This window comes from Salmo salar, chromosome ssa11, assembly GCF_905237065.1.
Source record: "Salmo salar chromosome ssa11, Ssal_v3.1, whole genome shotgun sequence".
Lineage (NCBI taxonomy): Eukaryota > Metazoa > Chordata > Actinopteri > Salmoniformes > Salmonidae > Salmo > Salmo salar.
In genome coordinates, this window is record NC_059452.1 from 92,550,391 (window position 1) to 92,622,479 (window position 72,089).

The 72,089-nt window shown below is 42.6% G+C and overlaps 2 protein-coding genes, 1 long non-coding RNA gene and 1 pseudogene across 4 annotated transcripts; 2 read left to right on the forward strand and 2 right to left on the reverse strand.

The window, feature by feature from the left end:
- Nucleotides 1–3,949: 3,949 nt before the first annotated feature.
- On the forward strand, nt 3,950–12,762 carry LOC106563569 (CD276 antigen homolog). The gene is made up of 7 exons (XM_014129266.2): nt 3,950–4,450; nt 6,589–6,891; nt 7,235–7,501; nt 7,841–8,176; nt 8,335–8,469; nt 12,079–12,141; nt 12,457–12,762. The coding sequence occupies exons 1-7, from the start codon at nt 4,372–4,374 to the stop codon at nt 12,522–12,524; spliced, it is 1,251 nt and encodes a 416-aa protein (XP_013984741.1). The 5' UTR covers nt 3,950–4,371; the 3' UTR covers nt 12,525–12,762.
- Nucleotides 11,030–12,068, reverse strand: LOC106563570 (uncharacterized). The gene is made up of 3 exons (XR_001319280.2): nt 11,980–12,068; nt 11,463–11,611; nt 11,030–11,357 (listed from the first exon to the last, which is right to left on the reverse strand). It is a non-coding gene; the product is annotated as an uncharacterized lncRNA (long non-coding RNA).
- Nucleotides 12,763–13,490: 728 nt separating the features above from the next.
- On the forward strand, nt 13,491–31,759 carry LOC100194697 (V-set domain-containing T-cell activation inhibitor 1). 2 transcript variants are annotated; one of them, XM_014129267.2, is made up of 6 exons: nt 13,491–13,832; nt 22,588–22,696; nt 22,823–23,131; nt 29,820–30,095; nt 30,206–30,538; nt 30,617–31,759. In XM_014129267.2, exons 1-6 carry the CDS (start codon nt 13,830–13,832, stop codon nt 30,706–30,708), a joined length of 1,122 nt encoding a protein of 373 aa, XP_013984742.1. In that variant the 5' UTR covers nt 13,491–13,829; the 3' UTR covers nt 30,709–31,759. The 2 variants fall into 2 exon arrangements, with proteins under 2 accessions (XP_013984742.1, XP_013984744.1); XM_014129269.2 differs by lacking the exon at nt 22,823–23,131.
- Nucleotides 31,760–45,598: 13,839 nt separating this feature from the next.
- Nucleotides 45,599–55,677, reverse strand: LOC106563571 (ubiquitin carboxyl-terminal hydrolase 8-like; annotated as a pseudogene).
- Nucleotides 55,678–72,089: the final 16,412 nt, after the last annotated feature.

Genomic DNA, 72,089 nt, shown 5'->3' on the forward strand with positions numbered 1-72,089 from the left:
TGCTCTTCAACCGATTGCTGCCCGCACCTGTCCGCCCATCCAGCATCACTACTCTGGATGGTTCTGACTTAGAATATGTGGACAACTACAAATACCTAGGTGTCTTGTTAGACTGTAAACTCCCTTTCCAGACTCACATTAAGCATCTCCAATCCCAAATTAAATCTAGAATCGGCTTCCTATTTCGCAACAAAGCATCCTTTACTCATGCTGCCAAACATACCCTCGTAAAACTGACTATCCTACCGATCCTTGACTTTGGTGATGTCATTTACAAAATAGCCTCCAAAATGTGATGTAGTCTATCACAGTGCCATCCATTTTGTCACCAAAGCCCCATATACTACCCACCACTGCGACCTGTATGCTCTCGTTGGCTGGCCCTCGCTTTATATTCGTCGCCAAACCCACTGACTCCAGGTCATCTATAAGTCTTTGCTAGGTAAAGCCCCGCCTTATCTCAGCTCACTGGTCACCATAGCAGCACCCACCCATAGCACGCACTCCAGCAGGTATATTTCACTGGTCACCCCCAAAGCCAACTCCCCCTTTGGCCGCCTTTCCTTCCAGTTCTCTGCTGCCAATGACTGGAACGAATTGCAAAAATCACTAAAGCTGGAGGCTTATATCTCTCTCACTAACTTTAAGCATCAGCTGTCAGAGCAGCTTACCGATCATTGCACCTGTACACAGCCCATCTGTAAATAGCCACCCAACTACCTCATCCCAATATTGTTATTTATTTTTTGCTCCATTGCACCCCAGTATCTCTACTTGCACATTCATCTTCTGCATATCTATCACTCCAGTGTTTAATTGCTAAATTGTAATTATTTCACCACTATGGCCTATTTATTGCCTTACCTCCCTAATCTTACTATATTTGCACACACTGTATATATACTTTTATATTGTGTTATTGACTGTACATTTGTTTATCCCATGTGTAACTCTGTGTTGTTTGTGCCACACTGCTTTGCTCTATCTTGGCCAGGTCGCAGTTGTAAATGAGAACTTGTTCTCAACTGGCCTATCTGGTTAAATAAAGGTGAAATACATTTTTTTTTAAAATAAGTCATGTAAAATATACTGTGTCCGTAAAATGTATAAGCTGGAAGTAGAAGCCTAAGTGCTGTTGTACATTAGTTTACTCCAATTAGAGGGGGTGGTAGCATTAGGGGGAAAAAAGGAAAAATAATTGTATATATATATATATATATATATATATATATAACACACAGTACCATTCAAAAGTTTTGCACACACCTTCTCTTTCAAGGTTTTTTCTTTATTTTTACTATTTGTTTTTACTACATGTAATCATGTAGTAACCAAAAAATAGTAAAACAATTTTAAATATATTTGAGATTTGAGATTTTTCAAAGTAGCCACACTTTACCTTGACGACAGCTTTGCACACTCCAGGAATTCTCTCAACCTGGAATGCTTTTCCAACAGTTCCCACATATGCTGAGCACTTGTTGGCTGCTTTTCCTTCACTCTGCAGTTCAACTCATCCCAAACGACCTCAATTGGGTTGAGGTCGGGTGATTGTGGAGGCCAGGTTATCTGATGCAGCACTCATCATTCTCCTTCTTGATCAAATAGCCGATACACAGCCTGGAGGTGTGTTGGGTCATTGTCCTGTTGAAAAATAAATGACAGTCCCACTAAGCGCAAACCAGATGGGATGGCGTATGGTTAAGTGTGCCTTGAATTCTAAATAAATCGCTGACAGTGTCACCAGCAAAGCACCCCCACACCATCACACCTCCTCCTCCATGCATCACAGTGGGAACCACACATGCGGAGATCATCCGTTCACCTATTCTGCGTCTCACAAAGACACGGCGGTCGGAAGCAAAAATCAAAAAATTGGACCCATCAAGCCAAAGGACAGATTTCCACCGGTCTAATGTCCATTGCTCGTGTTTCTTGGCCCAAGCAAGTCTCTTCTTCTTATTGGTGTCCTTTAGTAGTGGTTTCTTCGCAGCAATTCGACCATGAAGGCCTGATTCACGCAGTCTCCTCTGAACAGTTGATGTTGAGGTGTGTCTGTTACTTGAATTCTGCGAAGCATTTATTTGGGCTTTAATTTCTGAGGCTGGTAACTCTAATGAACTTATCCTTTGCAGCAGAGATAACTCTGGGTCTTCCTTTCCTGTGGCGGTCCTCATGAGAGCCAGTTTCAAAATAGCGTTTGATGGTTTTTGCGACTGCACTTGAAGAAACTTTAAAAGTTCTTGAAATTTTCAGGATTGACTGATCTTCATGTCTTAAAGTAATGATGGACTGTCATTTCTCTTTGCTTATTTGGGCTGTTCTTGCCATAATATGGACTTGGTCTTTTACGAAATAGGGATATCTTCTGTATACCCCCTACCTTATCACAACACAACTGATTGCTTCAAACGCATTAAGAAGGATAGTATTTCCACAAATTAACTTTTAACAAGGCACACCTGTTAATTGAAATGCATTCCAGGTGACTACATCATGAAGCTGGTTGAGAGAATGCCAAGCGTGTGCAAAGCTGTCATCAAGGCAAATGGGGGCTATTTTGAAGAATCTCAAATATAAAATATATTTGGATTTGTTTAACACTTTCTTGGTTACTACATGATTTCATATGTGTTTTTTCCTCATTTTGATTTCTTCACTATTATTCTACAATGTAGAAAATAGTCAAATAAAGAAAAACCCTTGAATGAGTAGGTGTGTCCAAACTTTTGACTTGTACTGTACAGTACCAAAAGTGTTGACACTACAGGACTCTACGGCGCACTGGAAGTGACATTGACTGAGATTTTTTTTAAACAGGCTCACAAATATGTGCTCATGAATTAGTAAAACGTGTGCATGAATTGATATAAAACGTGCTAATGATTTATAAGACGAGCTTACGAATTGCAAAACGTCCCGAAGATGCTCGGGAGACAATCTCGATTACCATCACTCATTTCCAACCAACAGGGACACACACCACACAAAGACACACCACACAAAGACAAACAACACACAGGCAAGAATGTGTATGCAATTACAATTAACTTTACACCTAATGTTATCCATTGAAAAACTTCCCTTGAATGAGTAGGTGTGTCCAAACTTTTGACTGGTACTGTATATATATTTTAATGTAAATAAATAATATATTTTTTCACTTTGCCTTATGTGATGTGATTTCACATGGATGAATGTGAGGCATTTTGCATTTTATGTGTGCAGTTTTGGGAATTGTGTGTAGAGTTTTGAAAAAATGAGAGACAGTTTTGAAAACGTGTGTAAGCAGTTGGAAAAAAATGTAAGACAGAATGTTAAAATGAGATGAAATCAACCTTTTTTTAACCTAGTTATACTTCTCAAAAGGCACCGAATTGGTGGAATGACCCAGCTGCCTTTCACATACAAGATGCAAGAAAATATACTGTTTCAGTGGAAACTACAACATAAAAAGGAGAACTGTGTATGCAATTATTACTCAGAAAAGAATGAAGGTCAAATAGTGTGAGAAGTAGGAAATGTGGTGACATACAGAGTGAGAGGGAAAGAAATCCATCAAATGACAAGAGATTCTATGAGACACTGAGTGGGAGGGGTGGAGAAGGGGTGGGGAGGTTTGACACTGAGTGTGAGGGGTGGAGAAGGGGTGGGGAGGTTTGACACTGAGTGTGAGGGGTGGAGAAGGGGTGTGGAGGTTTGACACTGAGTGTAAGGTTGGAGAAGGGGTGGGGAGGTTTGACACTGAGTGTGAGGGGTGGAGAAGGGGTGGGGAGGTTTGACACTGAGTGTGAGGGGTGGAGAAGGGGTGGGGAGGTTTAACACTGAGTGTGAGGGGTGGAGAAGGGGTGGGGAGGTTTGACACTGAGTGTGAGGGGTGGAGAAGGGGTGGGGAGGTTTGACAGGTAGGTAAAAGGGAAAGATACGTTGTGTAACGTGTTACTTGGCAACGTAACCAATAATTCCACCGTGCCTCGAGGTCTCTGTAGAGGGGCATGTATTTCAGACTAACCTTCCTGCCCTGCTGCTCCCTCCTTCTCTCTCTCTTCCTCTCACACTCCCTCTCTTCTCACTGTGAGAGGAGCTGGTTGCTCTAAAAGGGAAATAGCTTCTCTCCTCTGACACAAGTGGTTCCAGGTGGGTTTCAGACTCATTAACTCTCATTTGGGTTTACAAAGATATATTCCACCTGGATCCTTTAAACTGGCAGCAAAAAGCTTTCGATTCATACCATCCTTGAGGCTGAAATATGAGATCAAAGAAAGTCCAAGGCACCGTACCAACTGAGATTCAGAAGAGCTGCTAGATGCTTTAAGATCGCCACATGTTGGAATCAGGACGTGAGTCAACAACAACTGTACGTGTGAATGAATGATAATGGTAAAGGCACTTGTTCAAGCTTGCTTGAGGTTGCTGTGGATTCTCACCTTGGCAAAGTGTAAGATCCCAGGTAAGGATAAGATCTCTCTCGCCTCTTTGAAAGGTAGTAGTGCATGAATTGTCAGGAGAGGGAACAAATAATCTGAGTACTGTATGTCTTTTGAATACTTACATCTCATCTAATCTTAAAATACATGTCTGTCTATGTGTTCATGCAACAGGAGCTTTTTGTATTTTGTGTCCCTTTCACTTCACAACATATTGTATTTCCTCTTGGAAAAACTAGACAGGCATCTGAAAAATAACTCGTTTTTTTGTGGTTGGACTGTCTCCTTGCCATCCTAAAGGAAGGATGTTTTCCACAAGACAAATCCAGTGTAACGCAATGGTTTAGAGATGATGGTCTGTCCAGGAGTTTTGTGAATATAAACAACCATTCCAACATAAGTTACATATTGTCAGTGTACTGTCCCTGTAACTTGCCTTTGAAGTCGCTGAGGATTTATGATGTGAAAACATCCAAGCCAATGCTGAGCCTCCCTTGCTTTGCATGTGGAAATATGTGGTCCAGATGTGTTCTCTCTGAGGAATCCAGTGGCCCACGGCGTCTGTGATGGCTGGCCCTCCACACAGCTCTGTTTGTTCTGTCTGAAAGTCTAGGGAGACCGGGTCCCGCTGTCCTGTCCAGTGTTTAGACTGGCAAGACCTAACTGGGACCCAGGTCAACTGTCTCTCCTGCACAGGAGGCTGCTGAGGGGAGAACGGCTTATAATAATGGCCGGAACAAAGCAAATGGAATGGCATCAAATACCTGGAAACAATGTGTTTGATGTATTTGTTACCATTCCACTAATTCCGCTCCAGTCATTGCTACAAGCCCATTCTCCCCAATTAAGGTGTCACCAACCTCCTGCGCTCTCCTGTTTGGAATGTTGCAGAGAATATGAAAGAAGTCTACTGAGGAGAGGTTCACAGTCTCACTGGGACATCTCTGACTCTTCACACGTTTGCACATGTAAATTCTATATTGTCATGCACCAGGGCACCCAAATACCTTATATTCATAATTCTCTACTAGCCTAGGCTACTACTCACAGAGAGGGAAAATATATGGTCTATCAGCTGATCATATTGAATGTAGTTGATATAAACCAGATAACTAGTTGGCTAGCTAGCTGTTTGATATGCTGTTGTAACAATTTAACTACTCTTTACCTGTGATTGGAGTTTGTTCTGCTGCAAACATCTGCTTTGTATGCATACTTAAAAACAGTCCAATTGAACTCTTCCCTGTCCCTGGAAGTAAGAGATGACATACAACTCAAAAAGTAGCCAGTGTGCCACTACTCATACTACTGCGGTGTAGCTTCTGCTCGCAGCTTCTGCTCGCATGTGGGAGGGGGGATTTCACCCCCAAAATGTTATTAGCTAGTTGGATGGGCAAGTCTTTACAGAACAGGAGAGAAATTGACTAAAAGTAAAATAAAAATGTATTGATAAAAAAATTCTACCAATCTGAAAGTGCACTTTTCTCATAGGAGGGCAAAAGTGCAGGTGCTCAGGTACTCCTAGAGCCCTATCTTTTCATGGGCCTGTCATGCACTATATTTGACTCTGAGTTGGTGGCCTGTCTATGAAGGACTTCACTGACGCTATCGTTGTTATTTTGACAGTAAAAAGCCCATACATTCCCTTGTCAACATGGATGTCACATTTACCCATTTACAGTGCAACATATTGTTGTGTAACCACATTTTGTGCACAACAAATGACTGAAAAAGCCACATGTTGAGGATAGGCTGTGTGATTACCAGTTTCAAGGGTATTATCTAATACTTATCCAGTCAAACCCTGCATTTAACTCAACAATTGTAATGTATGGCCTATCATGTTTGGCTTTAGGAATGCACCATAACCATATGGTGCTGGACCTCACTCTGGAGTGTGTGGGGGTTAAAATGGTGGGGTTGGGTAAGACAAAACGTAGGAAATGCGTCAGAGTTGTGGACAAACGCAACCTATAGCAGGATGGAAAGAGGGGGAGAAAGGTTGACTGATGTGTTTAATGCAGGACACTTCATATGAGTTATATTGACATAGAAAGAACGTACTGCACATTACTTCTAACGTGTGTAGGTTGAAAGAGAAAGATATTGAGAAAAAAAGGTGACATTTCCCTACACTGTCATCTCTCTACTTTTACCCTAGATGCCCACGTCACATGCCTATTCTCTGAAGACTGTGTGCTGCCCTGCAATTTCAAACCCAGTGGGAATGAGATCATCCGCTGGTACCTCCACGAAGTGCTCCTCCTCAGCCAATCCCAGCAGGGTGGGGACCAGCCTCCCCAGGACCACCGTACCAGGACGTACCTGATCCAGGACCAGCTCTCCCGGGGCATCGCCTCGCTACACCTCAGACAGTGTGGCATCAAGGACCGAGGCCGCTACAGGTGTCTGGTCAACAGCACTCTGGGACAACAGAAGTCCTTTGTCATCATGAAAGTGGAGGGTTAGTAGTTTCGCTGCGGCTTGTATCGAGGCTAGATTATGTAGCTGAGTATCCACTTCACATGTCAAATGCTTTCACTGTAGCTTGTGGTGAAATGCCCTCTGTGTCATGATGGTTAAAAGACGTGAATCAACCAGCTGCAGCTGTATTTGAGCTGCTAGACCTAGAGCCAAATGGCTAAACTGATATCAAGCCAAGAGTAGAGTATTTGCTCTTGTTATTGGTTTTGTGACCTTGCTGTACATAAACATTTTAATGGGTTTTTGCTCTCAAATTCAGTTTGTAGTGAAACCACTCAAGGTTGTTACTCTCTAATCTTCGCTATCTCTTTTTGTTATTTCAGCTCCCATCAAGATGGTTACTATGGAGAAGAGTATGAACAGAGAGATTCAGTGCCTGTCCAAGGACATCTTTCCCGCTCCCCGTGTGCAGTGGTCCACTCTGCCCCCGAAAGACAACCTGAGACCCATCACCCATATGGGACCCAACACTGAAGGCCTCTACTCCTTTCAGAGCACGCTGAGAATGTTTGAAAATACCCTCACCTACATCTGCACCGTTAACTCCACATATGGATCACAGTCATGGAGGAGCTCACTGCAAGAAAGAGGTACATCATAACCAGCATTTAATCTCTCTCGCTCTCTCGCTCTCTCATTTTGCAGATGCATAGTCTATAGTTGAGTAATTCTCATAAAAACAGTGACAAACTGCTGTAGGTGACTGTTATGATGACTAAGTGCAGAGCCAGAGAAAAACCCACAAAGAAATTTTGACAAATGTATATGTGGGAGCTCTCAACACCCAGTCAGACTTAGTTTGATTGAATTCAGTGTCACACACTGCCCTCTGGAGTTTAAGAGAGAGACTACAATGGTAAGGCCCCAAAAGGACAGTGATATTTAGACATATTTATGGCTTACAGTCCATAAAAGTATTTTATCAACAGGGTTGATTGGAGAGGCGGGGCAAGAGCTGTCCATACCCTGCATCGCTCCACAGAACCTCCAGAACTTCTCCCTCACCTGGACCTTCAGCAGAACCAATGACCCCACGGTCATCCTCAGCTACGACAGCCGAACCAGACGGACCTCCAACCTCTGGGTGGGCCGGGCTGGACTGAAGCTGGACCAGGTTTTGATGGGAGATGGATCCCTCTTTCTTCACAATCCAGAGAGTCGGGAACAAACAGGAACATACACCTGTACATTCACAGGCTTCCAGAGCAGACACGTGGTCCAAACCCAGGTCAACATCAGGTCAAGATCCCAGTTACCAGTGACAGGTACATAAACATTAAACCTTCATCTTAAATAACTATACTGTACTATTTTTTTATAGTATACAGTATGAGCTCATTATACACACAAGGTTATTGAAGATAGGCGTTCACATAATTTCATAATCCTGCATTTTTCACGTTTACCTTGTCCAAACGTCTAGAAAAGATGCCAAAGACTACAGACCAGGCTGAGCGTACAGGGGAAAGTCACTTCCAAATGTTGGTGATTGTTGTAGTAGTCGCAGTGGTGGTTGCAGCAGTAATAACAGCACTACTACTGTATAGAAAACTACGAGGTAAGTGTAGCCTTCATGCAGTCAAATGACCAAATCGCCCTCTAGTGGCCTCATGGGTAGAATGTTATTAATATTTTTCAAATTTCATATTAAATCAACATTATTTCTATGTCAAACGGTTTTGTTATATTTCAGTCTTCTGCTATGTATATAAAGTGACATTTTGGGATGCAAACTGAAAATGTCATACATTTCAACTCTATATCTGACATGGTACAGGGGTCCTCTTTTTTTGCCCATAACCATGTGTTGTTTCAAAGTAGATTTGTTTAAGACCAAGAAACACTGTGTGACCCTGATTTAGCCCACCGCAGTAAAAGGATAAAGACAGAACTAGGGTTGCAAAGGGAGGGTATATTACTAGAAACTTTCGACGTTTACCAGTAAATTACCAGAATTTTGGTACCTTTCAAGGATTTTATGTAATCTATCACAAGGTATCTAGTGACCCTTTTGGGTACTTCAGATTATCACAGGTATCTGTAATAATATCTGTCCCTTTGTGTGGCCTTATCACATGTAAAATAGTTGAGGTGAGGCACCACAGGCTGAAATAGTTTTGCATCTACTTCTCAATTTTGAGGTTTTTGAGTATTTTGGTCTTTTAATACTAGCATTTTCAAAAAGTAAACATAAAAATATATTTTTTTTAATTTAATTTTTTTGTTTTTTTTCATACTACCGTCATCAAATGGCAGAATTTGTAACCACATTCAAATACACATACAGTGCCTTCGGAAAGTATTCAGACTTTTTCCACATTTTGTTACGTTACAGCCTTATTCTAAAATGAATTAAATAAAAAAATGCTCATCAATCTACACACAATACCCCATTATGACAAAGCAAAAACAGGTTTTTAGACATTTTTTGCTCATTTATAAAAGAACAAATGAAACATCAGACCATTTACAGAGTACTTTGCACCTTTGGCAGCGATTACAGCCTCGAGTATCACGCCACAAGCTTGGCACACCTGTATTTGGGGAGTTTCTTCCATTCTTCTCTGCAGATCCTCCAAACCTCTGTCTGGTTGGATGCCAAACCTCTGTCTGGTTGGATGGGGAACGTTGCTTCACAGCTATTTTCAGGTCTCTCCAGAAATTTTCGATCGGGTTCAAGTCCGGGCTCTGGCTAGGCCACTCAAGGACATTCAGAGACAAGTCTGGGCTCTGGCTGTCAGCTTAGGGTCGTTGTCCTGTTGGAAGGTGAACCTTCACCCCAGTCTAAGGTCCTGAGTGCTCTGGAGCAGATTCTCATCAAGGATCTCTATGTACTTTGCTCCGTTCATCATTCCCTCGATCCTGACCAGTACCTGACCCAGTTCCTGCCCCTAAAAATCATCCCCACAGCATGATGCTGCCACCTAAATGCCGGGCAGCCAGCTCTAGGAAGAGTCTAGGTGGTTCTAACCTTCTTCCATCTAAGAATGATGGAGGCCACTGTGTTTGTTCTTGGGGACCTTCAATGCTGCAGACATTTTTTAGTACCCTTCTCCAGATCTGTGCCTCGACACAATCCTGTCTCTGAGCTCTACGGACAATTCCTCATGGCTTGGTTTTTGCTCTGACATGCACTGTGTGCCTTTCCAAATCATGTCCAATCAATTGAATTTACCACAGGTGGACTCCAATCAAGTTGTTAAAACATCTCAAGGATGATCAATGGAAACAGGATGCACCTGAGCTCAATTTCGAGTCTCGTAGCAAAGGGTCTGAATAATTATGCAAATAAGATATTTAAGTTTTTTTTAAACCTGTTTTCGCTTTGTCATTATGGGGTATTGTGTGTAGATTGCTGAGGATTTGTTTTATTTAATTCATTTTAGAATAAGGCTGTAACGTAACAAAATGTGGAAAAAGTCAAGGGTTCTGAATACTTTCCGAAGGCACTGTAAATCCATAATTTCATACACCATTTAAAAGCCCATTTCAGAGAATGTTACAAACTGGACTATATGTAGTAACTTACTCTGAAGAGATTGTAGTTGGGTCTAAATAGGCATTTGCCGATTTTTTGCCTAAATTCAGTGTACTTGTCTTTAACTGCCATTTCCCGAAAGTCAGACTCTTCCCACATGCCAACAAATTTTTCTCAGACTTAAAATGTTGTGTGGTTATCCTTAGATATATTCCCCAGACTTGTATCGGAGAAATTGTTGAAGTATTCTAACTTTTATTGTAGATCATATTTTCTTTGGAAATATGCGAAAAAATGCAGTTTACGTACGTATCTTTAGTATTTTACAGATAGAAATATGAAAAAGTATATATCCACAATCTGCCCTACAGAAGTCCGGTCCTGGAGTGTCTTAACAAAATGAAACCCAAATATTAAGGTTGACTTTATGCAGTGTCCAGAAAAATAGATTTGCGGTATATACAAATATGTGCATATTTCAAGTTTAAAAGTTTATTTGCCACGTGCACAGAATACAACAGGTGTAAAACAGTACAGTGAAATTCTTACCTTGATAATAATAGAAAATAGAATAAAAAATAAAAGTATGAATAAAAACCACACAAGAACTATGATGTGAGTTAAAGAAACACGAGAATGCAAATGTTGCATATACAGGCCAGTGCCAGTGCCTTATTTAATGTACAGGGGTACTGGAGTGGTTGAGGTGGGTTTATACATAAAAAGTGACTTGTAGTAGGATATACATGTAAACAGGGCTGAAAAGTGACTGGTTGCAGGAATATATAAATAATTATGGTAATGCTGTATACTAGTGGTAATATATACATGTAAACAGGAGTAATAGTGACCAGTAGCAGGATAAATAGATAAATACTTATGGTAATCAATAATAATTGTAGCATCAGCGTATGTTGTGTCTCAGTGGGTAGAGACCTGTGGATGGGCATAGAGTCAGTTTGGATAGTCTGTGGGAGAGACAGAGCAGTAGTTATTAGCCATTTAACAGTCTTACGGCCAGGATGCAGAAGCTGTTTACGAGTTTGTTTGTCTGAGCCTTGATGCACCGGTACCGAGTATGGAGAACAGTCCATGTCTAGGATGGCTGGAGTCTTTGGCAATATTTCGGGCCTTTCTCAGACACCGCCTGGCATGTACGTCCTGGATGGCTGGGAGCTCGCCCCCCAGTGATGCGCTGGGCTGTCCCGTCCCTCTGTAGGGCCTTCCGGTCGTTGGCGAGGATATTTCATGTAATGAGATATCACAGCATTTGCATATTTTTTACTATATTTCAGAAAAGTTATAATACAAAAATTATAATATTGGTGTGTATATTCAACTGGTAAAAGTTAATTGTGATGTGATTAAGGAAAAATAAAAGTTAGGGTGTGGTGCCTCGCCTTAAATAAATAATAGAATGAGAAACATTATCTTAAATATATATATATCCACAGTGACAGTTAGTGCCTTCATTTTAAGGTAGCTAGGTGAGACAACCACATATCTATCACAGTCATAGTAACATTTTCCTCAATAAAGTAGCTATCAGGAAAGTCAGTGTTGGAAAGAAAAGACAAGCGTGAAGAATACCTGAGAGTAAATTAATCACTTCAGAGCACCATGCATTCTGTACTCATACTGAGGTGACAATGAATGAAGTGATGCCTCATATGTATTTTTACTCCTTAGCCAACCAACGGCAGGCTGGTGGGACCACTGTGGAGGACACAGAGATGCAACCAACGGAAACTAGTAAGTATTCTTTATCAATTGTCAGGACTCCTCATTATATGGCCTTTGTGCTTTTGTCCTATTATAATCAAATCCATTTATCAGATTTTTACCATTCTGCAAGGGCAAAAAAAAAATGGCTTGTGTAACCTTCAGCCCAGATACCGTTAGCCTTTACAGCATTCATAAAACTCCCACTCTTCTATCACTCTTGATTTATTCAAGTATGGTTGAAGTACACTGGTTATAAATAATGCAGTCTTTAGAGTTATTACTTTATTGGCTAATATCTACTGCCCTGCCTCACTGATTGGCCTCTCCATCTCTCCCTCACAGTTAAGACAGATGATTCACCAATGGATAACTGCCAGCTGACAGAATACCACAACAATAGCTATAATTAATATAAAATATCAGTGTGGATGACGGATCACCAGCTCAAGCTGAACCTCGGCAAGACGGAGCTGCTCTTCCTCCCGGGGAAGGACTGCCCGTTCCATGATCTCGCCATCACGGTTGACAACTCCCTTGTCCCCTCCTCCCAGAGTGCTAAGAACCTTGGCGTGATCCTGGACAACACCCTGTCGTTCTCCACTAACATCAAGGCGGTGACCCGATCCTGTAGGTTCATGCTCTACAACATTCGCAGAGTACGACCCTGCCTCACACAGGAAGCGGCGCAGGTCCTAATCCAGGCACTTGTCATCTCCCGTCTGGATTACTGCAACTCGCTGTTGGCTGGGCTCCCTGCCTGTGCCATTAAACCCCTACAACTCATCCAGAACGCCGCAGCCCGTCTGGTGTTCAACCTTCCCAAGTTCTCTCACGTCACCCCGCTCCTCCGCTCTCTCCACTGGCTTCCAGTTGAAGCTCGCATCCGCTACAAGACCATGGTGATTGCCTACGGAGCTGTGAAGGGAACGGCACCTCCATACCTTCAGGCTCTGATCAGGCCCTACACCCAAACAAGGGCACTGCGTTCATCCACCTCTGGCCTGCTGGCCCCCCTACCTCTGAGGAAGCACAGTTCCCGCTCAGCCCAGTCAAAACTGTTCGCTGCTCTGGCACCCCAATGGTGGAACATGCTCCCTCACGACGCCAGGACAGCGGAGTCAATCAGTCATTTAGCAGACGCTCTTATCCAGAGCGACTTACAAATTGGTGCATTCACCTTATAATATCCAGTGGAACAACCACTTTACAATAGTGCATCTAAATCTTTTAAGGGGGGGGTTAGAAGGATTACTTTATCCTATCCCAGGTGTTCCTTGAAGAGGTGGGGTTTCAGGTGTCTCCGGAAGGTGGTGATTGACTCCGCTGTCCTGGCGTCGTGAGGGAGCTTGTTCCACCATTGGGGTGCCAGAGCAGCGAACAGTTTTGACTGGGCTGAGCGGGAACTGTGCTTCCTCAGAGGTAGGGAGGCGAGCAGGCCAGAGGTGGATGAACGGAATGGAGCACATCTGTGTTCTAGACAATTTAATAACTGTACAGTCTTCATAATTTACATTAAAGTTGTGAATACAGTGTACATTGTAGCAGTTGTAGTTGTCAACTCTGAACTGCCTTATACCGTTCTAAGGTATCAAATTACAGTACTGAGCCAGAAATAGACACTGCCTAAGGTATCTAATGACAGTACTGTAACAGAAATAGACACTGCTGTGCTCTATGTAATGGAGTGACATTTTCGTCCTGAATGTGACACTGCTATGGTAGGTTTTGTGTGAAATTTAACGTGTGATGGAACTATATTTTGGATAATACTGGTTATGCTGCACCTTTGAGTTGACCTGCACTTAATTTTTGTTGTGAAAGGATACACAAGCATGAACACGTACGTCTTCAAATGGCATGGATTGGCTGACATTTGCTTTATACTGTAAAAGTTTTATAGGCCTAGAAAGTGTTCTCCCTCATTCAACGGTCTCTACAAAACCACATCCATACAGTACCTTCAGAAAGTATTCACACCCCTTGACTTGACTTTTTCCACATTTTGTTGTGTTACAGCCTGAATTTAAAATGGATAAAATTCAGATTTTTTGTTACTGGCCTACACACACACACACACAATACCCCATAATGTCAAAGTGGAATTATGTTTTTTGAAATGTTTACTAATTCATTTAAATGAAAAAGTGTAATGTCTTGAGTCAATAAGTATTCAACCCCTTTGTTATGGCAAGCCTAAATAAGCACAGAAATAGAAATGTGCTAAACAAGTCACATAATAAGTTGCATGTACTCACTCTGTGTTCAATAAGCATTATACAACGGGTTAAAACCGCATTCCAACCTGTGTCTATTCCACATGTTAGCACCAGTTAAATCTATGACATTGAAATGCTTATTTACTCTGTTCCATCTGACTGCGCAATCCACTGTCTCATCAGCTCAGCCAGGCAATTTATGTACTAGGTCTACACTGTAAAAAGCATCTAGACATTATTTCCCATTTCATTTAGACTAACATGTGGTTTTCAACAGCAGAGATTTGTAATAACCTTGCTGTTTGTACGTCCTACATTTGCAACATTGTTTCAATATTGAAATTCGAGGTGAATAAACTATAAAAGGAAAATAAATGGCTAGAGTTTACACTTCTTAAACTACACTGCTCAAAAAAATAAAGGGAACACTTAAACAACACAATGTAACTCCAAGTCAAATCACACTTATGTGAAATCAAACTGTCCACTTAGGAAGCAACACTGATTGACAATAAATTTCACATGCTGTTGTGCAAATGGAATAGACAAGTGAAAATTATAGGCAATTAGCAAGACACCTCCAATAAAGGAGTGGTCCTGAAGGTGGGGACCATAGACCACTTCTCAGTTCCAATGCTTCCTGGCTGATGTTTTGGTCACTTTTGAATGCTGGCGGTGCTTTCACTCTAGTGGTAGCATGAGACGGAGTCTACAACCCACACAAGTGGCTCAGGTAGTGCAGCTCATCCAGGATGGAACATCAATGCGAGCTGTGGCAAGAAGGTTTGCTGTGTCTGTCAGCGTAGTGTCCAGAGCATGGAGGCGCTACCAGGAGACAGGCCAGTACATCAGGAGACGTGGAGGAGGCCGTAGGAGGGCAACAACCCAGCAGCAGGAACGCTACCTCCGCCTTTGTGCAAGGAGGAGCAGGAGAAGCACTGCCAGAGCCCTGCAAAATGACCTCCAGCAGGCCACAAATGTGCATGTGTCTGCTCAAACGGTCAGAAACAGACTCCATGAGGGTGGTATGAGGGCCCGACGTCCACAGGTGGGGGTTGTGCTTACAGCCCAACACCGTGCAGGACGTTTGGCATTTGACAGAGAACACCAAGATTGGCAAATTCACCACTGGCGCCCTGTGCTCTTCACAGATGAAAGCAGGTTCACACTGAGCACGTGACAGAGTCTGGAGACGCCATGGAGAACGTTCTGCTGCCTGCAACATCCTCCAGCATGACCGGTTTGGCGGTGGGTCAGTCATGTTGTGGGGTGGCATTTCTTTGGGGGGCCGCACAGCCCTCCATGTGCTCGCCAGAGGTAGCCTGACTGCCATTAGGTACCGAGATGAGCTCCTCAGACCCCTTGTGAGACCATATGCTGGTGCGGTTGGCCCTGGGTTCCTCCTAATGCAAGACAATGCTAGACCTCATGTGGCTGGAGTGTGTCAGCAGTTCCTGCAAGAGGAAGGCATTGATGCTACGGACTGGCCCGCCCGTTCCCCAGACCTGAATCCAATTGAGCACATCTGGGACATCATGTCTCGCTCCATCCACAGACTGTCCAGGAGTTGGCGGATGCTTTAGTCCAGGTCTGGGAGGAGATCCCTCAGGAGACCATCCGCCACCTCATCAGGAGCATGCCCAGGTGATGTAGGGAGGTCATACAGGCACGTGGAGGCCACACACACTACTGAGCCTCATTTTGACTTGTTTTAAGGACATCACATCAAAGTTGGATCAGCCTGTAGTGTGGTTTTCCACTTTAATTTGGAGTGTGACTCCAAATCCAGACCTCCATGGGTTGATAAATTGGATTTCCATTGATTATTTTTGTGTGATTTTGTTGTCAGCACATTCAACTATGTAAAGAAAAAAGTATTTAAGAAGATTATTTCTTTCATTCAGATCTAGGATGTGTTGTTTAAGTGTTCCCTTTATTTTTTTGAGCAGTATAGTTCATGAAATGTTGTTTTTAGGAAAGGGGTGTTTATGGAAGATTATGGAATAAGGTTTCACACAAGTGTGTTAAAATCCATTTAATCAGTTTTATTTAAAAATTCTTTAAGTAATACTTAAAAGCTATGTCTAGTTGTCTTATTTTAATTATTTAAACAAAATATGGGGGGGAAATGGTGTTGCACATGTCACCATTCATGTCCGCCCTATGAGGAGATTTGATGTAAAGTCCCTCTTTTTAACTCACCTGCACATTCATTTTCTTTGTTCATTCTTCGTTGTTCCTTTTCTATACAATCCATTATGTACAATTGCACTAAATATTATTTGAATAATGCAAGATTTTATATCCCAGCAGTCTTTAAAATGACATTCAGGAGCAAAAGGTATTCAATAGTTGTTTTTAATGCATACAAAAAAATTGTCATTAGAATATAATATTGGAATATAACTAATAACATTAAATAACATTGGAATATAACATTTAATAACAATATCTTTTATCTCTGTGTAATATTGATGTGGCAACTTTCTTACGCTCTGTCATTGTGCAATTCAAATTTATACATAGGTCACAAATAAAGCTATTCCCAGTAAAATTGGAGCACAACTCATGAGCCCACCTCCTGCACAGCTCACACCTAATCCAGCCCCCACCTGTGACTGAAAACGGGGAGATGCCAACTGAAAAGTTCTCTTAAAAACGTAGCTAGCCATCTAGCTATAAGACATCACATGCTGTGTCAAATAGCTAAAAGGTTATAAAGTAATCAGTCAGCAGTGGAAACATTTACAACCGCAATTAAGTTACTTTCTCAAAAATGTATGACATAGGAAATGTTTTGTTGAGTAAGAGCAGTGGCAACCAGATAAAAGTGTTGGGAAAATAAATAATTGTGACATCTTGTGGTCTTAATGTGAATTACAGGGGGCTAGCTGCCTGGTGGCTAGCTGCCCTAAATGGCGTTGTTCGCAGTAGAGATTGACATGGGAGCAGCAGTACTGCATAAGTCAGTCTATTTTTATTTCACTCTACACCTCAGATGGTATGAGTTTCGTTAAATACGCAAACAATTGGCCTTAACGGCAATGTTGTTGGGACTGGGAGAAGGGCAGCTATGCCGCTTGTCCCACTCTCCGTTTGTGGCCTATTTGATTAAACCTTAGCATTGCCGTGTACTCGGTTCTTTCGTTGTCAACGACAACTCCATCAAATTCTATTTTTTTCCTTGACTCTAATGTTAATGTTAATGATGGGTCGGTCCTTGGCTTCTACAAGACGTTGCAATTCCTCTATTGAAGACGTCATCATTTAGTCTACTGACGTGGGTTGGCATCAGGTAGCCTAGTAACTGGCTACAACTGGAGCGAGGCGTGAGAGTGGAAAATTACAATTTCTTTTTATTAAGTAAACTATATTAGGCCTAGCCTACATAGTTTTTTTGTTTGTTAATGAAATGCCCAACACATTACATATTTCCACCCCAAAAACTAAGTTTAGAACTGTTCCTGTACGGCCCGTTCCTGCGGATTGTTGATCCTGTCTCAAAGTTGACTCTAGGGTTGCCGTCCAAACACTTTAAAAAAAACACACCCTCGTTCACTTACCCTCGCCTTATGCCCTTGGGGAATCCCCGTCGCCATCTTGGCGGGTGGTCCAAATGATTAGCCAAGCAAGGGAAGTTTGCAACGCTCTCAGCCCTCGTTTTTAGTCGGCTTTGCGAGTGTATAATTATGTTCACTCAGGGCCCTGAAACTCCACATAATTACATTTGCGACGATTGTACATCTCCTAAGAAAAGTCCTCCAAAACTTAAAAACAACATCAATGGAGAAGTCAACATACACGTGTAGGTAAAAACGAATGCAAATAAGTTACAAATTGTGCTACTAAAGCACATGACGGTACAAACACGTCTCGTAAAAAGTAAATATGTTTTTGTTTGCTTATCTTTTGGAAATAAAACATTTTCCTTCTTCAGTTAGTTCCAGCTAGGCAGGCTAAAGTTAGTTTGCTAGCTATCATACAGTAGGCGTATATTAATAATGATATATTTAATATAAGTAGACATGCAATCATAATTGACTGTAGCGCATATAAAGCACCCACAAGTTACCGGTGGCTAAAAACACAATCATCGCGGGATGAACGAGTGACGAATTTCCAGCAAAGTGTGGTCCATTTAAAAATCATTCCTTCCTCCCTTGCCCTGCAAGTGTATATTTGACACAAGTTATACGTCATCAGAAGTGTCCACTTAATTTTGAGGCTGAGGGGGTCTTTTAAGTGTTTGGACCGCAAGCCTAGAACTTCACTCCCATTCCTGCCAGAATCCTGTTGGAGTCCTGTTCCAGTGTCAACCCATTTACCTGTGACTGTATTCGTGATACAGCACTGCCTTATTGCTTTTATAAAACTGTTCCCAACATATTACAAATTCATACAATTTCATTCTTCCACCAGAATATATAATCCAGACAAAATCTAGTTAGTTATTTTGGTCATGTTGCTACAGACATGACCCAGTCATTCATTATTATTCATAGTTGTTATGCAAAATGACATGTCTTCTGTTTTAAACAAAATGGTTGCTATGCAGGCTGGATAAGTTATTCTCACTTGCTAGCTAGCAAGTCAACTTCAGCTAACTCAGTTATGTCAAACATTGAACCTGGAATGGCAGTACACTAGCTGCATTTTGTTTGATATTTTTTCTATTGGCATTTACTTGCATGTGCCCATGGTAATGACGTTGATGCCAGAGGAGGCTGGTGGGAGGAGCTATATGAGGGTGGGCTCGTTGTAATGGCTGGAATTGTCACGCCCTGACCGTAGAGATCCTTATTATTCTCTATGTTTGGTTAGGTCAGGGTGTGACTCGGGTAGGGAAGTCTATGTTTTTTGTTTCTTTGTTTTTGGGCCAGTGTGGTTCCCAATCAGATGCAGCTGTCTATCGTTGTCTCTGATTGGGAATCATACTTAGGCAGCCTGTTTTCCACCTGTGTTTGTGGGAGATTGTTTTCTGTTTAGCATTCTGAGCCTGACGGAACGGTTCGCTTTCGTTTTGTTTCTTTTGGTTATTCTTGTTTGAGTGTTTCTTGAAATAAATTATCATGAACACTTACCACGCTGTGCTTTGGTCCACTTCTCCTTCGAATGACGAGCGTTACAGGAATGGAATGAATGGAACAGTATCAAACACATCAACATATGGAAACCACAAGTTTGACTCCATTCCATTGATTATATTCCAGCCAATACAATGAGCTCGTCCTCCTATAGCTCCTCCCACCAGACTCCACTGGTTGATGTGTGATTTCAACTGGCTCAGAAAAAGTTGTCTTGACACTGCTCACTTTACTTATGATACTACAGAGATCAAAATTCAAAAGTGAAACATTGTTTCCGAGGTCAGACAGTGAGGCTTATATTAACCCCCGCTGTACCAAACGAAATGCTAGGCTTATATAAACCCCCGCTGTACCAAACTAAATGCCAGGATTATATTAACCCCCGCTGTACCAAACGAAATGCTAGGCTTATATTAACCCCTGCTGTACCAAACTAAATGCGAGGCTTAGTGTGTCAGAGTGAGCAATGAGCTGTCGTCCACTCTTAGCTATGATGTGGGCGTGCCCCAAGGGTCAATACTGGGGCCCCTCCTGTTCAGCCTGTACATTAATGATCTGCCTTCTGTCTGTACTGGGTCTGAAGTTCAAATGTATGCAGATGATACAGTGATATATGTGCATGCAAACAACAAGCTGCACAAGAACTCACTACTGTAATGGTCCAGGTTACAAAGTGGCTCAGTGACTCGTGTTTGCATCTCAATGTGAAAAAACTGTTTGCATGTTCTTCACAAAGAGGGCAACAGATGCTACTGAGCCAGATGTCTATGTGTCAGGGGAGAAGCTCCAGGTGGTATCTGATTTGAAGTACCTTGGCAACATACTTGATTCCAACCTCTCTTTTAAAAAGCATGTGAAAAAGGCAATTCAAATAAACAAATTCAACCTAGCTAATTTCCGATTTATACGAAATTGTTTGACTACAGAGGTAGCAAAGCTGTACTTCAAATCTATGATACCCCCCCACTTAACATACTACTTGACTAGTTGGGCCCAAGCTTGCTGTACAACATTAAAACCTATTCAGTCTGTCTACAAACAGGCTCTCAAAGTGCTTGATAGGAAGCCCAATAGCCATCATCACTGTTATATCCTCAGAAAGCATGAGCTCCTGAGTTGGGAAAATCTTGTGCAATACACCAACGCATGTCTTGTATTCAATATCCTAAATGGCCTGGCTCCCCCTCCACTCAGTATTTTTGTTAAACAGAAAACCCAAACATATGGCAGCAGATCCACAAGGTCCGCCATGAGAGGTGACTGTATAGTTCCCTTAAGGAAAAGCACCTTTAGTAAATCTGCTTTCTCTGTGAGAGCTTCCCATGTCTGGAATACACTGCCTTCAGACACACATAACTGTACCACCTATCACACTTTCACAAAATGCATGAAGACATGGCTAAAGGTCAATCAGATTTGTGAACATAATCCCTAGCTGTGTATTGCCGCTTTCCATGTTGTCTGTTGTCTGTAGCTTGTGAGGTGTGGAAACACTTTGTTGCTTTTATGGATTTTGTCTTGTTGCTTTTTGTTCTATGTTGCTCTGTCTGTATGCTACGTTTTGCTTGTCCTATGTGCTCTACGTGTGCTCACTGCTCAATGATTGTCTATATTGTAATTGTTTTTAATAACCTGCCCAGGGACTGCGGTTGAAAATTAGCCGGCTGGCTAAAACCGGCACTTTTACTGAAACGTTGATTAATGTGCACTGTCCCTGTAAAAAATTAAATAAACTCAAACTCAAATTTTAACCCCCGCTGTACCAAACTAAATGCTAGGCTTATATTAACCCCCGCTGTACCAAACTAAATGCTAGGCTTATATTAACCCCAGCTGTACCAAACTAAATGCTAGGCTGGAAGCAAGGGGAAATAATGTGCGAGTTAAGATAAATACAAGAGATGATTCGAACAGCAACATGAACATGATATTCTTATGGAGGCACAGTGAACATTTTCAGATGGTACTGTTAGAAGGCGTAGGTGTGTCTGTGACGGCCAATACAACACAGCTTGGAACGCTGCTCGTCCAATCAGCATCCACTTTGAAAGGTGTATCAATACACCCAGTCACTACAGGTGTCCTTCCTAACTCCGATGCCGGAGAGGAAGGAAACTGCACAGGGATTTCACCATGCGGCCAATGGTGACTTTAAAACAGTTACAGAGTTCAAAAACATTTCAGTTACTCCACAATACTAACCTACTTCACAGAGTGAAAAGAAGCAGCCTGTACAGAATAAAAATATTCCAAAACATGCATCCTGTTTGCAACAAGGCACTAAAGTAATACTGCAAAAAATGTGGTGAAGCAATAACATTTTTGTCCTGAATACAAGTGTTATGTTTGGGGCAAATCCAATACAACACATTACTGAGTACCACTCTCCATATTTTCAAGCATAGTAATGGCTTCATGTAAAGGACTGGAAAGTTTTCAAGATAAAAAAGAAATGTTTTGGAGTTAAGGACAGGCAAAATCCTAGATGAAAACCTGGTTCAGTCTGCTTTCCACCAGACACTAGTAGATGAACTCACCTTTCAGCAGGACAATAACCTAAAACACAAAGCCAAATCTACACTGGAGTTGCTTACCAAGAAGACAGTGAATGTTCCTGAGTGACCGAGTTACAGTTTTGACTTAAATCTGCTTGAAAATCAGTGGCAAGACCTGAAAATGGTTATCTAGCAATGATCAACAACCAATTTGGCAGAGCTTGAAGAATACAAAAAATAATAATGGGCAAATGTTGCACAATCCAGGTGTGGAAAGCTTTTAGAGGCTTACCCAGTAAGACTGACAGCTGTAATCGCTGCCAAAGGTGATTCTAACATGAATTGACTCAGAAGGTTTAATACTTATCTAATCAATATATATTAGTATTTATTTTTTTATGAATGTTTTACAAATGTTAGAATTTTTCTTCCACTCTAACATTATAGTATATTGTGTAGATCGTTGACAAAGAAATTACAATTAAATACATTTTAATCCCACTTTGTAACACAAGAAAATGTAGAAAAAGTAAAGGGGTGTGAATACATTCTAAAGGCACCGTATCTTCAACTACATCACTATCTTAAATGTTGCAAGCATAGCATGAGAAGATCATAATATATTTTGAGATTTTGAAAATGTTGTACACTAATATTTTCCCCTTCTACTCTTAGATGTGTGAGTGGATGAATACTTGTAAAGGAAACAAGGGAATAACAGGGTCAATTACATTTCTACTCATCTTGTTATTTACCCTGCAACTGGCTGAAAATGTAACTTCGGGTAAGAATACTAGATATATTCATTATCAGAAATGTTTGATTGTAATAAAATAACATTAACCTCTGGAATCCAAACAGCTATTAAAGAATATCTAGGCATTTTTATTTTTCATGTCTTCCCTCCCAGTCTCTCTGGTGAAATGTCTCTACTCTGAGGACTGTGTGCTGACATGCAGCTTCAAACCAAATGAAGACGAGGTGGTTCACTGGTATAAACAACAAATATGCGTCCATAGCTACTACTATCAAAGTGACCAGTTACAACTGCAGAATGGACATTTCAGTGGAAGGACCTCTTTGTTCAAAGACCAGCTTGTTCATGGAAATGCATCGCTCCTACTAAAGAGGGTAGATGTTTCAGATGAGGGCCTATATAAGTGTTACACCAGCACCGTGATGGGTAACAAGGAAACCTTTGTGGATGTTAAGGTGGAAGGTTAGTTCCTGCTGTTGCTGTGTGAAAGTATTGGGACAGTGACACATTTGTTGTTGTTTTGGCTCTGTACTCCAGCACTTTGGATTTGAAATGATACAATGACTATGAAGTTAAAATGCAGACTGTCAGCTTTAATTTTAGGGTATTTTCATCCATATCGGGTGAACCGTTTAGAAATTATAGCACTTTTTGTACATAGACCCCACATTGTAGGTGACCAAAAGTATTGGGACAAAGTCACTTATATGTGTATTAAAGTAGTCAAAAGTGAAGTATTTGGTCCCATATTCATAGCACACAATGACTAAATCAAGCTTGTGACTCTATAAATTGGTTGGATGAATTTTCAGTTTGTTTTGGTTGTGTTTCAGTGCCCAATAGAAATAAGTGGTAAATAATGTATTGTGTCATTTTGGAGTCACTTTTATTGTAAATAAGAATATAATGTTTTTTAACACTTCTATATTAATGTGGATGCTACCATGACTACGGATAATCCTGCATTAATTGTGAATAATGATGAGTTAGAAAGTTACAGACGCACAAGTATCATACAGCCCCCCCCCCCCCCCAAAAAAATGCTAACTTCCACCGTTATTGTAAAGGTGAGAGGTTATAATTTCTTGGGAGTATGATCTTTGTGTGTCTGTAACTTTCTTCCTCATCATTATTCACGATTCATTCAGGGTGATCTGTAATCATGGTAGCATCCACAAGTGTTTAGAAGCAAATGTAGAAAAAGTAAAGGGGTGTTCTTATTTACAATAAAAGTGACTCCAAAATGACACAATACATTATTTACCATTCATTTCAATGGGGCACAACATATATATACATTTTTTTGTCTTTTATTTTTAACCTTTATTTAACTAGGAAAGTCAGTTAAGAACAAATTCATATTTACAATGACGGCCTCCCAAAAGGCAAAAAGCCACCTGCGGGGACGGGGGCTGGGATTTAAAAAATAAGAAGAATAAATAAATAAATAAATAAATAAATATATATATATATATATGACAAAACACACATCACGACAAGAGAGACAACACAACACTACATAAAGAGAGACCTAAGAAAATAACATAACAAGGCAGCAACACATGACAACACAGCATGGTAGCAACACAACATGACAACAACATGGTAGCAACACAACATGGTAGCAGCACAACATGGTACAAACATTATTGGGCACAGACAACAGCACAAAGGGCAAGAAGGTAGAGACATCACACGAAGCAGCCACAAGTGTCAGTAAGAGTGTCCATGATTGAGTCTTTGAATGAAGAGATTGAGAAAACACTGTCCAGTTTGAGTGTTTGTTGTAGCATGTTCCAGACGCTAGCTGCAGCGACCTGAAAAGAGGAGCAACCCAGGGATGTGTGTGCTTTGGGGACCTTTAACAGAATGTGGCTGGCAGAACAGGTGTTGTATGTGGAGAATGAGGGCTGCTGTAGATATCTCAGATAGGGGGAGTGAGGCCTAAGTGGGTTTTATAAATAAGCATCAAACAGTGGGTCTTGTGACGGGTATACAGAGATGACCAGTTTACAGAGGAGTATAGAGTGCAGTGATGTGTCCTATAAGGAGCATTGGTGGAAAATCTGATGGCCGAATGGTAAAGAACATCTAGCCACTCGAGAACACCCTTACCTGCCGATCTATAAATTATGTCTCCGTAATCTAGCGTGGGTAGGATGGTCATCTGAATCAGGGTTAGTTTGGCAGCTGGGGTGAAAGAGGAGCGATTACGATAGAGGAAGCCAAGTCTAGATTTAACTTTAGCCTGCAGCTTTGATATGTGCTGAGAGAAGGACAGTGTACCATCTAGCAATACTCCCAAGTACTTGTATGAGGTGACTACCTCAAGCTCGAAACCCTCAGAGGCAGTAATCACACCTGTTGGGAGAGGGGCATTCTTCTTACCAAACCACATGACCCTTGTTTTGTAGGTGTTCAGAACAAGGTTAAGGGTATAGGAAGCTTGTTGGACACTAAGAAAGCTTTGTTGTAGAGCATATAACACAAAATCCAGGGAGGGGCCAGCTGAGTATAAGACCGTATCATCTGCATATAAATGGATGAGAGAGCTTCCTACTGCCTGAGCTATGTTGTTGATGTAAATTGAGAAGAGCATGGGGCCTAGGATTGAGCCTTGGGGTACTCCCTTGGTGGCAGGCAGTGGCTGAGACAGCAGATTTTCTGGCTTTATACACTGCACTCTTTGAGAGAGGTAGATAGCAAACTAGGCCAAAGACCCCTCAGAGACACCAATACTCATTAGCCGGCCCACAAGAATGAAATGGTCTACCGAATCAAAAGCTTTGGCCAAGTCAATAAAAATAGCAGCACAACATTGCTTAGAATCAAGGGCAATGGCGAAATCATTGAGGACCTTTAAGGTTGCAGTGACATATCTATAACCTGAGCGGATACCAGATTGCATACCAGAGAGAATACTATAGACATCAAGAAAGCCAGTCAGTTGATTATTGACAAGTTTTTCCAAAACTTTTGATAAGCATGGTAAAATAGAAATTGGCCTATAACAGTTAGGATCAGCTTGATCTCCCCCTTTAAATAAAGGACAAACCGAGGCTGCCTTCCAAGCAATGGTAACCTCCCCAGAGAGGAGAGACAGGTTAAAGAGGTCGGAGATAGGCTTGGCGATGATAGGGGAAGCAACCTTAAAGAAGAAAGTGTCTAAACCATCTGAGCCAGATGTTTGTTTTTTTGGGGTCAAGTTTCAGGAGCTCCTTTAACACCTCAGACTCAGTGACTGCCTGCAGGGATAAACTTTGTAGCGGGGCAGGGGAAAAAGAGGGAGAAGCATCGGGGATAGTTGCATTAGAAGGGGGGGAGATGAGGAAATGTGGACGGGCAAGGAGGCATGGCTGAGTCATATAGGAATCCTGACTTAATGAAGTGGTGATTAAAGAGCTCAGCCAGGTGCTTCTTGTCAGTAATAACCCCATCATCAACTTTAAGGGACATGGGCAGCTGTGAGGAGGAGGGTTTATTTTCCAGGTCTTTAACTGTTTTCAATACCTTCTTGGGGTTAGACCCACAGAGAATTGCTCCTTAAAGTAACTAACTTTGGCCTTCCGTACAGCCTGAGTGCACTTTTTTTTCATTTGCCTGAACAAGAGCCTGAGTATGCGTGTCCCGAGCCTTTCCCTAATGCAATTCTTGAGGTGGAGTAACTCTGCAAGATCACAGTCGAACCAGGGGCTGAACCTGTTTTTCATTTTCTTTATGGGGGTGTGTTTGTTAACAATACCACAGAAAATATAAAATAAAAAGGTCCAAGCGTCTTCGACAGAGGGGATCAAGCTGATTCTATACCATTTTACAGAGGCCACTTCACAAAGGAAGGCTTGCTCATTAAAGTTTTTTAGCAAGTGTCTATGACAAATCAGGACAGGTCGTTTCACTGAGCAGCCATTACGAACACAGGCTGTAAAACAGTGATCATTAAGGTCATTACAGAAAACACCAGACTGATACCTATCAGGATTATTTGTGAGGATAACGCCAAGAAGAGTAGCCTTTTCTGGGTGTTTGGAGTCATACCTTATGGGATTGGTAATAATCTGAGAAAGATTTAGGAAGTCCCATTGCTTTAGGACTTGGTCAGGTGGTTTAAGCATGTCCCAGTTTAGGTCACCTAGCAGGACAAATTCAGACTTAATGTAAGGGGCCAGGAGAGAGTTTAGGGCAGGTACTGTACAGGCCGGAGATCATGGAGGCCGATAGCACCCAGCAACAGTCAATAGAGAGCTATTTGAAAGTTTAATACTTAAAACAAGCAAATCAAATTGTTTGGGGACAGACTTGGTGGAGATAACCGAGCACTGAAGGTGATCCTTGGTAAAGATTGCCACTCCCCCACATTTAGAAGATCTGTCTTGCCGAAAAAAGGTTATAACAAGAAAGGTTAACATCAGTATTCAAAACACTCTTCCTGAACCATGTCTGAGTAATGACCAACACATCTGGATTGGAGTTGTGAACCCACACTTTCAATTGATCCATTTTAGGTAATAAGCTTCAAGTGTTAACGTACAGAAAACCCAGGCTTTCACATGAGCAGAAATCAGTGAAGCAGATATCAGAATGTCAGAAAATAATCTGAAACAATCAAACAAACAGAAAATGCACCTAACAAATGTGTAGAGTCAGAAGCTTTATGTCGTCATTGCGTGCTATGAATATGGAACCAAATACTTAACTTTTGACTACTTTAATACGTTAAGTACACTAAAATGGGGACTATGTACAAAAAGTGCTGTAATTTCTAAACGTTGCGTCTGATATGGATGAAGATACCCTCAAATTAAAGCCGACAGTCTGCACTTTAACCTCATAGTCATTGTATCATTTCAAATCCAAAATGCTGAAGTACAGAGCCAAAACAACAAAAAATGTGTCACTGTCCTATTACCTTTGGAGCTCACTAAGTGTTAATTAAGTAGTGCTTTGTCTCATCGGGCTAATTAATAGGTCCAATGCAGCCTTTTTTGTATCGATATCAGATATTTTCTGGGTAACAATTAAGTGCCTTACGGTTATTTATTTAAATTAAAATGGTCAACAAGAAACAAAAACAGCTTCTTAGCAAAGAGCAATTTCTCAAGGAAGAATTTTGCTAGTACTGTCTGGGCGTGATCTGAGTGAGGAGGGGAAAACAGAAAACTAGAGGTTATTGGCAGAGAGTTTTGGAACTCATTCTTTTGGTCTATTAAAGGAAAATCCCACCACAAAAACTATCTTTCATTAGTCCATTGTTGATATAGTCCCATTTTGTTTGCATGTCAACAAGCAAATTTCAAGATGCCTAACTTTCAAAGTACAGAAATGCAGCCAGTATGGTGCATGTTGCACCAAATTGTTAATTACATTGTTTCTTATTCAGGAGTGGTGTTTAAAAAAAAAAGTGGAAAACCCCTAAATTATCACATGATGAAAATCATGAAATCACAACCAATAACACTTTCACGTGTGTGTGCGTGTGTGTGTGTGTGTGTGTGTGTATTTCTCTACTTTTGAAAGTTAACTAGTCAGAACTAGGAAACAATGACATTTCAGACTTGCTGATTCGTTGAACACGGCACATGTTTAACTACAACCAGTTAGTAAGTAAGAGTTTCCAAGTTCTGACCAGCACGTGAACGTTGCATGATATATTGGATCTTGAAAACTTGATTGATGACATGCAAAACATTCACCAGGAAGGCCAAAACTCAATTCCACCAATACAGGCTGAAATGTCAGTATTTTCAAACAACTCTTATACTAAAATGTCATTATCATAATTTTGACAATTTTACAGTATTATTCCAACCTCATAGTGTGTAAATATACACTACATGACCAAAGTTATGTGGACATCTGCTCGTCGAACATCTCATTCCAAAATCATGGACATTAATATTAAGTTGGTCCCCCCTTTGCTGTATGACAGCTTCCACTCTTCTGGAAAGGCTAGATATTGGAACATTGCTGCGGAGACTTGCTTACATTCAGCCACAAGAGCATTAGTGAGGTCGGGCACTGATGTTAGGCTTTTAGGCCTGGCTTGCAGTCGGCGTTCCAATTCATCCCAAAGGTGTTCGATGGGGTTGAGGTCAGGGCTCTATGCAGGCCAGTCAAGTTCTTCCACACCGATCTCAACAAACCATTTCTGTATGGACCTCGCTTTGTGCACGGGGGCATTGTAATGCTGAAACATTTCAATCTGTTGCCAAAAGGAAGCACATAATCGTCTAGAACGATAAATGGAAGCACATAATCATCTAGAACGTCATTGTATGCTGTAGCGTTATCATTTCCCTTTACTGGAACTAAGGGGCCTAGCCCGAACCATGAAAAACAGCCCCAGACCATTATTCCTCCTCCACCAAACTTTACAGTTGGAACTATGCATTGGGGCAGGTAGCATGCTCCTGGCATCCGCCAAACCCAGATTGTCGGTCGAACTGCCAGATGGGGAAGCGTGATTTATCACTCCAGAGAATGCGTTTCCATTGCTCCAGAGTCCAATGGCAGCAAGCTTTACACCACTCAAGCTGACGCTTGGCATTGCGCATTGTGATCTTATGCTTGTGTGCGGCTGCTCGGCTATGGAAACCCATTTCATGAATGTCCAGAAGAACAGTTCTTGTGCTGACGTTGCTTCCAGAGGCAGTTTGGAACCCGGTAGTGTTGCAACCAAGGACAGATGATTTTAAAGCGCTACGCACTAAAGCACTCGGCGGTCCCGGTCTGTGAGCTTGTGTGGCCTACCACTTCGCGGCTGAGCCGTTGTTGCTCCCAGACATTTCCACTTCAAAATAAAAGCACTTACAGTTGACCGGGGAAGCTCTAGCAGGGTAGAAATTTGGTGAACTGACTTGTTGGAAAGGTGGCATCCTACAACGGTGCTACATTGAAAGTCACTGAGCTCTTCAGTACGGGCCATTCTACTGCCAATGTGTGTCTATGGAGATTGTATGGCGGTGTGCTCAATTTTAAATACCTGTCAGCAACGGGTGTGGCTGAAATAGCCGAATCCACTAATTTGAAGGGGCGTCCACATACTTTTGGTGATGTATTGTATACAAAACACAGGAAAATCACATTTTTTTTGTCTGCACTGGGCCTTAAACTATTGTGACAATTTATTGAACACTTCTTTCTTTTTTTGCAGCTCTCATTCAGTCAGTGAGAATGGAGATGACTGGGGAGGTGGTCTCCTGTTCATCTCAGAACATCTATCCTGCCCCTGAGGTGGCATGGTCCACAGACCCATTATCTGGCCCAGAAACACTACAGAACTCCACCGTCAAAACCCCAGACTCCAAGGGTCTGTACATAGTGGAGAGCAGAGTCAGGATCCTGGGTAATGTCTTTGACTATGCCTACTTCTGCTCTGTCATCTCTGCAGACAAGGCCCAGGTGTGGACCACCTCCATAAAGAAGACAGGTATTCAGATCTTTCACCCATTTATCATGGTCCACCATAACAATATAAAGGCCAAAAAAGTTGGACAAAACCAGCCAGTCACACTTTGGGTGAATGTGTCTCTATTTCAGAGGAATTGATTGGAGAGGCAGGGCGAGAGCTGTCCATACCCTGCATCGCTCCACAGAACCTCCAGAACTTCTCCCTCACCTGGACCTTCACCAGAACCAATGACCCCACAGTCATCCTCAGCTACGACAACAGAACCAGACGGACCTCCAACCTCTGGGAGGGCCGTGCTGGACTGGAGCAGGACCAGGTTCTGATGAGTAAAGGATCCCTCCTTCTTCACAACCCAGAGAGTGAGAAACACTCAGGAACTTACACCTGTACATTCACAGGCTTCCAGAGGAGACACATGGTCCAAAACCAGGTCAACATCACAGCCAGACGACCCACTGCAGGTAACATGTAGGAGGAACAATCAAAGATATGGAGGATGAATATCAAAAGTAAAATGACCATGATATTTCCAATTACAGGTGTAACCAACGTGATGGCTGATCACATGCTGTGGATGATTCCTGCAGTGTCAGCAATTCTGTGGCAGTCCCTGTGGAACTATATACACTGAGTATACCGAACATTAGGAACACCTTCCTTTTTCACTCAGAACAGCCTCAATTCGTCGGGGGATGGACTCTACAAGGTGTCGAAAGCATTCTACAGGGATGCTGGCCCATGTTGACTCCAATGCTTCCCACAGTTGTCAAGTTGAGTGGATGTCCTTTGGGTGACCATTCTTGATACACACGGGAAACTGTTGAACGTGAAAAACCCAGCAGCGCGGCAGTGCTTAACACAAACCGGTGAGCCTGGCACCTACTATCATACCCCGTTCAAAGATTAAAAAATCATTGTTTAACCTGTCTCCTCCCCTTCATCTACACATACTTAAGTGGATTTAACAAGTGAAGTGAATAAGGGATCATAGCTTTCACCTGGATTCAAATGTCATGGAAAGAGCAGGTGTTCTTAATGTTTTGTATACTCAGTGTATAAATTAATAATATATTTGTGGAGTGATTTCACATGGATGAATTTACACTTTGGGAGAGGGGTTAGATGCCAGCAATATTTTTTTACATGGTAAACAATGGCCAGACACACACTTACTCTCAGGCACAGTTTTATGGCACAAGTTGTATGGTTGATTAGTCTGTGAACTCAATTACTGTGGCCTGGCTTAATGGAGTAATGTGTAATGAAGCAGACAGCAGGAGCTTGGCCTGGGTGGTGTGCAGGTTAATGGAACAACTGCTTGAATAGTTGTACAAAGTGTACACCACAGGCGGCCGGTGGCACCTAAATTGGGGAGGACGGGCTGATAGTAATGGCTAGAACGGCATCAACGGAATGGTATCGAGCACATCAAAAACATGGTTTCCGTGTGTTTGATACCATTCCATTAACTCCATTCCAGCCATTATTATGAGCCATACTTCCCTCAGCAGCCTCCTGTAACCAAGTCTGCAATGACAATGAAAATAGTATATTCTGAATGAGGAGAGGGTGGAGAACAATTTATGCTTTTTTTTAATTGAAATCCTAATAAAAAAGTAAAAATATGAAACTAACTTTACCTCAGTGCCAAATCAAACCATAAAAACAACCCTCTGAGCAGAGTAAGTTCAAATGTCATTTTATTCAATATTCTGGCTTTCAATGTACATTTACACAATTTTGCACACAAATGTTTCAGGCTGTATATACCAATTAATTATGTATTGAAGCCTGATTAATCAGACTAACCTAATGACTACTCATGGTCAGGCAGGTTAAAGTTTTACTTGCTTGGTTAATATGTCCTTGTTTCATCAATGTAACAGCCACTTTGACATGGATTCACACAGACACAGCTCATTACACACACACACACACACACACACACACACACACACACACACATACTAACAGATACAGACTAAGATCTGAACACAGACCCTCTGCGATGGCACTGACACATGGATCGGCCACTGTGCTCCTGATCTTTCTGTGGACATTGTCTATGACTGACTCCAAAGGTACAGTATGGCGTGACCTCCTCTGTCTCTCTCTCTCTCTCTCTCTATATATATATATATATATAAATATATTTCAGGGAGTAACTAAGCTCTAAGGAGGTGCTGTTATTGAGGCTCTACAGTATGTGTATCTCTTGTTTTAGAGCACATTTTACTTATCCATTTGGTGATCCATAGAATGTCCTAACGGCAGCAAAGATAAGAGATATTTATTTGGGAACGACGATTCAGGTAATAGCAAGAAACTAAATGTAGTTACTTGTTCATCTAACCTTCCTGAATTTATTTATTGAACATCACCAGAGAAACAAACGATCGATAGATGGTAATATGCTGTCATGGACTTTTATTCCGCATCTGATTATACTTGTACGTAGATTCATATACATTTTGTCAAGTCTCTGCTGTGAGAAGAGACTGCATGTTAAATAACACAAGATACAGGATTTGTTTGGGTGGAAAACATCTTTGGGTATTTGCTGCTGGCCATTGATAGTTTAGAAGTTAGAACACTAAATATGCTGTAATATTCTGAAAAGGCCAGTCAATCGCATGTATTTTACTTTAATCAACATTCTGATATTCTGGTCATCTTACTGTTTGGATATGTTCTCCTCATCCATGGATGCTGAGGTATACTGTAAGTGTTCTTCGAAACCACTACTTTCTAATTTTCAAACATTTCTTTTCAGAGGCTTATGTGACTTGTTTATTCCATGAGGACTGCATGCTTCCCTGTAGCTTTAAACCTACTGGTGCCGTGGTCATCCACTGGTACAAACAGCAGATCCCTGTTCACAGCTACTATTACAACAAGGACCAGTATGGACTGCAGAATAAGCACTTCAATGGAAGGACATGCTTGTTCAACTCCCAGATCGCCCATGGCAATGCATCGCTCCTCCTGAAAAGGATAAAAGTTCAGGACAAGGGAAGATACAAGTGCTACACCAGCACCAGAAAGAGGAACCAGGAGACCTTTGTCAACCTGGGGGTGAAAGGTCAGTGAAAAATCTCCCTATTGTCTCCTAGTTTATTCCTCTTCCATGCAACATTTCTCAATGGACAGTTCACACACACCACTTTCTATTCATCAGTATGATTCCAGATTTCAAATCCTGTCCAGACATTTGTAAAGAGTTAAAACGTTGGTAGGCTTTGTTCGCCATGCCTACCCCTGTCTCACTGTCCCTATGTTAACTGTGTCCGTTTATTTGTTGTGTAACAATATCAACCTCTGTAGGAGAGCCGAAAGGAGTGTGGTTAATCTGTAGTGTTTAATATAAGCTTAGGCCTACTATTGAACATAACACAGTTTTGGAGGACCATGTTTGTTAGTGCCCTTTAATCCTGAAATATATATGTAGATATCCTTGTTAGAAATAATACTTTATTTCCCTTAATGGAGTGACGCTGAATGTAAAAAGTGGCCTAACTTACCCCACTACCCCCTACGGGCCTATCACATGACCAAGCCACAGTCCCTGTGGAAACATGGTCGTGACTGCAGGGGGGAACAAAGCAGTCTATTTTCCACTGTAACACTTGACTGGGCCCTGTCTGCAGTAGTCTACAGGGCACACCATGTTTGTTCTACATACACCTAACAAACACACAAAACACAGAAAAATCACGTTTTTTTTTACTGCACTGGGCCTTTAACACAGGCTTAACACCTAACAAACACTTTTGATTTTTTTTAAACACTAACATTGGCCAGTCCCTGGTGTTACCTCATTTCCCAGCGATAATGCCTTGCATTACGCCTGGGAAGAAAACACTTCAATTTGATCAATTTGCCATTGGTTCAATCATTGGCTCAACTTAGCCCAAGGCAAACATTTAGATTTCATTACCCCACACTGCTACAAGAATGCTCTTTCATGATAAGTTTATGACCTCATTTTGAAGCTTATAGATACCCCAACTGATGTATAGAACAATATTCAAATGATCTACTTTAGTTTTAGATACAAGCATCATGAAACGTCTAACACAATACATTCATTTGATCTTTCATTTGACCACTTTTTCCATGTGTTTTTTTTTTACTTCACAGACTCCATGAAATGATGACCTCTCCCTAAATATTTGGTCAAATTATTAATTGTGTGTATGGTTTCCTAGAAACAATGGGTGGCTCAACTAACCCCATTCTCCACTATGTCATATATCTATGAAAGCCGAAGTTGTCATACAAAAATGCAAGCATCACTAGATCAGTAGGACCATTACTGATATACAATGATATGCCATGATTGGACATGTAAACTCCTTCTAGAGGGCTAGTAAATTAATGTTATCAATCTTTGAAAAAAAACTAAAGCTTAATTCTTTATTCAACACTATCAAGAACAATGTTTTCTCTTTTGCAGCTCTCATCCAGTCAGTGAGAATGGAGATGACTGCGGAGGTGGTCTCCTGTTCATCTCAGAACATCTATCCTGCACCTCAGGTGGCATGGAATACAGACCCACCATCTGGTCCAGAAACACTACAGAACTCCACCATCAAAACCCCAGACTCCAAGGGTCTGTACACAGTGGAGAGCACAGTGAGGATCTTGGGTAATGTCTCTGACCACGCCTACTTCTGCTCTGTCATCTCTGCAGACAAGGCCCAGGTGTGGACAGTCTCTCTGAGGCAGCAAGGTATGGATCAACATCCTTGGATGCAGTGTTATGTTTATAAAACCAGGTCTCTCAGAAATTCACAGTGAACTAGCTGTTGTCTCCTAGATATAATCTAAAATGCATTTTACAAAGAACTGACTGAGCTTGTATTTGAGATGCTCCTTGGAATAGGAACTAGGAAATATAGCTGTGAGCAGCAATGAACAGGATTCACAGGATGACAGAAAGGACACAAGATCAATTCGATAACAAAGCAGGCACTGTACATTAAATGGACACATAAAATCAGATTTATTTAATTTGTCAATACCTCAGCCATCTTTTGACCAATCCCTTAGCTGTTCTCAAAGTAAGTTAAGACGTACCATGGGCCATTTGGTGTCATTTGGTCCTATGGTTCATGAGAAGAAGATGTTTTAAGTATTTTTAGCATATTTCTGCATATTAGCGTATGTGCTAATATGCATCTACTGGTATAGTGTGGCCATCTTTAAATGCATCAACATTATTTTCTCAAACTCTTTAGGGACTATTGTGATGAGTCCAATTACAAAATGTAAAGTCCATGAGATTAAGATTTTTTAATGATTATTTTAGGCATTAACATTACATTGTCAAAAAAGTCAATTAAGTGTCTTTCTTTTTTAAAGATATCAATGCCAAACTTAACATGGTTCATAATGCGAATGTCTTTGACGACCCTAAAACATTTCAAGTTGATAGGCTATTGTGGAGTGGATTTAAATGGACATGTCAAATCTGATTCACTGATTTATCAATAACTGAGCCATCCCTTTGTTTTTCTCAAACTAAGTTAAAAGATGCACCATTGGCCTACATACCGAAGATGGAGGAAAATCTATCCTGCCGCACCTTATGGGTCCTTGAGGGAAAGACACCTACATACTCTAGGTCAAACAGGGCAACGCATATGAGAGTTTACAACAGTACCCCTCATCGGCCAATGGGTGCTATTTTTTTTTTACGAAGTTATGGCATCTAGTTTCTGTGTGCCAAATTAGAAAAAAAGTTACCAATCTACGCTGCGTGTGCAAAACAATAGGAACACCTTCCTATTATTGAGTTGCAACCCCTTTTGCCCTCAGAACAGCCTCAATTCGTTGGGTCATGTACTCTACAAGGTGTCGAAAGCATTCAACAGGGACACTGGCCTATGTTAACTCCAGTGCTTCCCACAGTTGTGTCAAGTTGGCTGGGTGTTCTTTGGGAGGTGAACCATTCTTGATACACACGGGAAAATGTTAAACATGAAAAACCCAGCTGTGTTGCGGTTCTTGACACACTCAAACCGGTGTGCCTTGCACATACTACCATACCCCGTTCAAAGGCACTTACATATTTTGTCTTGCCCATTCACCCTCTGAATGGCACACATGCACAATCCATGTCTCAATTATTTCAAGGCTTAAAAATCCTTCTTTAACTTGTCTCCTCCCCTTCATCTACACTGATTGAAGTGGATTTAACAAGTGACATCAATAAGGGATCATAGGTTCTCACCTGGAATCCCCTGGTCAGTCTATGTCATGGAAAGAGCAGGTGATCCTAATGTTTTGAACACTTTGTGTGTGCTTGACCATGACAAGGATTTATTTGTAATAATAATTCAGACAATAACTATAGCTTTGATGTGAACCCCTAAATACTGGTCAGTCTGTTCTTTTAGTGTCTCTAGAGAAAACCAACCTGTCCGGAGATTTAAAGGCATGTAAAATATGTACATCATAAAAGTGGGTTACCAGCTTAGAATCACTTCCATATGGTTGAATTTTATAAAGTTGTTGACAAAGGGGACACCAGTTGTGTAGTGGAGGGTAAAATCCCTTAAACACTGTTTAGCCACCTTTTTTGATACGAGCGTTGACCCACCTTTTGTGCAAAAATGAAGTGAAAGTATAAGGAGCGCTACTTTACTCACCACGAACAACGATCATTGTTTACCCACCTTTTTTTACCACTACATCATTGATTGACTCATGACTTGTGACATGTTTAATCTTGCAGTGGAATTGATTGGAGAGGCGGGACGAGAGCTGTCCATACCCTGCATCGCTCCAGAGAACCTCCAGAACTTCTCCCTCACCTGGACCTTCACCAGAACCAATGATCCCACAGTCATCCTCAGCTACGACAGCAGAACCAGACGGACCTCCAACCTCTGGGAGGGCCGGGCTGGACTGGAGCAGGACCAGGTTCTGATGGGCAACGGATCCCTCCTTCTTCACAACCCAGAGAATCAGGAACACTCAGGAACTTACACCTGTACATTCACAGGCTTCCAGAGCAGACACATGGTCCAAACCCAGGTCAACATCACAGTTACTCCAATAGGTAGGTGCACATTCATTAAATTGATATGTATATGTTCTTTATACTATTCATATAGAGTATATTACTACAAAGACACCAAGACAAGCAGATAGTTAATGAGGAATCACAATGTCTGTTTCACAGTAGAGGATGAGCAGAACAGTGAGAGGTCATGGCTGGGCACAGTAGCCTCTGTCGCCTTTTTTGTCTTTACAGTTTCTGTGGCCCTTCCAAGGTATCTAAGGCACAGAGGTAAGTGACTACAGACCTCTAAATATATTTTTCATAATTATACTATCCAAAACACATAGCTGTACACCTGATTGTATTTTCACTTATCTGTCCTGTAGGAAAGCAAACAACATATAATTGGAAAGATGGACGACCATTGCCTATAATGAGACCCTCACATGCAGGTAACCATAGCGCAGGGGTATTCAACTCTTACTGGAGCCTCCTGGTTCTCTGTTCAACCTGATAATTAATTACCCCCACCTGGTGTCCCTGGTCAAAATCCCTGATTAGAGAGATAAATAAAAAAAAGCAGTGGAACTGGCTTCGAGGTCCAGAGTTGGACTAGAGCACATGTGTCAAACTCATTCCGCTGAGGCTCTGCGGGTTTTCGCTCCTCCCTTTTACTTGATTGATGAATTAAGGTCACTAATTAGTAAAGAACTCCCCTCACCTGGTTGCCTATGTCTTAATTGAAAGGAAAAAACAAAAACCCGCAGACACTAGGCCCTCCGTGTAATGAGTTTGACAGCCCTGGACTAGAGGGTAATAACAGTCAGCTTGTTTTAAACCGTTCTTGAGGAGGATGACTGTGTTCGGTATTCTTGTTTACATTTACATTTTAGTCATTTAGCAGATGCTCTTACCCAGAGCAACTTACAGTAGTGAATGCATACATTTCATCTCATACATTTTTCGTTTTTTTCTCTGTACTGGCCCCCCGTGGGAATCGAACCCACAACCCTGGCATTGCAAACACCATGCTCTACCAACTGAGCCACAGGGAGCCATCATAGAGCTTGTAATATGTCCGTATGAGTGCGTCGCTCATAACATAGAGACTTGTTCTTATAGGAGATTCTGTTGACCATTGCAAGAGCAATAAGGATTTTTAGGGGCATTATGACTGGGTTAATAAAACACAGCTGCCCCTAAAAGTCCCTCACTTTTCTTGCTGCCTTTTTCTCGTTCTCCCTCCCTCCCTATCTCTCTCTCTTTTTCTCCCTCTCTCTTATGTCTGTTCCAACTTTTTTGAGATTGAACCGTAACGTTTACTGGCTTGTGGACCGGCTGAGGAGTGGGTTCACAGCTTGGATTAGTTGGGTACCAGCAGAACTGTGGCTGGATCATTCGGAACAACAAACAGAGGCGAAAGAAGAACCAGCCAGCTTGTCGATAGGCCAACACATTAGACTTTTGAGTTTAAATGGATGGGGCTAGAGGGTTGCATATTTCACACAAAGCAATTTATGAATTGTATATTTATAATGGCTATGTTTTATTGGGATTAGCGCAGGCGTTTTAAAGGGGGTTGAATGAGTTCAGAGCTTCAGTCTTTCTCAGGAGGGTCCCTAGTCTAGTTCATTAGCTCTTCAGCTTAACTGTAGCAGACAAGGTAAACACAACCTAGGCCAGTTGAATTAGAGGAGTTTGCTGTATTCACAATTACTACATAATGACAATATATTACATATGTTATGGCTTTAGGAATTGCTGTGTTTAAGTTGGAAACGCAAACGAACGAATCCAATGACCTGACATATCTTGAACAAGCATTCCCTGGCATATGCTCACACATGTAATGTAGGCCCGGGCCTAGTTACAGCTGCAGCCTGTGTTAGAGACTGATATGGTCTAGTTAAAGTGATTACAAAGACTATTACAAGTCGCGATATGAGTGACTGGACCTGGAACAATGTAAAATTCCATTGAGAAAGGCTTGGTAGGCGGTAGCAACAAGCACTGTTTCTATCCTAACTTTAATCAGCGCTCTTGGTGGATATCCCAGATATCTAGCATAGCCATGGTGCTTATTCAATCCAGGCCCAGGACCGTGTTTCCAGCCTCCCAATGCTCGCATACTCATAATGGCTGTTTTCCTGGTTGGTATTGAGGAGGAGTTGTGTCATGCAGAGTTTTTGGTTTAGTTTTTGTAGTGAGTCATTTCATCTTTATGGTAGTAGGATATAAATCAGCATAGGCCTACATTTATCTTAAAATGACCTGAAACAGAGAAATAGGAAAGTTAATAACTTCTCACTTAGTTTGAAGGTGTAATCTATTTAATTCTGTTTTTTAATCGATCTAAACTCGAAACTCAGTTCACTCTTGAGGTGAATTTTTATATCATTTCTCCAGTTAGAAGATAATGTTTCACAAATGCTAATCGTCAAGGTTTATTGTATTTTGTCCTTATACTGATGATAACAAACAAATGAAGTGTTTAAATAAGTACACTGATGTGTAAAATAGTTCAATGGAGCTGCCATCTGACAGCCGCAGCTTTATCACAACTGTAGCTTAAAATGGCAGGCTTGTATAAACAGTCTGTGTTAAAGGACTGAGAAGAACACCGCCTACTTAAACTATATAAAACAGCACTGTAAAGAAATGTATTGATGCCATGCATTTTAGCCAGATGGTGAGATAGTAGAGGTTGTAATACAGTACTACGGCAAAGATCATTATACTTAGATATATAATAATTAGATAGTATTGCATCCATCTTTAAATAAAACACATGCTTCAGCATATGTCTTACCTATGTGTCATTTGAGTATGTAGATGTCACCATCAGCATTCCTAATATTAATTACGTAAAGCATTTAGAGTATAGATGCTAAATTCACTAGTGGGGTATGGAGACTATGGCATTCGCTGGTGAAAATATGTCTGAGACTAATTTTGGTACCTGACTTCACTGCTACTTTTATGACTAACACACTTTAAGCGTATTAGAAGATGGACTTTTTATTAAGCGTATTAGAAGATGGACTTTTTTTTATCCGCCTCAGTTGAATTCAACTCTTATCTTAGACGTACAAAGTATTCCCAAGTAGACTGTTAAGAGATGTAATAAAAGTTATTGCATCTTTGCATGAAGACGTTTTTTATGGGCCATTCTAAGACTATTTCCAAGATGTAGGTCTGATAAATGTTGAGAAGAGCACATGAAGGCCTGTCATAGAGATTTAAGCCCACGTGTCACATGTAGAAAAGATATGGACTTGATGTGATGTCATCTAAAAGAAGTTATAGATCGGTGTTGTAAAAGGGTATTAAATAATTGTTTTGCTGACTTGTCATCATTTCTTAGGACAATCTTATTACAACAATGAACAAACAATCTCAATTTGACCCCTTCACTTCTAGAATAAGGAACAATATAGGCTATATATTGTGTGTTATAATTGACATTTTGATATCAATCCCTGTGAGAGCCATAAACAAGGCCTGTGCGTTTTGCGCAAAAGTTATACACTTAGTTAGGTAGTCCATATTCAGGGAAATGTGCAGCGCATGTCGTCTCCCCAAATTGCATTAGTGTGAAATTGTTCACAAGTACAGAACCTATATTTTGTCAGTTCACTTGCAATATATTCTGAACGTGTTCTTGTGTTGTAGATACAGCAATAATCATGATTGGTGCAACTCTACATCAACAAAATGGAGCAGGTCTGGATGAAACAGGAACAAAGGAACATAGACCACATAGCCAAGGATTGTACATATCTGGACCACATACACTCGATGGTGACATAACACAGCCATATACTGCAAGACCGGATGAATTGGCAAGCGATGTACCAGAGACAGCAGGACGTTGTTCACCACGATCACAATCGCATCTGAGTGAGGAGCTAGATGGTGACACAATCGAACCACAAACACCAGGCAATGATGAACCACAGTCACACATACCAGAGAGTGATGAACCAGGAAATGGTGGCCCTATACTTGGAAGTTATTCACAAGAACTTGATGCAACAATATCATATGCCCAAGATGAGATGCCAGGACCATGTACATCAGGAGATGATGAAGAAGTAGGACTTCATCATCTACAAACACATGAAGAGGTCCTGTCCGACCAAACACCAGAAGAGTTGATTCCTCTGGATCAGATGACTCTGAAAGAGGTGCACATATCCAGGACATACCAGGTAGTAGCGCACCAGGACCTTACATAACAGGACGTGGCAACATGTCATAATGAACTAGCGATTGAGGAGATACCGTACTTCTCACAGTACTGGAGCAAGCAAAGGTCAATGGTCACAGCTGATTATGGACACATGGCTACATCAATATCCTCACAGAGTCAGAGTCACGCAGGCTGATGTGGCCAAACCTATAAACAATATGACTATGGCAAACTTTGGTATGGTTGGATTTTGGGGGGGGGGAATTAGTGTAAATTCTGTCAAAAATACTATTTGATTAGTTAATATCGCCCTGTTTGATATTTGCCATGAGTATACTGTTATGGTAACCTATATTTTCAGACTAACGTTTTAATATATGTATTAAAGATAACTGGGTCAAGTTGTTGATTTTCCTGACTCCTTATTTGTTGCTTGGCCATGCTCACAGAGAATGAGACTGCAGGCTGCCAATTGTTAAGTGAGGTCAACGCATGCATGTTTATCATGGCCTCATACTGTGGAGGGAACACATCCCAATGGTGACAACTGATACATCAAATGAAAGGGGATGTTTGACAAGTCAGGTTGCTCTGGTCCTGGTCCTCTGAAGGACATAATTAAGTTCCCTCATTGCTTAGTAACTGTAATGCAGATTTTTACCAGGAAATACTGTTAACTTCCTTTTACCCTATCATATATGAAAACATCGGATCAAAAGTGTATCTAAGGAGATGACAAGCTGTCTGGATGAAGAACTAATGAAAATATGCTTGCGTGACCTCTGTGTCAGCAGAAAGGGGACCTTTGATGACCCTACAGAGAACTTCCTTTCCTGCTTTTGTTCTGACTGCACTGGCCAGTAAGTAATAAACACTGTGTGCATGGCTCAGGAGTATAGTGATCACAGAGAAGGCTGGTGGGAGGAGCTATTGGAGAACGGGATAATTGTAATGGCTGGAATGGAATTCATGGAACGGAGTCAAACTCATTTCCATGTGTTTTATGTTTGGTACCATTCCATTGATTCCATTCCAGCCCTTCCTCCCTATAGCTCCTCTCACCAGCCTCCTCTTGAGTGATCACATTTCCTCTGTGACCATCACATGAACAGTGACAACACATGAAGTAGTAGTTGGAGCGAATTACTTGAAAGCATCAGGACATTAGTGCTCATATAATCTTGGTTAACCCAAAACTAAAATCTTGCATAATTATGTCTGTCCACAAGAGATTAGTGCTCATAAAATACAGGGACTATGTGATAGAAGTGACATGAGTTGTATCTCACTTATATTTTCACAGCCACAACCATTTTCTCCTCACACTTACAAAGGCACATAGCCAATCACACGCACCTGCATGAAAAACATTCACAAACTCATCGTTGCAAAGCTACATAAGAGCCCTATGGATCCTTTGTAGGGTTTTGCAGCTGTGACCGTTTATCTTAAAATCAAGCTTCATCGACTCTGTTGCCTTTGACCCATCGACTTTGACCCTACATGGCCAGGCTAAATTATTCCAGGACAACAGTTATCCCTGGTTGTACACTGGAATTAAGATTCATGTACATGCAAACAGTTGAGGTCACTGGGGTTTCAGGGTAAGCACAACAACAGCAGCAGACTAATATGTTATAAAAGTGTTGAATACAAAGTGTTGGCAGTGCTGAGTAAGAACTTAATCATGAACTCACTCATAAAAACAGCAGCTCTTTGCTGTATTCGTTGACAGTCTCTCTCTAGTCATGGTTTTAAATGTTTTGAAATCTCACAGTATAAATTTTACTGTAGCTTTATTTTATGCCTGCTATGTTACTGCAGACTCGGTCATCTGAGCACTCTGATTGGCCAGCACTGGCATAGCGCACTTGATTTCCTCTCCAGGCCCACCGGGAAGGCAGAGTTTGTACCTTCAGACACATGAAATGGCAACAGTGTGCCTTCCTGGCGCGCAGGGCAGCTGAATTGGCTGCACCTATCACCAACAGCCCGAGACCAATAAAAAAAATAGGAACAAGGCTTTATTGTTGGGTTTTTACAGAAATGTTTGGCTATCGACTAGAAATGCCTTGGAGATCAACAAGTCGATCGCGATCGACCGATTGTTGACCACTGGTATAGAGCAAGATGTCTGAAGCACCAGGACTCATTTCATTCATGTTTATCTCTCAATAACATCATGCCGGCACATATCAGATATCATGTTGAACTTTTCTGTGTATTGTTTGCACTGCTCATAAAATCCATTCATCCACTTATTCCATAGGTCTTTTTGTTCTATGGCCTTTTTTGTAGCATTTGTTTGCTGCCGGGAAAGGCCTACCATCGCACATTCATTTGGTCACCCTGTCCTCGCACATAGCATTGCTAAATGTTATCACTGCACATAAATCTTATCACTGCACATTTATCATTACATTTATATAAACAAATGATAAGAACCACACAGCAAATTGTGAAACATAGGTTTACGGTAAAACATTGAGATCAGAATTGTTTGTTACTGCCATTGAACCTTAAAAAAAGGAATTACAAAAGGGAAAGTAGGTTAATTCATAGGATATCTTTATTTAAAAGGATACTACGAGATTCTTGCATTTAAGAATCTCTTGTTCTACTTACCTAGAGTCAGATTAACTTGTGGACACCATTTGTATTTCTCTGTGTGCATTATGAAGGAAGTTAGTGGTCGTTTCGCAAGCCAATGCTAACTAGCGTTAGCGCAATGACTGGGAGCAGTAGCGATATTAGCATGTAAATCTTGGTGGGGAAAACTTGGTAGAATTTTTTTTTTTAGATGCATCCCAGCAAAGCCACTACCCAACACAACACTAAACAATACATTCATTGCACTATAATGGTGACAAACAGTGCTCACAAACTGTTACACAAGCCTAAATAAAGTTGTTCCAAGACCAGGACTTTCTTTTCAGCACCATGGAGTGAATCCTTACCACTGCTACACCTGGCTATCAGCGGAGCCTTGTCTGGCAGCGAAACAGTTCATTCAGCCTCATTTACTGCCTTTAAAAAAAACATTGCTGATAGTGCTTTAAACAAATGTAGTTTCCAATGACAATTGGGATGTACAAATTATGGCAAAACGGGACGACGAGCGGATAAGAGGCTATCTGTAATTTCGATTAAGACATTAATGAGCGAGCTAGGACGGACGTGGTCAATATAACTATTTGTTCAGCACTTTTGAAATGTACAGTGACAGAATTCAGAACATGGGCCATTCTTACAGTATTCTTCCTGTATACTAAGTCAGAACCATATGATAAATAAATGGGGCAATGAGCAGACAACGAAAGCTCTTTGATGATTTAATTTCTCTAAAACAGGCTAAAGGCTACATGTGCACCACCAAGTCAGAACAGTAGGCTAAGTTATGAGGGGGAAAGGGAGCAAATTATTAGGGTGAGGCACATGGGCTAAAAACAGCTTACTACACAAAATACACTTGGTATTACTTTCTTAGCTACTGTATACATATCTCCTTGGCATATTACATAATTTATAAAGCAGCATAAAATACATTTTTGGACTCACCTTGTTGTGCGGCGCTCCCTTGAACAGGAAGGTGGCACAGTGGTCCTTCTTGTGGGCACATTTATTCATCAAACTGTCATCAAAGTCTGGCATTCTCTGGATTTATGGTGCTTTCAAGACAACTCGGAACTCGTAAAAAAACAAGGTTGAATCATGACGTCAGTGATCTTCAGGTCGGAGCTTTAGAAATAGGCCCGAGTTCCCGACTTGGAATTCTGAGTTGGATGACCGTTCAAAATGTATTTTCCCAGTCGGAGCAAAATTTTTTCAGAGTTCCCAGTTGTCTTGAACTCACTGAAGTCTGAGATTTCCCTGTTCCGAGTTTTCAGTTGTTTTGAACACAGCAAAAATCATGCTGGATTGACTGCATGGCCAATGTATTCAACCTTTCCTAGCCCATGGTGTTGAATGTTTATCCTTTTCATCTTGGAAAAGAGACACTTAAACCCAGACTTGGACCACAACCCCCACTACACTGAATAGCAGGCTAGTGATAGCTCTGTAACGCTTGCAGTTAGCCAATGATTCCTTCCAAACCACTCATGGTTGAATTTGTGATTTCCAACCTGTTGTGTAATGTTTATGTCCAATGGCCGATGAGCACCAATACGTTTTATCTATAATTTCTCTTCATATGACAAGGGTTGAAAAGGATTTGCCAGTATATTTTCGATGTGATTCATGATGATGACTGCTTGTCTAGCTTGCTAGTGTGGTGGAAATTCTACCTTTAATTAATAATGAGGAGAGGCAAAGTCAATAATCAATCAAGGTATTACTTTTATTAATAAACGTATTGCAATAAGGGAGTTGTTCACACAACACACAAAGTGAATGGAGTGAGAGCCCACGCACAAAGAGTACAGAAGCCTTATATAGTCAAGCTATCTTATACAAGCATCTGCAAAACACGTGATCTTATGTATGTGTATGTGTGTGTGGGGAGAGACGAAACTGGGTTACGGGGTACAGGCTATAATGAAAAGGTTGTCTCGTTCTGTCGCAACTGAGTGAGGACAATAGGTGCCAAAGTGACAGGAAGTCACTCAAGACATTCTTCCTCTAACAGTAGCTCAACGGTTCCCCAAGTTGGGCAAGCAAGCACCTTTGACTGTCAGCTCAGATGATGTATGGTCCTACCCCTACACACACACACAAGCATGAACCTTTCGCCCAGAAACAGGCTCCAAACAGAACAACAGCCTTATCGCTGGTGTGCAGGATATAACACATTGCTCTGCCTCCAGTTAAGCTGAGAGGAACCAGTTAGTTTCTGTCAGGTCTTGGCTGAGCTCTCAGACATCGTGGGGTCATACTACACACAGAAAAGTTAGAACAGGCCTATACTAATGCACACACACAAATCTCGAGCCCAATGCCTAGGCTTAAAGAAGGATATTTTAGTACACAAGCATTAATAAGGTTTAACAGAAAATCCCCTCACACTAGCTAAGATTTTGAAAGTATGATGTTGACAAGATCAGTCCAATCAAAGCTACTGTTGATATAACAATGACCTTGAGCCGTCTTGGATGGGCACTTCTAATGTAACTCTATGGCAGCACCCAAGAGGCTTGAATTTTTCTAGCTCTTCCCATAGATTTTGCGGTGACGTAGTGTTCCCATGAGTGACAGAACACTGAGCCAATCACGGGACAACTAGATAACATTACCAATCCCTACGCTCCGTATTTTCCACTGGCTGCCCCACCACCACAGAAAGCACTGAGCTAGGCTGAAACACCTGCATTTTCGAGCTGCCTTACTCAAGAAAGCAAAAGAGAATGACATTGTTTTCAAACTGATATGTGACACGTATTAATGCCAAAATAACATGCAAAACAGGGAACAACCACAACAAAAAATTCTGCCCCACCTACCCTGAATGACAGGTCGCCACTGTCTAGCGGACGCTTCGGACCAGATCTCACACACACACACACACACACACGTACTGTACAAAATCCCCTGTGTGTCCTTCCGCCCCTCACAGAGAGGAATAGAATAAGATGCAGGCGGCAGAGGACTTGACTGAGGAGGTGGAGATGTCTGAAACATCCTTGTCTTCAAACTTGTAACACTGCTGTTTGATGGCGTTCTTACAGAAGGCTGTGTAGTAACCACGCAGACCCCCATAGTGATTAGAGACTGCAAACAGGTTGTATTTCTTGAGCCTCTGTTTTGGACCAATGACATACTGGGTCAGGTCCAGGTTCTCCAGAGGGAAGTCAACGTTGGTCTGGAGTTTCTGAATCCTTCTGCCATTGACGGTCAATCGCATTAAGTAAACCACAAGGATGGGCGGGAACTTCCAGATCTCCGGGCTTTGCAGTGACTGCAGAACACATGGTTATCTTGCTTCTCCTCTCTACTGAACAGCTTCAGACAGTCTTGTAGGGAGCACTCTTTAGATGAAGCCAGTGGCAGGTTGTGGTAATTGAAGATATCGTACTTTCGTGTCTTGTGTTGACAGGTGAGACACTGGACAGTGATCTTCCACTGGCCATGGAACAGAGCTACGATGATGGAGTCATTCCGCAGCTTGTATCTGCTCCAGGCCAGGTTGGCTGCCCTTTGGTCATCCAGGTGGTGGTCATTCACTTCCCATTGGTACGGTTTACTAGTGTCAGCCTTATTGAGGTCCTCGTGTAGCCCATCTAGGAGGACATGCATAAAATCCCTTGCATCCTGCGGTTCGTTGCCAGCAAACATTTCGCAAACCTTTCCGATGGTAAACTTAAAGTCCCTGGGCCTGATAGACTTATACAGGCCAGACCACATAGCCTTCATTATCACCCCAAACTCCTCTACTACTTCCCCCTTATGGCCCAGGATATTAGTCCTGTTAATATCTTCCTGGTAGTAGTTCTTGGTGAAGTACTCAGCCATGGCTGGGGTGTTACACAGGCACTGCAGGATGCAGTTCATGTAACAGTTGCTTATGTCACACAGTCCTGTCAGCATGGCACCCATCCCTCCATGTACAGGGTCTAGGTTACGGATCTTAGCTGCCGACAGCTTGGCGATCTCCATCTTGGCATACACGTCATGACTGGGCTTAGTGGTCTTGGCAGGGACAGGTTGGGCTGGGGGGGCTGCTTGTATTTGGGCCTGGGGTATGTGTTACGAACCTCTTTGGCCCAGCGGTCTAGGGGGGATGGATACGAGACCCGTAACATAAATCATGCAAATTATAATCGTGACATGTAACAGTGAGAACCAAAAACCACAGACAACTGAAATCTACCGTCAAACTCAAAAGGTTTATTTTAAACACACGGTAAAGGGGTGTGGGAAAAGGGGCTGAGCTGGACCCAAGCAACGAAACAATAATCCAAAACCACCCCTAAGCTAGACTAGCCTATTTCAACAACAGCTAGCTAACTAACCAAAAATACAGTGGGTGGTCCGCCCAGTTCTAACTATGGTACTTAGACACAGTATTCCTACGGGTAATGTATGCCCATGGGCGACTTGTCTTGGTACCCCCTTTTCCCACCAAACAAACAAACAGTCAAATAACAAAACAATACTCACAGGATTACCGGACAAATGTGACATGTAGTTTGCAAAAACAAAAGAGATCAATACAGAGAGAGAGAGACACGGGGAGATAGAGATTGGACACAAGAGCGAATGAGCACAAAGATTGATCACAGAGTGAGAATGAGCTCGCGAGATAAAAATGAGCTCCGGGGAGAAAACAACTGACTGGGTTTTTTAAACCAAGGGAAAGGGACTGTGATTGGTTGAGGGAGAAGGAACAGGTGTCTTCTGATTGGGGACTGATGATTGTCACCTGTGATGGGGAGAAGGAGAGAAAAGAAACACACAGGATACACACTTGTATCCGTAACACTCCCACCCTTAAAAGAGCAACCCCCAGGGGGGATTGCGACTAAAAGTATGTACACAGTTTATACAAAAGTATCTACAATGAATACTCACAAAATCAAAGTCAATCTTCCGAAACATACAAAAATTATTACACACGAGACAAAGCATCTGCTAACATATTTTCAGAACCCTTTTTGTGGCAAATCTCCAAATTATAATTTTGTACAATAAGAGCCCAACGCATAAGGCGCTGGTTCTGGTTGTACATACGGTGGAGAAACACTAAGGGGTTATGGTCCGTATATACAGTCACAGGTAGGGCACTAGACCCTATGTACACCTCAAAATATTGCAGAGCTAACAACAACGCTAGAGCTTCTTGCTCGATGGTGGCATAGTTTGTCTGACATTTGTTAAATTTTCTGGAGAAATAACACACCGGATGATCCAGTCCACTCTTGTCCTGCTGAAGTAGAACAGCACCAGCACCTCTGGCACTAGCATCTACCTCAAGTTTAAATGGTTTTTCAAAATACGGAGCTGCAAGTACAGGGGTATTACATAATAGTGCTTTAGCAGTTTCAAAAGCTACCTTACAGTCCGGGGACCACACAAACGATCTTGCCGGACTGAGCAAATCGGTCAATGGAGCAACTACCGCAGAGAAGTTTTTACAGAAGCTACGGTAGTAGCCAACCATCCCCAAAAAGCGGCGTAGCTCTCGTCTGGTGGTAGGCGCAGGGAATGCAGTGATAGCCAAGACCTTAGCATCAACAGGGCGCACCTGTCCATGGCCTACCTCTTTGCCGAGATAGGTAACAGTGGCCTTCCCAAACTCGCACTTTGCCAAGTTCAGGGTTAAAGAAGCAGCGGCCAAACGTTCACATACTACCCTTAGAGAGTTAACATGATCTGTCCACTCAGATGAATAAATCACTAGATCATCTAGATATGCACTACAATTAGGAACGCCAGCTAATACGGTGTTAACCAGTCGTTGAAAAGTGGCTGGTGCATTTCGCATCCCAAAAGCCATGACAGAGTATTGTAGGAAGTTGTCTGGGGTAACAAAGGCAGAAATCTCAGAAGCACGTGAGGTTAACGGAACCTGCCAGTAACCTTTTAAGAGGTCCAACTTAGTTACATAAGTAGCAGCACCAACAGTGTCAATACAGTCGTCCAGTCTGGGTAACGGGAAAGAATCTGGCAATGTGACAGAATTTACCTTTCGATAATCCGTACATAACCTGGACGTACCATCAGGTTTAGGAACCAGAATGCAAGGAGAACTCCAAGGGCTTGAACTTGGCGTGGCCAGGTCATTTTCCAACAAATATTTCACTTCATCCCTCATTATCTTCCTCTTAGAAGCATTGACACGATATGGGTGTTGCTTGATAGGGGCAGCATTTCCAACATTAATGTCATGTTCCAACACATTTGTGCGAGTAGGAACGTCATTAAAGAGACATGGAAAACTGTGGAGTAGCCTCACAATATCGTCGGCCTGTCCTTCCGTTAAGTGAACCAGACCTGACTGGAGAGACATCAGCATTTCTGAGTTGGGCAATCTAACACACTGCTGCTGAGTATTGCGCAACTCCAATCCATCTCCATCAACATCATCAATATGACAGTCCACTATCATAGCCGTAGAAGCAGCAGAAATAGCAGTAACTTCCGCTGTGGTTGAACCATCTACCTGGGTGATGGGTCGGGTTTGGTATGCTTTCAACATGTTAATGTGGCACACACGAGATTGCCGTTTTCTATCAGGAGTTTGAAGCACATAATCAGTTTCACTTAACTTCTTTTCAATCAAATAAGGACCAGAGAAACGAGCTGACAGTGAAGATCCTGGAACAGGCAATAACACCAGCACTTGGTCACCTGGCTGTAGTGGACGAGAAACAGCCTGTTTATCATAGTGTCTTTTCATACTTGTTTGTGAGGAAGACAGAGCTTCCTTAGCGAGAGCACAGGCTTGGTGTAGGCGCTCACGAAAGCGACTAACGTAGTCCAACACATTCTCTTCTTCCGTACACAACTCTTGGGACAAAAACTGTTCTTTAAGGACTTTCATTGGTCCTCTCACTGTGTGACCAAACACTAGTTCAGCTGGGCTGAACCCTAGGGACTCCTGTACAGTTTCACGAGCAGCAAACAAAACTAGAGGAACTCCCTCATCCCAATCTTTCTCAGATTCCAAACAATATTTACGTAGCATAGACTTCAGTGTCTGATGCCATCGTTCAAGCGCACCCTGAGACTCTGGGTGATATGCGCTTGATACACGGTGCGCAACTGACAAGGATTTTAACACCTGCTTGAAGAGCTTTGACAGGAAATTTGTACCTTGATCAGTTTGTACCACCTTAGGTAACCCGAATGTCGTGAAGAACTTAATTAAGGCTTTACTCACCACTGGAGCTGTAATCCTTCTCAGAGGAATGGCTTCGGGGTATCTTGTTGCCATACACATTATCGTTAACAGAAACTGGTTACCCGATTTTGTCTTCGGTAACGGTCCAACACAATCAACCACCACATGTTCAAATGGTTCACCTATGACAGGTATAGGACAAAGAGGAGCAGGAGGAATAACCTGATTTGGTTTTCCTGTAACCTGACATGTGTGACATGTCCGACAGAACTGAGCCACATCTTGTTTTAAACCTGGCCAAAAGAAATGTCGAAGGATCCGATCATAAGTCTTCGTGATCCCTAAGTGTCCAGACCACTGGTGATCATGAGCAAGGGATAACACATTGTGTCGAAAGGCTGTAGGAATCACTATTTGGTAAACAGCATTCCAATCTCCCTCCGCGCCACCATGGGATGTCCATTTACGCATGAGGAGATTACCATCAAGAAAGTAAGCCACATTCTTCTTCTTTACCTCTTCCAATGAGACAACACTAGAAAAACATTTAGCAAGCTTGTTGTCAACCTTCTGGTTAGCAATCAGCTGCTCACGAGTGACTGGTAACTGTATTGCCTCAGCAATAAGTTCAACATACTTCGATTCTTCCCTTGTCTGTTTGTCAGAGGTGATCAGCTTCGCAGAGGTAGTACACAACCCATCCTCTTGATCATCTTCTTTGAACAGAACAGTGTTCGACAAATCTATCACGTCACCCACTTGTCTTGCCTGAGCACGAGTGACAGCACAAGCGGGGAACACATGGGGATAACTCTGTGCCAACTCATTGGAGAGAGAGTGGTCACTTTTATCCAACACTTCCAATACGGGTACTACCTTTCCTCCAGCAATATCGTTACCCATTATAAAGGTCACACCTTTTACTGGCAACATAGGACGTACCCCCACTCTGAATATTCCACTGATCAACTCAGAGTGTACATTCACAAAGTGCAATGGCACTGGGACAAAACCCATTTCAATACCCTGAACTAACACACTGGAACCACAGTATGTATTGTCGGATAAGGGCAACACATCAGACAATATAAATGACTGTGCCGCACCAGTATCTCTAAGGATTTTAACAGGACGCTGAGATGCTTCGTCATTCGCTATGGACACAAACCCCTCGAAAATGAACGGTTCGTAACTGCGGTCGGGTACTGAGACTTTCAAACTACATTTACCCTGAGGCACTGGTTTCGTTTCAGACCTCACAACAGTACGAATTAGCCCAACACCTGTCGGCGGCTTTGCACGAATAGGCATCCCTTGTTTGCGTTTTAGTAGGAAGCAATCATTAATCATATGTCCCACTTTATGACAATAGAAACAGGGACGCTCATTTTTCTGGCGTGCTTGATATACTGCGGGCCGACCAGGACTAAAAGTAGGCAACTCAGTAGCTCTACTCTCAGTATGAGCCGAAAACACACTCTTGTGCGTCAACACAAACTCGTCTGCCAACACAGACGCTTCTGACAGGGAGGATACTTTCTGTTCATTTAGGTATACTACAATGCGTTCGGGTAAACAATTTTTAAACTCTTCCAACAAAATTAACTCCCGGAGAGAGTTGAAATTAGTTACCTTACTAGCAGCATGCCATTTATCAAACAGATTTCCCTTGTCTCTAGCAAACTCCACATAAGTCTTATTAGAAGACTTTCTATGAGACCTAAATCTCTGTCGGTATGCCTCAGGCACAAGCTCATAAGCGCGAAGAACGGTAGCTTTGACCACTTCATAGTTCAAACTATCTTCCAGAGGTAGCGCTGATAAAACCTCTTGGGCTTTACCAGTTAATTTACATTGTAGCAATAAACACCATACTTCTTCAGGCCATTTCAAGGCTACAGCTATACGTTCAAACACACAAAAATAGGAGTCAACCTCTGATTCTCTAAACAAAGGTACTAAGGCAATCTGCCTACTAATGTCAAACGTGTTGGAAGCTACAGCTGGTGAGGACGACTCACTAACAGGCACAGTAGGAACGAAGGCTAGCCTCGCTGTCTCTGCTTCCAGTTCCATTTGGCGCATTTTGAAATCCATCTGCCGCTGTTCTCTTTCTTTTTCAGCCTCTATTTTACAGATTTCCAACTGCCGCTGTTCTCTTTCTTTTCTGCCTCAAGTTTACACATTTCTAACTGGAGATTTTCTCGCCTAATTTGGGCTCTCTCTTCTGCCTCCAGTTGAAACTGTATAGAACGGACATCCCTTCTGGCATCACCAGTTGACAGTGGGGAGAGTGGATCAAAACGGGGCAATGTAGCTGGAGCTTTAGCCTCGCCTTCGGTCTCAGACACCGACGGGCTTACAGGAGCAGCAACATCCCCTACAGGGGTAGTAGGCTCAGGCAGCGGTAACACAAGCACCTGCTCTTTCAACAATACATTTAACACTAGTTTCTTAACCTCCGCCTTAACTAAATTGTGAGAAATAGACAATGAATAATGTTCTGCCAAGGTCATTAAATCAATTTTACGACATTTATTAAACACCTCCCACAAAGGGTTATCCAAAAAGGATTTCAACTCAAAAGTAGCCATCTTGAACTACTACCAAACACAAAAGCCAACAAATAGCAAACACTAATGCTTATGACGCTCAACACTGACTAACCACACAATAACAATCTGCATGAGCGGTATGGGCGTCAGTAATGACAGATCCTGGATGAGCCCCCATTTATGTTACGAACCTCTTTGGCCCAGCGGTCTAGGGGGGATGGATACGAGACCCGTAACATAAATCATGCAAATTATAATCGTGACATGTAACAGTGAGAACCAAAAACCACAGACAACTGAAATCTACCGTCAAACTCAAAAGGTTTATTTTAAACACACGGTAAAGGGGTGTGGGAAAAGGGGCTGAGCTGGACCCAAGCAACGAAACAATAATCCAAAACCACCCCTAAGCTAGACTAGCCTATTTCAACAACAGCTAGCTAACTAACCAAAAATACAGTGGGTGGTCCGCCCAGTTCTAACTATGGTACTTAGACACAGTATTCCTACGGGTAATGTATGCCCATGGGCGACTTGTCTTGGTACCCCCTTTTCCCACCAAACAAACAAACAGTCAAATAACAAAACAATACTCACAGGATTACCGGACAAATGTGACATGTAGTTTGCAAAAACAAAAGAGATCAATACAGAGAGAGAGAGACACGGGGAGATAGAGATTGGACACAAGAGCGAATGAGCACAAAGATTGATCACAGAGTGAGAATGAGCTCGCGAGATAAAAATGAGCTCCGGGAGAAAACAACTGACTGGGTTTTTAAACCAAGGGAAAGGGACTGTGATTGGTTGAGGGAGAAGGAACAGGTGTCTTCTGATTGGGGACTGATGATTGTCACCTGTGATGGGGAGAAGGAGAGAAAAGAAACACACAGGATACACACTTGTATCCGTAACACTCCCACCCATGGGCTTAGTGGTCTTGGCAGGGACAGGTTGGGCTGGGGGGGCTGCTTGTATTTGGGCCTGGGGTATGCTTGCCCCAGGGGGGTAGAGGTGAACTTTGTTGGTTGGGGCGTGGTAGTAGCGATAGGTACCTGTCACCGTGTACAGGAACTTCATCCAGCCATCAGGCAGGCCTGCTACACAAAAAAGTGTGTCCTCATCCCTTACTTTGGGCTGCGGCTCCTGCTGCAGGGCAGCTGGCGAAGCCTGCAGTTCACTCTTAGGCTTTTGGGCGGGTAGAGGGGGGGCTGAAGCCTTCAGCTCCTTCAGAGAGGGGTAGCAGAAGTTCAGCTGAGGGAGGGTGTTGAGGGCGTGTTGTCGGGGGGGTCTGACTTTGGCGTTGGTTGTGTACATGGGGTAGACAAGCAACCAGTTCTCATAGCCTCCCTCCAGAACCAGGGGCTCTCTGTGGAGATCTGTGGTGCTGTCCCACTTGAAGAGAGCGTCTTTGAGGCTCTTGAGTGTGGTCCCCAGTCTGAGGTCAGTGACACAACTGAACCAGTCCAGTAATATGATGTAGTCTACGAACCCCTTTCTCTTCGACTGTTCTCTGGATGCTTCCGGCAGCCTGGCCTTGATCTGGTTCACAGTGATCCCAGGGTTGATAGCCTCCTCAGGGACGCTGATGCAGATCTGTGTGGGGACATAGATATGGGACTCCTCAAAGTCCCTGCAGCTACGGTTGTCCATGATGATGACAGTCACTGTCTGGTCCCTCATGATATGGAACAGCCTGGCAGCTGTGATTCCTCCTCCAGGTACCACAGAGCTTGCAGACCAAGAGAGAAGCTCTTTAGCTTTCGAAGCCATGGTGTTATCACTCTAGTCTCTCCTCTGTAATGGCTTCCGAGAACAAGATTAACTTTCCCTTTAGAAACTTACAGCAGTGAAGTCCAAATAAAATGATATACTGTTAGTGATCCCACTTGTTTTGTATTAGTAGTTGTTGTTTCGAATCTTGATTTGAAATTCTTTTTAAGTCCTTTTTATACATTTCATAAATCAGTGAACACGATACAACTGAAAGTAACAGCCCTGCTCTGTACTTTGCCTTTCCTGCTCATCCGGTTCTTTCTGCCAGCCAGAGGTGGAGCTTTCTGCAAAAACATGCACCTACATGTTGGGTGTGTTCAAGTTGTAAGGCTACTGAAGACGACAACAGACGACTACAGACAGAAGTCAACAGGGGAGGTGCATCTGCGACAGCCAAAAGTCGTACACTGTAGGGGTTTTTCAACAGTAAGGCTCAGATCAATATGACAGTGTGATAGCTTCCATTGTTTACAAAGGTTTTTCTTTATAATGTCAAAATAAAAATGTTGCTAAACCCCAAAATTGTAACAACCACTCTGTCAGTTGGAGGAGTGGCTGTGGGCGGGGCCAGGGACCTTTTCAAATTGTGATTAACAGCTCAGGAGAAAATGTCATTAAATATGTTCATGAACATTAACCCAATAACATTTACCTTTTCACATGTGAGTTCCAAATATCTCTAACATGCAGACCAAACTGAACACGTGCGTACGTCTGTGTGCGCCATTGCACGCACGTTGATTTTGTTCACCCACACCAGAAGCGATCAGGACACGCAGGTTGAAATATAAAAACAAACTCAATTACATTAATTTGGGGACAGGTCAAAAAGCATTAAACATTTATGGCAATTTAGCTAGCTAGCTCGCTGTTGCGAGCGGTGTGGTCAGCAGGTAACGGTCACCTCAGCGTGAGTTGTTTTATGCACGTGATGTCAGAATGCATTCACTGTTCCAAAATGTGATGTTTATGCAATAGGGCAGTTAACACTCGCTGCCTGCTAATTATCTATAGGCTATGTTTCAACTTGTCAAATTCAAATTATTTTCTAACAAGTTGTATTTTCTAACAACAGTTTGAATTGAGGTTTGTTCCGCTTCCTCATTAATTCACATTAATTCACATAGAAGTAGCCCATTTCATTGTTTGAGGCTTTACTGAGCTGGACAAAACTTCCCTCTCCACATGTCAAGTTTGCAGATATTTGCGCACTGTTCCACGATCTGACACATTTTCTGGCTGGTGCTAGCATTATTATTTTCTGTATATCGTGTTGTTGTTTCTACAGCATACACTATGTAGGTATGGAGCATAATGTATTTATAGTTTTATACACGTTTTCAAGTACAATTGTGTTTTATAATAATGAGATGTAGGAAGGGTTCACTTACCTTTTGAGTAAACTTCCGGAAGTGAATGAAGGGAAGTGAATGATCGTAGATGACACACCCCGTTCAACATGCATACTGTAAACAAACCAAACTTATCCTGTCTCTACTATCTTTGGTTGATTCAGGGGAAAAAAACACGATGGAGCGAACAAACTACCTATTGTCGGAATACTTTTGATTTCTATTTCTATTTCTATTCAATAATTTCGATCAATGCAAATAGTCTGGGTAGCCATTTGATTAGATGTTCAGGAGTCTTATGGTTTGGGGGTAGAAGCTGTTTAGAAGCCTCTTGGACCTAGATCTGACGCTCTGGTACCGCTTGCCGTGCGGTAGCAGAGAGAACAGTCTATGACTAGGGTGGCTGGAGTCTTTGACCATTTTTAGGGCATTCCTCTGACACCGCCTGGTATAGAGGTCCTGGATGGCAGGAATCTTGACCCCGGTGATGTACGGGCCATATGCACTAACCTCTGTAGTGCCTTGCGGTCGGATGCTGAGCAGTTGCCATACCAGGCAGAGATGCAACCCGTCAGGATGCTCTCGATGGTGCAGCTGTAAAACCTTTTGAGGATCTGAGGACCCATGCCAAATTTTTTCAGTCTCCTGAGGGGGAATAGGTTTTGTCGTGCCCTCTTCACGACTGTCTTGGTGTGCTTGGACCATGTTAGTTTGTTGGTGATGGGACACCAAGGAACTTGAAGCTCTCAACCTGCTCCACTACAGCCCCGTCTATGAGAATGGGGGCGTGTTCAGTCCTTCTTTTCCTGTAGTCCACAATCAACTCCTTTGTCTTGATCATATTAAGGGAGAGGTTGTTGTCCTTGCACCACATGATGAGGTCTCTGACCTCCTCCCTATAGGCTGTCTCATCATTGTTGGTGATCAGGCCTACCACTGTTGTGTCATCAGCAAACTTATTGATGGTGTTGGAATTGTGCACAGCCATGCAGTCATGAGTGAACAGGGAGTACAGGAGGGGACTGAGCACGCACCCCTGAGGGGCTCCCGTGTTGAGGATCAGCGTGGCGGATGTGTTGTTACCTACCCTTACCACCTGGGGGCGGCCCGTCAGGAAGTCCAGGATCCAGTTGCGGAGGGAGGTGTTTAGTCCCAGGGTCCTTAGCTTAGTAATGAGCTTTGACAGCACTATGGTGTTGAATGCTGAGCTGTAGTCAATGAATAGCATTCTCACATAGGTGTTCCTTTTGTCCAGGTGGGAAAGGGCAGTGTGGAGTGCAATAGAGATTGCATCATCTGTGGATCTGTTGGTGCGGTATGCAAATTGGAGTGGGTCTTGGGTTTCTGGGATAATGGTGTTGATGTGAGCCATGACCACCCTTTCAAAGCATTTCATGACTACAGACGTGAGTGCTACGGGTCTGTAGTCATTTAGGCAGGTTACCTTAGTGTTCTTGGGCACAGGGACTATGGTGGTCTGCTTGACCACCATAGTGTTGGTATTACAGACTCAGATACGGAGAGGTTGAAAATGTCAGTGAAGATACTTACCAGTTGGTCAGCACATGCTCAGAGTACATGCCCTGGTAATCCATCTGGCCCAGTGGCCTTGTGAATGTTGACCTGTCTAAAGGTCTTATTCACATCGGCTGCGGAGAGTGTGATCACACAGTCATCCGGAACAGCTGATGCTCTCATGCATGTTTCAGTGTTACTTGCCTCGAAGCGAGCATAGAAGTTATTTAGCTTGTCTGGTAGGCTAGTGTCACTGGGCAGCTCTCGGTTGTGCTTCGCTTTGTAGTCTGTAATAATTTGCGAGCCCTGCCACATCCGACTAGCGTCGGAGCCGGTGTAGTACGATTCGATCTTAGTCCTCTATTGATGCTTTGCGTGTATAATGGTTCACTGGAGGGCATAGTGGGATTTCTTATAAGCTTCTAGGTTAAGGTTACTGTGGGGACAACGTCCTCAATGCACATATTGATAAAGCCAGTGACTGATGTGGTGTACTCCTCAATCATCAAAAAAATCTAAATCAAATGTATTTATATAGCCCTTCTTAGATCAGCTGACATCTCAAAGTGCTGTACAGAAACCCAGCCTAAAACCCCAAACAGCAAGCAATGCAGATGTAGAAGCACAGTGGCTAGGAAAAACTCCCTAGAAAGGCCAAAACCTAGGAAGAAACCTAGAGAGGAACCAGGCTATGAAGGGTGGCCAGTCCTCTTCTGGCTGTGCCGGGTGGAGATTATAACAGAACATGGCCAAGATGTTCAAATGTTCATAAATGACCAGCATGGTCAAATAATAATAATCACAGTAGTTGTCGAGGGTGCAACAGGTCAGCACCTCAGGAGTAAATGTCAGTTGGCTTTTCATAGCCAATCATTGAGAGTATCTCTACCACTCCTGCTGTCTCTAGAGAGTTGAAAACAGAAGGTCTGGGACAGGTAGCACGTCCGGTGAACAGGTCAGTGTTCCACAGCCGCAGGCAGAACAGTTGAAACTGGAGCAGCAGCATGGCCAGGTGGACTGAGGACAGCAAGGAGTCATCATGCTAGGTAGTCCCGAGGCATGGTCCTAGGGCTCAGGTCCTCCGAAAGAGCGAAAGAAAGAAAGAGAGAAAGAGAGAATTAGAGAGAGCACACTTAAATTCACACAGGACACCGGATAAGACAGGAGACATAATCCAGATATAACAGGCTGACCCTAGCCCCACGACACATAAACTATGCAGCATAAATACTGGAGGCTGAGACAGGAGGGGTCGGGAGACACTGTGGCCCCATCCGATGATACCCCTGGACAGGGCCAAACAGGCAGGATATAACCCCACCCACTTTGCCAAAGCATAGCCCCACACCACTAGAGGGATATCTTCAGCCACCAACTTACCATCCTGAGACAAGGCCGAGTATAGCCCACAAAGATCTCCGCCACTGCACAACCCAAGGGGGGCACAACCCACTCAAGTGACGCACCCCTCCTAGGGACAGCATGGAAGAGCACCAGTAAGCCAGTGACTCAGCCCCTGTAATAGGGTTAGAGGCAGAGAATCCCAGTGGAGAGAGGGGAATCAGCCAGGCAGAGACAGCAAGGTCGGTTCGTTGCTCCAGTGCCTTTCCGTTCACCTTCACACTCCTGGGCCAGACTAGACTCAATCATAGGACCTACTGAAGAGATGAGTCTTCAATAAAGACTTAAAGGTTGAGACCGAGTCTACGTCTCTCACATGGGTAGGCAGACCATTCCATAAAAATGGAGCGCTATAGGAGAAATCCCTGCCTCCAGCAGAAATTCTAGGGACAATTAGGAGGCCTGCGTCTTGTGACCGTAGCGTACGTGTAGGTATGTACGGCAGGACCAAATCGGGAAGATAGGTAGGAGCAAGCCCATGTAATGCTTTGTAGGTTAGCAGTAAAACCTTGAAATCAGCCCTTGCCTTTAACAGGAAGCCAGTGTAGGGAGGCTAGCACTGGAGTAATATGATCCATTTTTGGGGTTCTAGTCAGGATTCTAGCAGCCGTGTTTAGCACTAACTGAAGTTTATTTAGTGCTTTATCCGGGTAGCTGGAAAGTAGAGCACAGTAGTCTAACCTAGAAGTGACAAAAGCATGGATTCATTTTCCTGCATCATTTTTGGACAGAAAGTTTCAGATTTTTGAAATGTTACGTAGATGGAAAAAAGCTGTCCTTGAAACAGTCTTGATATGTTCGTAAAAAGAGAGAACAGGGTCCAGAGTAACGCCGAGGTCCTTCACAGTTTTATTTGAGACGACTGTACAACCATCAAGATTAATTGTCAGATTCAACAGAAGATCTCTTTGTTTCTTGGGACCTAGAACAAGCATCTCTGTTTTGTCCGAGTTTAAAAGTAGAAAGTTTGCAGCCATCCACTTCCTTATGTCTGAAACACAGGCTTCCAACGAGGGCAATTTTGGGGCCATGTTTCATTGAATTGTACAGCTGTGTGTCATCCGCATAGCAGTGAAAGTTAACATTATGTTTTCGAATGACATCCCCAAGAGGTAGATATATAGTGAAAACAATAGTGGTCCTAAAACGGAACCTTGAGGAAGACCGAAATTTACAGTTGATTTGTCAGAGGACAAACCATCCACAGAGACAAACTGATATCTTTCCGACAGATAAGAGCTAAACCAGGCCAGAACTTGTCCGTGTAGACCAATTTGGGTTTCCAATCTCTCCAAAAGAATGTGGTGATCGATGGTATCAAAAGCAGCACTAAGGTCTAGGAGCACGAGGACAGATGCAGAGCCTCGGGCTGACGCCATTAAAAGGTCATTTACGACCTTCACAAGTGCTGTCTCAGTGCTATGATGGGGTCTAAAACCAGACTGAAGCATACATTGTTTGTCTTCAGGAAGGTAGTGAGTTGCTGCGCAACAGCTTTTCTACAATTTTTGAGAGGAATGGGAGATTTGATATCGGCCGATATTTTTTTATATTTTCTTGGTCAAGGTTTGGCTTTTTCAAGAAAGGCTTTATTACTGCCACTTTTAGTGAGTTTGGTATACATCCGGTCGATAGAGAGACGTTTATTATGTTCAATATAGGAGGGCCAAGCACAGGAAGCAGCTCTTTCAGTAGTTTAGTTGGAATATGCAGCTTGAAGGTTAGAGGCCATGATTATTTTCATCATTGTGTCAAGAGATATAGTACTAAAACACTTGAGTATCTCCCTTGATCCTAGGTCCTGGCAGAGTTGTGCAGACTCAGGACAACTGAGCTTTGGAGGAATACGCAGATTTAAAGAGGAGTCCGTAATTTGCTTTCTAATGATCATGATCTTTTCCTCAAAGAAGTTCGTGAATTTATTACTGCTGAAGTGAAAGCATCCTCTCTTGGGGAATGCTGCTTTTTAGTTAGCTTTGCGACAGTATCAAAAATAAATTTAGGATTGTTCTTATTTTCCTCAATTAAGATGGAAAAATAGGATGATCGAGCAGCAGTGAGGGCTCTTCGATACTGCACAGTACTGTCTTTCCAAGCTAGTCGGAAGACTTCCAGTTTGGTGTGACGCCATTTCCGTTCCAATTTTCTGGAAGCTTGCTTCAGAGCTCGGGTATTTTCTGTATACCAGGGAGCTAATTTCTTATGACAAATGTTTTTAGTTTTTAGGGGTGCGACTGCATCAAGGGTTTTGCACAAGGTTAAATTGAGTTCCTCAGTTAGGTGGTTAACTTATTTTTGTCCTCTGACGTCCTTGGATAGGCAGAGGGAGTCTGGAAGGGCATCAAGGAATCTTTCGGTTGTCTGAGAATTTATAGCACGACTTTTGATTATCCTTGGTTGGGGTCGATTGCGATTGTTGAGATTGCAAATGTAATAAAATGGTAGTCCGATAGTCCAGGATTGTGAGGAAAAACATTAAGATCCACAACATTTATTCCATGGGACAATGTCATCGGAAGAATCCAGAAACATATTCCAGTCTGTGCTAGCAAAACAGTCCTGTAGTTTAGCATCTGCTTCATCTGACCACTTTTTTATAGACCGAGTCACTTGTGCTTCCTGCTTTAATTTTTGTTTGCTTGTAAGCGGGAATCAGGAGGATAGAGTTATGTTCAGATTTGCCAAATGGAGGACGAGGGAGAGCTTTGTACACGTCTCTGTGTGTGGAGTAAATGTGGTATAGAATTTTTTTTTCCTCTGGTTGCACATTTAACATGCTGATAGAATTGAGGTAAAACTGATTTAAGTTCCCCTTCATTAAAGACCCCGGCCACTAGGAGCGCCACCTCTGGATGAGCGTTTTCCTATTTTCTTATTGTGGAATACAGCTCATTGAGTGCGGTTTTAGTGCCAGCCCCAGTCTGTAGTGGTATGTAGACAGCTACGGAAAATACAGATGAAACCTCTATAGGTAGATTGTGTGGTCTACAGCTTATCATGAGATACTCTACCTCAGGTGAGCAAAACCCTGAGACCTCCTTAGATATCGTGCACCAGCTATTGTTTACAAATATGCATAGGCCTCCGCCCCGTGTCTTACCAGAGGCTGCAGTTCTGTCCTGTCGATAGAGCATATAACCCGCCAGCTGTATGTTCTTAATATCGTTCAGCCATGACTCGGTGTAACTTAAGATATTACAGTTTTAAATGTCCTGTTGGTAGAATATACGTGCTTTCAGTTTGTCCCATTTATTTTCCAGCGATTGAAAGTTAGCTAGCAGAACGGAAGGCAAGGGCAGATTAGCCAATCGTCACCTGATCCTCACAAGGCATCCTGATCTCTTTCCGCAAAACCTAAATTTCCTTTTCCAGCGAATCACGGGGATCTGGGTCTGGTCAGGTGTCCGTAATTTATCCCTCGCATCTGACTCAGTGAAGAAGAACTCCTCGTCCAATTTAAGGTGAGTAATCCCAGTTTTGATGTCCAGAAGCTCTTTTCGGTCATAAGTGATGGGAACAGCAACATTATATACAAAACAAGTTACGAACCACGCAAAAAAACTAACAAAATAGCATGGTTGGTTAAGAGCCGATAAGACGGCAGCCCTACTCCCCGGCGCCATCTTTGGGGGGTAGTGTTGTGTTGTGTAGTGACTTTGCTGGCATGCATTCCACATTTCTTTCTTGCCCCACCAAGATTTACATGGTAAAATGTAAATGGTCATGACTCATGAGTCTTTCATTGAATGGCAACATATTTATGAAATATATTTTTGAATATACAATATTTTGCTAGCTACCGAAATATGCTCTCAAAATATATTTCCAGACAATATATATATATTGTACTCTGACGTCCTTGGGTATATATATATATATATATATATATATATATATATATATATATATATATATATATATATATATATATATATACCCAAGGACGTCAGAGTACAAAAATCAGTTAACTTCTCTAGGGCCAGTGGGACGATTTCGTCCCACCTACGTAACAGCCAGTGGAATCCCGTGGCGCGTTATTCAAATACCTTAGAAATGCTATAACTTCAATTTCTCAAACATATGACTATTTTACACCATTTTAAAGACAAGACTCTCGTTAATCTAACCACACTGTCCGATTTCAAAAAGGCTTTACAATGAAAGCAAAACATTAGATTATGTCAGCAGAGTACCCAGCCAGAAATAATCAGACACCCATTTTTCAAGCTAGCATATAATGTCACATAAACCCAAACCACAGCTAAATGCAGCACTAACCTTTGATGATCTTCATCAGATGACAATCTTAGGACATTATGTTATACAATACATGCATGTTTTGTTCAATCAAGTTCATATTTATATCAAAAACCAGCTTTTTACATTAGCATGTGACGTTCAGAACTAGCATACCCCCCGCAAACTTCCGGTGAATTTACTAAATTACTCACGATAAACGTTCACAAAAAACTTAACAATTATTTTAAGAATTATAGATACAGAACTCCTCTATGCACTCGCTATGTCCGATTTTAAAATAGCTTTTCGGTGAAAGCACATTTTGCAATATTCTAAGCAGATAGCCCGGCATCACAGGGCTAGCTATTTAGACACCCACCAAGTTTAGCCCTCACCAAAGTCAGATTTACTATAAGAAAAATGTTATTACCTTTGCTGTTCTTCGTCAGAATGCACTCCCAGGACTTCTACTTCAATAACAAATGTTGGTTTGGTTCAAAATAATCCATAGTTATATCCAAATAGCGGCGTTTTGTTCGTGCGTTCAAGACACTATCCGAAAGGGTAAAGAAGGGTGACGCGCCCGACGTGTTTCGTGACAAAAGAATTCTAAATATTCCATTACCGTACTTCAAAGCATGTCAACCTCTGTTTAAAATCAATTTTTATGCCATTTTTCTCGTAAAAAAGCGATAATATTCCGACCGGGAATCTGTGTTTTAGTACAAAGAGAGAGAAAATAAAAACATGGGGTCGCCTCGTGCACGCGCCTCAGTGTCATTGTCCTCTGATAGACCACTTACCAAAGGCGCTAATGTTTTTCAGCCAGGGGCTGCCTCGACATCATTCAGCTTTTTCCCGGGTTCTGAGAGCCTATGGGAGCCGTAGGAAGTGTCACATTACAGCAAAGATCCTAAGTTTTCAATAAAAAGAGTAAAGAAGCAGAAGGAATGATCAGACAGGGCACTTCCTGTACAGAATCTTCTCAGGTTTTTGCCTGCCATATGAGTTCTGTTATACTCACAGACACCATTCAAACAGTTTTAGAAACTTTAGGGTGTTTTCTATCCAAAGCCAATAATTATATGCATATTCTAGTTTCTGGGCAGTAGTAATAACCAGATTAAATCGGGTACGTTTTTTATCCGGCCGTGTAAATACTGCCCCCTAGCCCTAACAGGTTAACCATCTAACTGAGGAACTCAATTTAATCCTTGCGCAATACCCTAGATGCAGTTGCACCCCTAAAAACCAAAAACATTTGTCATAAGAAACTAGCTCCCTGGTATACAGAAAATACCAGAGCTCTGAAGCAAGCTTCCAAAAAATTGGAACAGAAATGGCTCCACACCAAACTGCAAGTCTTCCGTGTACCAAACTCAGTAAAAGTGGCAGTAATAAAGCCTCTCTTGAAAAAGCCAAACCTTGACCCAGAAAATCTAATAAACTATCGGCCTATATCGAATCTCCCATTCCTCTCCCAAATTTTTGAAAAAGCTGTTGCGCAGCAACTCACTGCCTTCCTGAAGACAAACAATGTATACGAAACGCTTCAGTCTGGTTTTAGACCCCATCATAGCACTGAGACTGCACTTGTGAAGGTCGTAAATGACCTTTTAATGGCGTCAGCCCGAGGCTCTGCATCTGTCCTCGTGCTCCTAGACCTTAGTGCTGCTTTTGATACCATCGATCACCACATTCTTTTGGAGAGATTGGAAACCCAAATTGGTCTACACGGACAAGTTCTGGCCTGGTTTAGATCTTATCTGTCAGAAAGATATCAGTTTGTCTCTGTGGATGGTTTGTCCTCTGACAAATCAACTGTAAATGTCGGTGTTCCTCAAGTTTCCGTTTTAGGACCACTATTGTTTTCACTATATATTTACCTCTTGGTGATGTCATTCGGGAACATAATGTTAACTTTCACTGCTATGCGGATGACACACAGCTGTACATTTCGATGAAACATGGTGATGCCCCAAAATTGCCCTCGCTGGAAGCCTGTGTTTCAGACATAAGGAAGTGGATGGCTGCAAACGTTCTACTTTTAAACTCGGACAAAACAGAGATGCTTGTTCTAGGTCCCAAGAAAAAAAGAGATCTTCTGTTGAATCTGACAATTAATCTTGATGGTTGTACAGTCGTCTCAAATAAAACTGTGAAGGACCTCAGCGTTACTCTGGACCCTGATCTCTCTTTTGACGAACATATTAAGACTGTTTCAAGGACAGCTTTTTTCCATCTACGTAACATTTCAAAAATCAGAAACTTTCTGTCCAAAAATAATGCAGAAAAATGAATTCATGCTTTTGTCATGACGTTGGCCTCTTTTGGTACAGGGAGGACAGTTGACCCCCTCCCCTTTGTACCATTTCCCAACCTACCTTCCCCCCACCCAGTCCCTGTGTGAAGGAGTGGTAAAATTCCAGGAGAGTCTCTGGCCACATGGCCCATAGAGAGACACAGGAAATTCTTCCAACTCACAGAATTGGGGAGCCAAGCGACATTTGTGTTCTGGAGAAGGTATGGAAGATTGGTGAAGAATCCAGCTACGAACTGGTCCGCTTGGTACAATTTTGGGATACTCAGAAGAGACAATATAGCCATATTACCATAAAACTGTTTATATAATAGCCTCAGCTTGAGACTTGCATCATAATGGTTGTATAGAATGTATTAATAAGGATAAAGCTTTTATAATACATTGAGATGCTATGTACTGATGTTAATGTGATAGAATTGTATTTCTGTAACCAAGTCTAACTCAGTCATAGGCACGCCCCCAGGGACACATACAGGACCAGGCGTCATTTGACAAGCCTGTTCAAGGGTCACTATAAAACCCACCCTGATTTACATTTCTTTAGACCAGGCCTCCACTCCATGGCCAATAGGTTTTACCATCCAATTCCTCTACTGAAAGTGAACTATACCACGTGGTTAACTTTTAGACTATTGATACTGACAGAATAAGAACAAGTCTTTGATATCAATTATTAGTCTGCAGCTAAGTAAATTATATCATTGAACGCGAAGACCAACGAAACATCCATTTTATGACGACATTAATGAATGTCGCTCTGAAAGATCCATTCTAACCGAGAGAGAGAGAAAGAGAGAACGCGGACAAAACTCTCCAACAAGGATCCCAATGACACACTGAGCGTAAATATATATTGATTGCAATTGTTCCCGAATGAGTGAGCGTTCATGTGCAAAGGATTAGCATATCAATTGTTAATATTAATGAACTCTGTGTGCCACAGCTGACCTTTTATGATCCATTGTTCAACAGGCCGACCTGCGTGTTTAGCCCACAAGGGCACATTCCTCTACCAATCCTTTGTGACAATAATTACTGTTTGTATGTTTTCTGTTAATTACTTAGTGTAGTAAATAAATGATTTTAAGACAATTGATGTATGGATGATTTTAGTAAAGACTGGGTTCGTGCAGATACAACAATTTACGACGTTTGGAATGAGACTGAACACGAGGTAAAATACACCATTTAAACCAGAAGATAATCGGCCTATATTATAATAAAGGAAAGTTATATTAGGAAAATTATAACTTTGTAATCTGAATATTTTCCTTGGTGCCCCGATCTCCTAGTTAATTACAATTAAACGATTAATCAGTTTAATCACGTGATAATAATTACAGGGAGTTAATTGATAAACATGTCTTCAGTTTAATGGTACCCCAAAGACACGACACTTTTGTCACTTCTAGGTTAGACTACTGCAATGCTCTACTTTCCGGCTACCCAGATAAAGCACTAAATAAACTTCAGTTAGTGCTAAACACGGCTGCTAGAATCCTGACTAGAACCCCAAAAATGGATCATATTACTCCAGTGCTAGCCTCCCTACACTGGCTTCCTGTTAAGGCAAGGGCTGATTTCAAGGTTTTACTGCTAACCTACAAAGCATTACATGGGCTTGCTCCTACCTATTTTTCCGATTTGGTCCTGCCGTATGTACCTACACGTATGCTACGGTCACAAGACGCAGGCCTCCTAACTGTCCCTAGAATTTCTAAGCAAACAGCTGGAGGCAGGGCCTTCTCCTATAGAGCTCCATTTTTATGCAATGGTCTGCCTACCCATGTGAGAGACGCATACTCGGTCTCAACCTTTAAGTCTTTTTTGAAGACTCATCTCTTCAGTAGGTCCTATGAATGAGTGTAGTCTGACCCAGGAGCGTGAAGGTATCAGGTCCCGTGTGGCTCAGTTGGTAGAGCATGGTGTTTGCAACGCCAGGGTTGTGGGTTTGATTCCCACGGGGACCAGTAGGGAGAAAAAATGTTATGAAATGTATGCATTCACTACTGTAAGTCGCTCTGGATAAGAGTGTCTGCTAAATGACTAAAATGTAAGGTGAAAGGCACTGGAGCAACGAACTGCCCTTGCTGTCTCTGCCTGGCTGATTCCCCTCTCTCCACTGGGATTCTCTGCCTCTAAGCCTATTACTGGTGCTCTTCCATGCCGTCCCTAGGAGGGTTGAGTGGGTTCAGTCACTGATGTGATCTTCCTGTCTGGGTTGGTGCGCCCCCCCCTTGGGTTGTGCAGTGGCGAAGATCTTTGTGGGCTATACTCGGCCTTGTCTCAGAATGGTAAGTTGGTGGCTGAAAATATCTCTCTAGTGGTGGGGGGGCTGTGCTTTGGCAAAGTGGGTGGGGTTAAATCCTGCCTGTTTGGCCCTGTCCGGAGGTATCATCTGATGGGGCCACAGTGTCTCCCGACCCCTCCTGTCTCAGCCTCCAGTTTTTATGCTGCAGTAGTTTATGTGTCGGGGGGCTAGGGTCAGTCTGTTATATCTGGAGTATTTCTCCTGTCTTATCCGGTGTCCTGTGTGAATTTAAGTATGCTCTCTCTCTCTTTCTTTTTTTCTTTCTTTCTCTCTCGAAGGACCTGAGCTCTAGGACCATGCCTCGGGACTGCCTGGCCTGATGACTCCTTGCTGTCCCCAGTCCACCTGGCCGTGCTGCTGCTCCAGTTTCAGCTGTTCTGCATGCGGCTGTGGAACCCTGACCTGTTCACCGGACGTGCTACCTGTCCCAGACCTGCTGTTTTCAACTCTCTAGAGACAGCAGGAGCGGTAGAGATACTCTCAATGATTGTCTATGAAAAGCCAACTGACATTTACTCCTGAGGTGCTGACCAGTTGCACCCTCGACAACTACTGTGATTATTATTATTTGACACTGCTTATCATCTATGAACATTTGAACATTTTGGCCATGTTCTGTTATAGTCTCCACCCGGCACAGCCAGAAGAGGACTGGCCCCCCTCATAGCCTGGTTCCGCTCTAGGTTTCTTCCTAGGTTCCTGCCTTTCTAGGGAGTTTTTACTAGCCACCGTGCTTCTACACCTGCATTGCCTGCTGTTTGGGGTTTTAGGCTGGGTTTCAGTACAGCACTTTGAGATATCAGCTGATGTAAAAAGGGCTTTATAAATACATTTGATATATATAAATATTCACCTTTATTTAACCAGGTAGGCCAGTTCAGAACAAGTTCTCATTTACAACTACGACCTGGCCAAGATAAAGCAAAGCAGTGTGACACAAACAACAACAGAGTTACACATGGTATAAATGTCAAGGTTGTCGTAAGGATTGGACCAAGGTGCAGCGGGAACGTGTATACACATCTTCTTTAATAAATTAAAAGAAGGAAAAATAAAAGAAACACATATACAAAAAACAGCGAACGACACTAAACAGTCCTGTCAAGTGCACAGACACAAAACAGGAGACAACTACCCACAAATCCCAATACAAAAACACCCCTGTACATAGGACCTTCAATCAGAGGAAACGAGGAACAGCTGCCTCCAATTGAAGGTCAATCAAAACCCTAAACATAGAACTAGAAGGACTAGACTAGAACATAGAAATATACTAACATAGAACATAAACCAAAAAACCCCGGAACACATAAAACAAACACCCCTCTGTCACAATTATCTTCGTCTTCTGACGATAATGCGAAATCGTCATCTGAGAATGTAGACCAATACGCAGCAGGTGTGCAGTTGTTCATTTTGAACATTTAATTAAATCAAAACGAATACAAAAACAACAAACAAGAAAACGAACGATAAACTGACAGTCTGCAAAGCATAGGCTCAACACAGAACAATCACCCACAAATAACAAACACAAACACACCCTCATATATGGGACTCTCAATCAAAGGCAGATAGACAACACCTGCCTTCAACTGAGAGTCCCAACCCCAATTAACCAAACATAGAAACAGACATACTAGACAAAATCATAGAATACCTGAAAACCAAACAGTGCCCAAAAACACCGGAATACTTAAACCAAATGCCCCTTCAACAAAACACACCACCCCGAACCACATAAAACGAATACCCTCTGCCACGTCCTGACCAAACTACAATACCAATTAACCTTATACTGGTCAGGACGTGACAGTACCCCCCCCCTTAAAGGTGCTAACCCCGGAAGCACCTTAACAAAAATAACCCCAAGCAACACCAAAAAAAAAAAATCCCCCTTACTAAAGGGAGGGAAGGGAGGGTGGCTGCCGTCAACAACGGCACTGTGCTACACCCCCCCTCCCCAACCCACCTATCTCTGGAGGTGGCTCCGGCTCAGGCCGTTCCAGGCTGTCGGGGCAGTCTGGCAACTCGGGACAGTCTGGCCAGTCTGGCAACTCGGGACAGTCTGGCAACTCGGGACAGTCTGGCAACTCGGGACAGTCTGGCAACTGCGGCAGTTCAGCGCAGTCTGGCCACTCCGGCAGTTCAGCGCAGTCTGGCCACTCCGGCAGTTCAGCGCAGTCTGACCTCTCTGGCGACTGTTGACTGGCGGGCAGCTCTGACGACTGTTGACTGGCGGGCAGCTCTGACGACTGTTGACTGGCGGGCAGCTCTGACGACTGTTGACTGGCGGGCAGCTCTGACGACTGTTGACTGGCGGGCAGCTCCGATGACGACTGTTGACTGGCGGGCAGCTCCGATGACGACTGTTGACTGGCGGGCAGCTCTGATGACGACTGTTGACTGGCGTGGCTGGGTTTACGCACTTGAAGGCTAGTGCGGGGAGCGGGAACAGGACGAGTCGGACTGGGTTGACGCACTTCCGGGTCCGCACGAGAGACAGGAGCTGGAAACCCAGGGCTATGGAGGCGCACAGTCGGTCTTGATCTTACCTCCTGCACAACCCGTCTTGGCTGGATGGAACTAGTAGCCCTGTACGAGCGGGGTGCTGGTACAGGGCAGACTGGGCTGTGCAGGGGCCTGATGGTAGCCGTGCGTAGAGCGGGAGTTGGGTAGCCTGGTCCTCGGAGGCGTACCGGCGACCAGATGCGCTGCGCAGGCATCCTCCTACCAGGCTGGATGCCCGCTCTAGCATGGCACCTGCGAGGGGCTGGAACAACGCGCACCGGACTGTGCGTGCGTATGGGTGAGAGTGCGCTCCTCAGCGAAACATGGCGCTCTCAACCCCATACGCTCCTCCATATAACCACGGGTAGCTGGCTTCCGGCTCTTCCTACGCCTAGCCAAACTACCCGTGTGCCCCCCCAAAAAAAATTATTGGGGGTGCCTCTCGTGCTTCTCCCTCAGCGCGTCCATGGCCTCGTACCTCCGCCTCTCTGCCTTGGCTGCCTCAATTTCCCACTGCGGGCGGCGATAATCCCCAGCCTGGTGCCAAGGTCCGGCCCCGTCCAGAATTTCCTCCCAGGTCCACTTCTCCCGCCAGTCCAACTCGAATTCCCTCTGCTCCTTCCTCTGCTGCTTGGTCCTTGAGTGGTGAGTGATTCTGTCACAATTATCTTCGTCTTCTGACGATAATGCGAAATCGTCATCTGAGAATGTAGACCAATACGCAGCAGGTGTGCAGTTGTTCATTTTGAACATTTAATTAAATCAAAACGAATACAAAAACAACAAACAAGAAAACGAACGATAAACTGACAGTCTGCAAAGCATAGGCTCAACACAGAACAATCACCCACAAATAACAAACACACCCTCATATATGGGACTCTCAATCAAAGGCAGATAGACAACACCTGCCTTCAACTGAGAGTCCCAACCCCAATTAACCAAACATAGAAACAGATATACTAGACAAAATCATAGAATACCTGAAAACCAAACAGTGCCCAAAAACACCGGAATACTTAAACCAAATGCCCCTTCAACAAAACACAC

Coding starts and splice junctions, on each gene's coding strand:
- LOC100194697 (XM_014129267.2), top strand. Junction 30,096..30,205: donor CACCTCCATAAAGAAGACAG/GTATTCAGATCT, acceptor TCTCTATTTCAG/AGGAATTGATTGGAGAGGCA. Junction 30,539..30,616: donor AGCCAGACGACCCACTGCAG/GTAACATGTAGG, acceptor TTCCAATTACAG/GTGTAACCAACGTGATGGCT.
- LOC106563569 (XM_014129266.2), top strand. CDS start 4,372: ATGATAATGGTAAAGGCACTTGTTCAAGCTTGCTTGAGGTTGCTGTGG. Junction 7,502..7,840: donor GAGCTCACTGCAAGAAAGAG/GTACATCATAAC, acceptor TTTTATCAACAG/GGTTGATTGGAGAGGCGGGG. Junction 8,470..12,078: donor ACTGTATAGAAAACTACGAG/GTAAGTGTAGCC, acceptor TTTACTCCTTAG/CCAACCAACGGCAGGCTGGT.